Consider the following 72,089-nt stretch of genomic DNA (forward strand, 5'->3'; position numbering starts at 1 on the left):
GTGAGCTATTGATCATGAAACCCAGTATGCTTGCTGCTGTATAAATATAAAAAAAACTGAACTCAAAGAAATGCAAAAAATTGCAAGCAAAGTAAACTAAAGTCAAATTACATCAACTCATATTCTGACCCCTCACCACTCGCCTTGCTCTGGCTTTCGAAGGTAATCATAAACAACTTGAGCAATCTGATATCTAATTTGCAGAAAATAAAACTAGTATCAAACTACACACTCATACTTCAATCCCTCACCATTAGTCTTGCTATGGCTTTCGGAGGTAACTGAAAATGACATGAGTAATTCAATATCTACCTTGCAAAAAAGTAAACTAATACCAAACTACACACTCATACTTCAATCCCTCACCATTAGTCTCGCTATGGCTTTCGGAGGTAACTGAAAATGACATGAGAAATTCAATATCTATCTTGCAGAAAAGTAAACTAATACCAAACTACACACTCATACTTCAATCCCTCACCATTAGTCTCGCTATGGCTTTCGGAGGTAACTAAAAATGACATGAGTAATTTAATATCTATCTTGCAAAAAATTAAATGAGAAAAACTGAAATAAATAAAACAATGCTAGAACTAAGAACTAAGAAAAATAAATCAACAAAAGGACAAGAATAATTCCATGTCATTAGTCATTATAAAACTATTTGCAAATGCCCGGGCTGCCTACTGTAATCTGAAACAAAGACACTAATCAGTTAACAGCATTGTAAAACATAAAACTATGGATAGCAATCAACGTTAATACCATAAGAAGTGCAATATATACAAGTGAATGATTATGGCATAAGGAACGTAAAGAAAGAAAGCATGAAACTAAACAGCAATTAACAAAACCTCGGTGTGTACAGGGGCCCTTTGCACAACCTCGAGCAATTAGCAATCAACCACGAATTGAGCTTATAAACAGAGTCTTCTCATGTATTAAAATGCATTCATAACACAGAAATAATGTCACGGCAGTGGGCTCGTTAACAGTCAAAATTACATTCCCAAAGCTAGCTACTATGCGTATGAGAACGCTTTATTTATAATAGAGGATGACATAACTACTTTCCTAAAATATGTGCTGATAAAAGACACATGAACAACCATGTCTAGGAATCTAGTATTATGGCTGCCGTGAAGATTAAATCTATGGAGGGTGGCTATTGGATTCGGTTCATGGAGCAGTCCATAAGTGTTGATATGTCCCCAGAAATCTAGGAATGGCCACGCAAGTCTTCACGTGGTGAAAAACGGAGTTCTATCACCGTAGGACTCTTATGTTGACCACCTCTTGACTACCTTTGACCACAGATTCTTTGGTGAATTCGACCGAGCCAATAGGACTCAGTCCATGTCCACGTCATTTTTAATTTGCCCATGTGGTTGGATTTGCCTGAAGACACCTATAACATAGACTTTAACAAAAAGGTTGCGGAAAGTTGAACTGGCTGTGGAAAGTGACAAGATTCCGCTGTTGAATGAGCAAAAATGTAATTCAAACAACAGACACAAAACATAGTTAGGAAACCACTTTATATGCTATTTTTAAACTAATATGCAATGATTTGACATCTTAGGAGGTCTAGGTAAATTTAAAAAGGCTAGAAAGATGTATAGGGAAGATGCAAGTTTGGGGCTCAACATACCCCCACTGTGAAGGTGTTGCATGTCCTCATGCAACCAAAATTTTGATCATCCTCCCTTTAGTCCATGTGCTCTAAAGCTTCTGCCAGTACATCCAGTCCTCTTCTCCTCTTCCTTGGTACTACTACCATCCTGGGCTTCCTCATCAAACATCTGAATTTGAGACTGATCAATTCTCTACTCAACTTCCTACACTTTTTCTTTAATTTCCTGTTCTTTTTCTGCCACAATCCCAGATGTAACACAGTGTTTTCATGAATGATCTTTTCCAATCTGCTTTGCTCTTTTAATGCTTCATTTTCTTGTTTAATGTGTCTGTTTAAGACCTCCAATTCAAACACTTCTTGTTTCAATGATTGGACTTGTGCTTGTTGTGCTGCGTGAGGTAGAGTGGATGAGGTGCTCGGGCCTGTAGCTGTCTTCTCTAAGGATTCTAGATAATCATACACCTCTTGCTGATTTGAGTCTATTTCGGGTGTTTTCCTTCGGCTGACCCCAAAGTCCTATTGAGGAGGACTGATTTCTAACTCTAGCCAAGAAGGACTCATGTCAACATCTGGAGGACTGGTTTCAATATTTGGCTAAAGATGAGGTGGGTTATGGCCAGCTGGAGGTTTCTCCGGTGTTTCCCCACCCAAGTCAATAAAGTGGGGTCCTTTTATTTGTGCTTTCCTCCACTTTCCTCTAAGCCTGTTGCTTCTTCTTAAAGGCTGTGGGCTAGTACTCTCTTCTTCCATACTCTGTTTTCCTTTTTCTTTCTTCTTGGCTGTAGCCGCTTGTTTTCGAAGATGCACTAGTCTTTCATACAATAATTGATGGTCTTCTTCTAAATAAGGTTCTGCTAATTGGTAGACATCCTATATGTTTCTTTTTCCTTTCAATTTTCTCTATTTTCTATCCTTGGTTCTTTCCTCCCTCTCTTTTTGATCAACTTCTTTGGTTTTGCTAATAGGAGGGTCTTGAATTATTGCACTTTTCTCCTTTCTCCTACTCCTTCTTGGTGTACTGCTTTCAGGTGCCTCGGATGGCTCTTGAAAGTAGTTTCTCACCAAAAACTGTTCCCAGGTATCCCTATTTTTCTTCAATTGGTCCTCAATTAGAATTCTCACAAGCCCATGATGATACAAATGAGGTTCTATGTCTTCTATATTCTTTTGGACTGTTGTGCACATCTTTTTCAAGCTCAGCAATAAAAAGTAGGGTAGATTGAGGGTTTGGTTCTCTTAAAAGTTCATCAATAATCGAGTATGATACATGTACATTGCCCCAAAACGGCCTTCACAAGTAACAAACCTTTGAATGATTAACAGTAAGCTGGCCCACTCTTCTTTTAAAGCATGAACAAGAATTCCTCTTGTGAATATAGTTATGTCCATACCTGGGTTGCGCAATATGACTCTCCAAGCCTACTCGTCCAAGCTCTTGTTCTTGAACCAACCTTCACCTTCCTGGGGCAGGTTTGTAGCAGCTGTTATGGATGTCGCAGTGATTGTAAACTTAAGGTCACCAATTTCCACCACCTGGCCGTTAAAAGACCTTGCAAAAGCTTTTGTAATCTCCTTGTTATGGCCCTTAAATTTTTGAATGAAACATAGCCATTTTGACTTCTTCAGTAAGTCTTTTACTTGAGGGTATCCTTCTAAAAACTTAGTCCCTTCCGGTTCTGCCCTCAATAACCGACCCATCTTTTCTTCTATTTGAAATTCATCTGCGTGTGAGAGGTTTAGCAGAGGTAAGACGGCTAGGTTACAGGGTTTATGGAGAAGAAAACAGTGGCTGGAAATGGAAACTGGAGAATAGGTAGCAGGCGTGTTCAAGGACTGCAAGCGGAAAATAGAGGACAGGCAGCCGAGGTGAGTTCACGAAATGGAGTGGAGACATATTTGAACGAGGTGGTAATGTAGCCGTGGCTTCAATAAAATGGCAGGGGAATGAAGTGAACATGGCAGAATTTTTAAACTAAATGGCCGCGGAAGAGATGTTAACATGTTTATGAAATGGCTGCGGAAATTATGCGGTGGAGAGGAGCCGTAATTAAATTGGTCACGTCCCATGATTACAGGTGGAGTGTGAAAGTGCAGTCAAATACGAGTTAAACCCAAGAATTAATCATGAGCTCTTTTGGAGAATAAATACATGGTTCGTGGAGGAATGTCATGAAATGGTTATGGAGCTATCTTGGCAATCATTGCATATAGTGGAGCTTATGGTTTAATAACTATGCAAAAATGTGCTTTGATTGCTATTTGAAAGAAATTTTTACCCATACCTTGGAATCTTTGTCATTTGTTTGTCCATGATCAACTGCTCCTTATTGATGCCTTTAGATGCTCCATGTCTTCATAATATGTCCTTGTTCATACCTGCATTTGCTTTCATAATTATTGAACTAACATCTTGACTGTCAATTTTAAAAACAGAGTGGTGGCTGCGGAAACAGCTTCTGGTTGCGGAAACTGATTCCAGCGGTGGAAACTGACACAACAACCACTTGGCTAAACTAACTAAATGAAAATGGTCATGAAAGAGACTTTTGTTGATGAAATGAAATGAAATGGATGAAATGGAGTGGAGTGGAATGAAAATGAAATGGAGTGGAGTGAAAATGAAGTGAAGTGAAGTGAAAATGGGAAAGAAAGAGATTTTTTTTTCTTTGGAAAATATAGGGTGTCAGGTGTTCCTGATTTTCACTCTATATTTTCTGTATAATACTGCCAGTCAGTGATTGGGTTTCAAGCTTATACAAATTATTATTATTATTATTATTATTATTATTATTATTTTGATAGAAAGGAACAAAGGCTAGGCTAGTGGAGAAGAAGGATTCTTCTTCACAAGCCTTATTGCGGAATTCTCCTGAAACATTTTGACAAATTCCTCTTTTGAGAGTGGATTATGATAGATCTTTAATCTGTGGCCATTCAAAATAAGAGAAGTTTGAAATTCATCAAGGGTTTTGATTCTTACCGCTCCATTGCTAAAGACTTTGTCAATCTCATATGGCCCAAGCCAATGAGTCTAAAATTTACCTTTCAAGTCTTTAAACTTGGAATCAAATAGTAATGCCTAATCTCCCTCTTGAAACTTTTTCTCTTTGATGTATTTGTCATGCAACTTAGCTCTTTGATATTGAACTAGATCAATTCTTAGGATTGCTTCTTGTCTGATCTCATCCAGCTCATTCAACTTCTCCATTCTGTGCTTTTGAGCTTCTGATAGATCCATCCCCAACTGAACTGCCATCTTGAAAGTTTTGACTTGAAACTCAATGGGGAGCAGGACTTCTTTCCCATAAACAAGTTCATAGGGAGAGTGTCCCATTGTATTCCTCCATGTAGTTCTGTAGGCCCATAAGGCTTCAGGAAGCCTTTCTTCCCAATCTCTTTTGTGTAGATGAACAGTTTTGGTGATGATGCTTTCAATAACTTTGTTTGTAGACTCCACTTGGCCATTTGCTTGCGGATGGTAAGGAGTAGATTTTCTGTGCTTGATTTTGTATTCTTCCATCAGCTTCTCCACCATGTTGGATGTGAATTGACTTCCCTGGTCTGTCACAATTTCTCTTGGGACACCAAAGAGAGTAAAAATATCCTCATAAAGAAAACTAACAACTGAATTTTCAGTAGCAAAAAGTAATGATTTGGCTTCTACCCATTTAGTGACATAATCAGTACATACCAATATATACTTCTTTTGTTTAGATAGTGGATTAATAGGTCCAATGAAATATAAAGCCCATTTTTGAAAGGGTTCGATGAGCACCTGTGGTTGTAATGGCATTTCATTTGAAAGAGTCGGTTTCCCTACTCTTTGGCAGCTGTCACACCTTTTGACATATTATTTTGTATCTTTGAAGAGGGAAGGCCAGTGATATCCTAAAGAAAGGATTTTATAGGCCGTCCTTTTTTCAGCAAAGTGTCTGCCACATGGTTCATCATGACATGCCTTGAGGATGTCAGGCATTTCATCTTCCCTAACACTTCTTCTGATCAAAAGATCTGGCCCTGTTTTAAACAATTTGTTAGAAATCCATGAATATGTTGAACTCTCCTGAATAATCTTTCTTCCTTCACTAGGAAATAAATGTGGAGGTAGTTTCCCTGTAACCAAATAGTTAGCAATATCTGCATACCAAGGAGTCTTAGTAGCTACTGCAAATAAATATTCATCTGGACACTTATCCTCTACAGGAGAATCTTCTTTAGTATTTTGGATCCTAGACAATAAATCAGCTACTGTATTTTGTTTCCCTGGTCTATCCAACACAGTAATATTGAATTCCTGTAAAAGTAAGAGCCATCTTGTAACTCTGCCATTAGTAACAGGTTTGTTCATTAGATATCTAATCGCAGAATGATCAGTATGGACAAAAGTTTCATAGCCTGTTATATAATGTCTAAACTTATTTATTGCATGAACAACGGCTAAGAACTCTTTTTCAGTCATAGTATAGTTCAACTCAGTGGGAGTTAAATTTTTACCGGTATAGTAAATGGCATAAGGAACTAAATCCCTTTGACCTAACACAGCTCCTAGAGATGTATCTGAAGCATCTATAGAAATATGGAAAGGAAGTTTCCAATTTGGCCCTCTCAAGATGGGTGCTTCAGATATTCTTGTTTTCAAAGTTTCAAATGCTGATTGACAATTAGGATCCCATTTGAATTCACAGTCTTTTGTAAGCAATTTGAAGAGTGGAGATGCTATTTTGGTGAATTTCTCTATAAATCTTCTATAGTACCCAGTAAATCCCAGAAAACTTCTAACATCTTTTTGACAATTTGGAATAGGCAACTTGGAGATGACTTCAAATTTTGATCTATCAACTTTAATCCCATCTCCTGAAATGTGATGTCCCAAAACAATACCTTCAGTAAACATCATAAAGCATTTTTCATGACTCGATGAAAGGTTTGTTTCTTTACATCTTATAAAGACTTTTTCCAAATTCTTTAATGCCTCTTCAAATGTATTACCATAAACTGTAAAATCATCCATATAAAACTCTACACAATCATGGATTAGATCATAAAAGATTCCTAGTACTGCTCTTTGGAATGTTGCAGGTGCATTACAAAATCCAAAAGGAAGCACTCGGTAAGCAAAAGTTCCCCATGGACAGGTGAATGTAGTCTTATCTTGATCTTCAAGTGCCACCTGAATTTGATTATAGCCACTAAAACCATCCAAAAATGAAAAGTACTTTTTGCATGCTAGTGTATCTTATACCTGATCGATAAAGGGTAAAGGAAAGTGATCCTTCAAAGTTGCTTTATTCAATTCCCTATAATCAATGCATACTCTCCACTTACCATTCTTTTTAGGTACTATAACCAAAGGAGAAACCCATCGGCTATCTGAAATTGGATAAATGAAGTTTACATTGAGTATTTTTTGGAGCTCTTCTTTCACTATCTCCCTAAGGTTTGGATTCATCCTTCTCTGAGGTTGTCTGATTGGTCTACTATTTTCCTCGATGTAAATGTGATGAATGCAAGTCTTAGGGTCAATACCTTTCATATCAGTATACTCCCATGCAAATGCAGTAGAATGTTTTTGCAAGATTTTGGTTAGCTCTCCCTATTGTGATTTTTCCAAGTTTTTGTTGATATTCAATGTTTTACCTGGAAAAATCTCAATGGCGGAACTACCAAACTCTTCCATAGAGTAAAGAAACATTTGTCTAGATGATAGATACTCAATGTCAAAATCTAACTGAAATTGTGTGTGGTCATATTCTGAAGATGTTTCAAAATTTTCTAATGTGTTCATAATTTGACCGTCTTCATTGATTTCAGAAATGGTAAAGACAGGTTGTATAGTGTCCTCATCATCGACCCATTCATTATCTTCTACTTCTGTGATTGCTTTTTCTAGAGGATACAAATTGAATTTCTTTGTCGAACTACCATCAGAAATGTACATATCCCCAGATCTACAACTAATGAAAGCATCAACTGTGGCTAGCCAAGGTCTTCCTAAGATGAGTGGGTGCCATCCTAGATTACTCTTGGGAGTCAAAATCATGAAATCTACTGGATATTCCCAAGAATCTAAGGAGACTAAAATATCTTCTAATACACCATCTGGTTTGATAATTGATCGATCTGCAAGTTGTAGTAGAGTAGGTGTAAAAAGAAGATTAGGAAGTTTTAGCTATTCCATATTCTGTCTACTCATAATGTTGATAGCAGCCCCTAAGTCAATCAAAGTATTTGGAATTTCTACCCCATTGATATGTGTCTTGACAATTGGACTACTGGGATCTACATACTTCTACATGGTAATTTTTCCCATCATGGTATCTACAATTTTTCCTACCAGGTATATTCTTCTTGTACCTCTTGGTTTCCTTCTTGATCTTTTGAGACTCAACTCCTTTATTGTTTTTGCTAGAATAGGAATCTCTCTAATGGCTTGTAGCAAGGGAATCTTGATACAGACATTCTTTAATTCATCTAGGAAATCATAGTCAGGCAACAAGATTTGTTTTTCCACTCCTTTGTCAATTTGTAATCTTTCAGGAAAAGGAGGTGTGGATGACGATGCAGGTTGCTCAACTATAGGAGTTGTGTGGGTGGACTCTTTTTCTTTTTCTTTTTGAATGTTTGGGTTTTGAAGAGATGCTTCAGAACCTTTATTGGATTCAAGAGAATCTTCCTCAGAAATACTTTGCTTTTGAGCATCTGTAGAAGGTTTTTCTAAAACTCTACGAGATCTGAGTTGTACATCATTGAGAGGAACAATCATATAAGTAGGAAATTGTTGTCCTTCTACCATGTAAGCATTTTGAGATTTTTATTATTGGGACTTGGCAATGGCTAGGAAGGTAGTTGATTTGTCTTTTGTTGGAATGGAAGCAATAGTTGAGAATTTAGATTTTGTTGAGAAGGTTGTTGTTGTTGTTGTGGAAATGGTAATGAAAATTGTTGATTTTGATTTGGAAGTTGTGGAGCTTATTGATTTTGAAAAGATGGAGGATATTGATAAAATTGAGCAAATATCCCATAAGGATTTAGCATACCTTGTACCCATGATTGAAATAGATTTTGAGGTTGGGACCAAGGTTGTTGCCAAGGATTCCAATTTGGTGGGGGTTGAAAGTTCATGGGGTTGTTAAACCCTTGATTTTGTTGCCCCTGCCAAGGTCTCATTGAAACAAAGCAGAGAGACTCAATTGAATTTGGATCTTCATGAAAGACAACTTTGAGCCCAGGAATTGAAAGATAATCCTTGGTCTCATGGCTTTCTGAGCAAATCATACATGTTTCTACAACTTTTGCATCCAAGGGGCATTCCCTTAGAGCATGTTTCTTCCTAAATTTCGGACAAAAGATGGCCAAAGCTTCAGCTTCTGCTTTCTGCTTGTTTTGTATCTTAAGGGTGACTAGTTGTTCACTAAGGCTCCCTAAAATATCAGTTTTGAACTCATCAAGCATGTTGCCAATATCATCCCTACTTACTGATCCAGTTACAGATTTGTTTGCCCAAATGAGAGAAGGATCTCTAGGCCCTTTTCCAGTTTTAGATTTTCTCCTTGAGAGATGGACACATAGTTCTGCTATATCATGAAGTGGAAGTTGAGAAATATCTCCCTTTCCCATCATGTTTAAAATATCTATCCATTCATCTCTAATGGCTTTTAATAGAAGGGATTTCAAGGTCTTCTCATCTAGGATACTCATTTTTTCTCTTTTCAGGTTGTATTGAAATCTTTCAAGTAAATCCTCCAAGTTTTCATCTTCTTTTTGCACCATTTTGAATACCTCATCCTTATGGTTGGTGGGCATGCAATAGTCCAGGTATCTATCCAAAAATGTTTGTTTCATATCATTCCAAGTCCTATAGATTGAGTGACTAATCCCATGAACCATTTCAAAGCAGCTCCCTTCAATGTTGAAGGAATCAATTTGCGTTTTTGAGATTCTTCCATATAATCATAAGTTCGGCACACGACTTCAAACTCAAATAGAAATGTTTCAGGATCCTCACTTCTCAACCCATAAAAGTTTGGGAGGACAGATGTTGAGATGTTGTTCATTTTTGTATGAGATTCCTCATCAACTATAGGAAATCCAAATGAGTTATCTCCATCCCTATTTCCCCCATTGTTACCTCTACCTCCTCCATTGTTTCCTCCTCCTCTACCTCTACCTCTACCTCCTCCAAACCCATTTACTACTACCTCTGTCATGATAGTTTCCCCAGAGATTTCAGAGTCCTCTGGTTCTTATACTAATGGTGAACGAGGAGGAATTTCTCCCTCTTCTTCTTCAGGTGATTCTACTTCCTTGATTACAATTTGTTCTCCTGTAGAAGTAAATAAAGGTTCTTTTCCTAAGTCAGATTCGATGGATAGTGTGGGAGAGTCTCCTAATTCAGTTTCTGCCCCTTGAATTCTAGGAATCCTAAGGCTAGGAGTTTGAGTTGGAGATGATGGAGGTGTATCTTGTCTATGCCTTGAAGTAGATGGAATTGTAAAAATCGAACTCTTGGCCCTAGCTATAAACCTTCCCCTAGAATCTCTTGCTCTATGCATGTCATTTTTTTATTTTTCTTCAAGTCAGGCTAATAATTCTCTTTATGATCTTCCAAATCACTCTAGGTGCAAGAAGAGAGCATACTCAAGAAATTATTGAACCAATAACTCTCTTTTCTGATCCTCCAAATCACACTAGGTGCAAGAGGAGAACATAGTTTGAGAAGTTATCAATTTTTACCTTCCTTGAAATTTTCCTGTTTTTTTTTTAAGAAATTGGCTACCTAGTTTCACTTCCCCGGCAACGGTGACAAAATGTTTGGTCAATTTAAAGTGTCCTAAATTGCTATATTAATTGTCAATCCAAGAGTCGTAAACTTCCGAAGTGAGGCACACTATATATGCAAGATAACTGATTTCTTACTTTTTGTCGTTTTTTATTTTTAGTTTGTTTTTGGGTTTATCTTCGTTGATTCCCTAATGTGAGATGGTAATTCTAAAAGACAAGTATGGATAAAAATGTTCAAGGCAATGATGTCCTTTAAAATGATTTCCAAAACTTCAAACTTGCAAAAAGGTTTTAAAACATGCAATGATGAAATTAATTCCTAAAAGAGAATGAAAATATGCCACTATTCTAATTAAACAAACAGTGAGCTATTGATCATGAAACCTAGTATCCTTGCTGCTGTATAAATATAAAAGAAACTGAACTCAAAGAAATCCAAAAAATTGCAAGCAAAGTAAACTAAAGTCAAATTACATCAACTCATATTCTGACCCCTCACCATTCGTCTCGCTCTGGCTTTCGGAGGTAATCATAAACAACTTGAGCAATCTGATATCTAATTTGCAGAAAATAAAACTAGTATCAAACTACACACTCATACTTCAATCCCTTGCCATTAGTCTTGCTATGGCTTTTGGACGTAACTCAAAATGACACGAGCAATTCAATATCTATCTTGCAGAAAAGTAAACTAATACCAAACTACACACTCATACTTCAATCCCTCACTATTAGTCTCGCTATGGCTTTCGGAGGTAACTGAAAATGACATGAGAAATTCAATATCTATCTTGCAGAAAAGTAAACTAATACCAAACTACACACTCATACTTCAATCCCTCACCATTAGTCTCGCTATGGCTTTCGGAGGTAACTAAAAATGACATGAGTAATTTAATATTTATCTTGCGGAAAAGTAAATGAGCAAAACTGAAATAAATAAAACAGTGCTGGAACTAAGAACTAAGAAAAATAAATCAGCAGAAGGACAAGAATAATTCCATGTCATTAGTCATTATAAAACTATGTGCAAATTCCTGGGCTGCCTACTGTAATCTGAAACAAGGACACTGATCAATTAACAGCATTGTAAAGCATAAAAGTATGGACAACAATCAACATTAATACCATAAGAAGTGCAATATATACAAGTGAATGATTATGGCATAAGGAACGTAAAGAAACAAAGCATGAAACTATACAACAATTAACAAAACCTCGGTGTGTACAGGGGCCCTCTGCACAACCTCGAGCAATCAACCACGAATTGAGCTTATAAACAGAGTCTTCTCATGTATTAAAATGCAGTCATAACACAGAAATAAAGTCACGGCACAGTGGGCTCGTTAATAGTCAAAATTACATTCCCAAAGCTAGCTACTATGCGTATGAGAACGCTTTATTTATAACAGAGGATGACATAACTACTTTCATAAAATCTGCACTGATAAAAGACTTGTGAACAACCACATCTAGAAATCTAGTATTATGGCTGTCGTGAAGATTAAATCTATGGAGGGTGGCTGTTGGATTCGGTTCATGGAGCAGTCCACAGGTGTTGATATGTACCCAGAAATCTAGGAACAGCCACGCAAGTCTTCACGTGGTGAAAAACAGAGTTCTGTCACCGTAGGACTCTTACGTTGACCACCACTTGACTACCTTTGACGACGACCTTCTTTGGTGAATTTGACTGAGCCAATAGGACTTGGTCCATGTCCACGTCATTTGCAACTTGCCCATGTGGCTGGATTTGCCTGAAGACACCTGTAACATAGACTTTAACAAAAAGGTTGTGGAAAGTTGAACTAGCTGCGGAAAGTGACAAGATTCCGCAATTGAATGAGCAAAAATCTAATTCAAACAACAGACACAAAACATAGTTAGGAAACCACTTTATATGCGCTTTTTAAACTAATATGCAATGATTTGGCAGCTTAGGAGGTCTAGGTAAATGGAAAAAGGCTAGAAAGGTGTATAGGGAAGATGCAAGTTTCGGGCTCAACAATCAATATGAATATTCCTCCATCAACTCAGAGTGAAAACAACCAAATCATGAGGACTAGAGGGCAACCAAGCAAGTGAAAGTCAAAGCACCAGTTTATCTCGAGTTTGGGAGCCGAGCCTCCCTAATTTTGGGGAAGTCATTAGAGACTTCAGTCGTATAAGTAGAGAGGCCTAGGGCCTTAGTAGGATTCAGACTTTTGATTGTAAAAATCTACTTTATTTGCGAGCTCCAAGACTTGCGACAGTATTTTATGTAATCCAATGTTTTGATAATAAGAATGAGTTTTGTTTTGAGCCAGCACTGAGTTAACTAAGAGGGCTGAAGCTCTTGGTTACGGCCCAACCATTGCAGTTAAGGCTCCTCTTTATTGTACATGTATGCTAGCGTAGATTCATGGTTTAATCGTTCATTTATTTAAATAGTTACATTTCCATTACAACAATGTAGCGCATAGATTCATGGTTTAATCGTTCATTTGCTTAAGTAGCTGCATTTTCATTATAGCAGTGTAGCGTAGATTGGTTATGTTTTAGTTTGCTTCCATTTGTGCCTTCTTTCAATTAGCAGGTTAGCCAGGAGTTCTTGAATGAAGTTTGTTGTCTTGATTCAGTACTAGGTTCATTTCATTGTCGTCTTTTTCCATCACCTTTTACTCATATGCTCATTTTCTTTAGCACAAAATGCTTAAGAGGAACCTAATAAAACACGTCTTGATCAGATTATACCCGTAGATTTCCTTACCATCTAATCCACAAAAAACCTGACAAATTGTTGTCTGATTCATTTCAATGCTTGACTTTATGTGCTCTAGATCTCTACCATCGATCTGTCTAGATTGATCCAACAACTATCGTGAATTCTTCCACCTAATTTATGCGCTCCAAATCTCCACCATTGATTTGGCGCACCCTCAATCCAACGACTATCGCGTCACCCGATCATCAACTAGCTTGGTCGATCTCCATCGTTGATTAATGCCGCATGATCCAACGGCTATCGCGCAATCTCGCGAGAATTCTTGCACAGCTGATATCTACCTAGGAGCACGTCAGAAAAGTGGTTTTCCCATGATACGTGTCACTCACTTAGGCTAATTGCGTGAAAATTAAAAATATAACCTATAGCTTTGAGGGCACGCGAGAAACTGCTTACCACCTACGAAAACCCACTCCATCATTCGACACGTTCTTCCCACGATAATATCTCTGCCACTCATCCTTCGTTAATCTTGTTCGTCCATTTATTAACTTAATCTCCCATGATAAGATCTTCGTCACTCATCTTCCGTTAACCCTGTCCATCCATCTATTCACTCAATCTCATGTGATAAGGTGTCCGCCACTCATCTTTCATTAATCTTGTTCAACCATCTATTAACTCAATCTCCTACGATAAGATATCCGCCATTAATATCCCGCTAGTCATGTTCATCCATCTATTCACATAATCTCTTGCGATAAGATCTCCACTGCTCATCTCCCATTATTACTATTCCTGACTGATCCAACGGTTCCTATGCACTGCTGCTTCATTATGTCTTCCTTTCGTTGATTTCGATCTTCGCTTGCTCTTCCACTTGATTCCTTGCTGAACGTTGTTCTTCATATCATTTAAATGCTGCCACTCCTGAGTTTCAATTTGGTTATTCAATTAGACTCTAACATTGTCTGATCATAAAAAAACCAGAAAAGTGAAAATAGAATTAGTTTAGTTTCCTTGCTTACACATTACTTTGGTTTGATGCCCTTTACTTCTGTAACTTAGATAGCAACATTAGGATAGTGTTGATTTATAAATTCTGCTTAGCATAGCTGTTTAAATGGTTAATTAGGATATGGTGTGATTTAGCATTACATGTTGGTTTCTTCATTACTACAGTAGAGTAGCTCTCTTGAAACAGATTTGTTCTTCTTCCATCAAAGAATCAAGCTTCTTTTGACGCTATAGAAGTTTGGCTTGGAAACCCTAGGGTCTCTCGCCAGATGAACAGTGACAACAAGTAGGGCCTTCACGTATACTTGTGCATATAGCACTGTCACCTCCAAGTTTGTATGAACCCCGGGTTGATAACTAAAGCTGGTAGCTGAGGAGTTGCAGCATCCTTGCTACAATACTAGCGCTCATCAAATATAATATCCCAAACATATAATTCAAAAAAGGCCACACTTCCTCTTCCCTCCGTGTAGAAATTATGTTGTATATTTTCAACTGTTCATGAAAATTTAATCAAAATCACAAGACAAAAGCCTACTCTACAGCTCTGCAGAAAGTAATTCACAATATAGAACAATAATTTTAGACATGCAATAAGAAATATCACACATGCAAAGATTATTTTTCTTGGGGAAAGAAATCTGCTAAAATCCCCAATATTTTCTTAAATTAATCTAATGAATAGATATGAATTACAATTTATTTTCTCACCTGAGCACAACCTGCACGTGAATAACCTATCTTTCTGCTCACTTAGAAGCTCTGACCTAGACTTAGTTCAATTTTGCCTCTTCTTGAGCCCCTATTTCCTTGCACTATTCCTTGAGAAATCATTCCCCTATTATTTAAGAGTTTCTCCAAAATGGATTACGCAATTCCTTTGATCATCTAATTGCATGCAACACTTGTACACTCAAGACTAGTCTACAATTGATGCTACACTAGCTTGGAATCTCCACCAAGCCTCGGGAACTCAAATTATCTACATGCACTAGCTATTTTGGGATGATTGATCAGTTAATTGGATGATCACTGAGTTTGACTAAAGTCCCACTGCACAACTCACCCTCCACTAGTTCCATCAACAGATAGAACTAGTTTAACTAAAAATAACCTTAGATAACTAACCTTGATTGATACAAATTAGAAATCACACATGCTTAACTGAACTCTAACTCCTCTAACTCAAATTTAATGAGTAAACTAGGTGACACAAGCCATGTCACATAAGTTAACTGCATCCAAGTTGTCCGTTGATGTGGAAATTCGAATTTTCTCAATTTAATCAAAGAAAAATCAAATTGAGAATTTATTGTTACATTTTTCAATGCTCGCTCAGCAAGAAATGAATTATAAACCACCCCTATGCTACACTTGTGGAACTCAAAATTCCCTCTTGACGAGGCCTTTGTTAAAATGTCAACATCTTGTTCCTTTTTCGGAATATACTGCAACAACTTTATCTACCTCTACACAGAGTCCCACATATGGTGATACCAAATATCTATATCCTTGGTTCGATCATGAAAAATAGGATTTTCAGAGTGTTTGATGCAACTATGACTATCACAGTAGATCACAATTTGATCCATCATCTAACCAAACAATCCAACATGTATCTTTCTCATCAAGATCGCCTCAAATGTTGCTTGAGTTACATCCATGTATTCTTCTTATGTCAAGCTGAGCACCATAGATATTTGCTTCCTGTTGTACTTGGAAACTACTACGGACACAACATTGAAAATTCCACCTAATGTACTCTTTTAGTCTGATAGACTCCCACCTAATCTGCATCTATGAAGCCACACAACTTCACTTCCTCTATCTGTCTGTACCATAGTCCAAACTGGGTAGTGCCTATGAGGTACCGTAAAACATGCTTAGCTTCCCTCCAATATAATTTCGTTGGCCTAATCATAGTGTGGCTCAATTGATTGACTGCATAGCACATATTTGGTCATGTGTTCACATGTTACATCAATGAACCCACTAGATGTCGATAAATGGTAGCATGCACTTCTTCATCTAAAGTGGAATCCTCCTTCCTCTAGTTTGTCGCTAGAGGTGTCTCCATGGGTTTTCAACACTCCATGTCAAATATCTACAATATATTGTTTTCATACTTTCCTTAAGAGACAAATCCCCATCTCCTTGCCACACTGAATCTGAGGATTTAGTGCATGAGACCCATGTCCTTCATTTCAAATTATCTTGCAAGATCTGATTAATTTTTCTTCACTAGTTAAAATAAAGTCATCAACATATAAGACAATAATCAACAATTTACCTTCTACCAAGATATGATAGAATTTTACATCCGCTTCAATTTTGGTGAAGCTTGAACCAGTGAGATAGATATCGATCCCGGTGTACCAAGCACGCGGTACTTGTTTGAGACCTTACAATGCTCACTTGAGTCTCCACACATGAGACTTTCGATCAAAAGTCTCAAATCCCTTTGGTTGCTTGATGTACAACCCCTCCTCAATAACTCCATTGAGGAATGTTGTTTTTACATCTATTTGGTGGATCTTCCACCCCATCTACACAACCAGAAATAGAATTGATCTAATGGATGAGTACCTTACTACAGGAGAAAAGGTCTCCTCATAGTCATCCCTTCAACTTGAGAGTACCCCTTGGCTAAAAATCTGGCCTTGTACTTCTCTATGCTTCCATTTGCTGCCTTCTTTACCTTGAAGATCCATTGCAAACCCACATTGATTTATCTGCCCGTCTTAGGACCACTTCCCAAACATTGTTCTTTACAATGGATTCATACTCCTCCATCATTTCATCAACCCACATAGATTTCTCTACTACTTTCTCAAAAGAGGATGGCTTAGTCTCTTCAAGCTCATTCATTAGACCCATTTAGCCAGTGTAATGATCACGTGACCTTCTCTTCCTGCACCAATTTGAAGGAGCACCCACATTCTCCATCACATATTGCATGTCTCTCAGCTTCCTTGGTTCTTTTTTTGCCTTCTCCAAATGGTTCTACTTGAGTGGTTGCCTCCACTCTCTACTCGTCAATTTGTGGCCACTCCACAACTTTGTGAGGCTCCTACTTTAGAGAAAAATAACCCCCTCTGGTGGGATCTGAAGGTCCTTCTCAAGAGAGCACCACATCACTTTCTCCTTATCAAATTTTACATCCCTTCACACAAATTTCATTCTGAGGGATGGCAAGTACACACAGTAGTTGTGAGGATTTTTTGTGTAACCCATAAATACCCCCAATTCTGTTGTCAGAACGAGCTTCTTCCTTGATTCTTGGAGACATTGTTGTAAATAGAGGCGCCAAAAATCCTGGAGTGTGGCACATTTGACTTTCTCCCCGATAAAGGCTCCTCTAGTGCAATCATACCCAAAATTCGATGAGAACTCTAGTTCTGGAAATAGACTATTGTGTTGCATGCCTCTATTGACAAGTGAAGATGTAGGCCTTTGTCATGAAACATCGCCCTTGCTACTCCCATAATGCTACAGTTATTCCTCTCAGCCACCCCATTCTGTTATGGGTTGTGGGGTGTTTTCAACTCTCGTTCAATGCCTTCTTTTGTACAAACTATTTTTAATTCATTCGACACATACTTGCCTTCATTATCACTCTCGAGAGCCTTCACTTTCTTGCTAATTTATTTCTCCACCAATGCCTTGAATTCCACAAACTTGGAGAATATCTCATCTTTCTTTTGCATGAAGAATGTCCAATAATTTTGTGAGAAGCCATCAATAAAAATGAAAAAATATTTTGTCTGGGAGTGGAGGCTGTCAAGAAAGGTCCACTAACATTATATTAGATCCTTTCTAAGACTGCATGAACTTTGTTGTCATGGTCAAATTTTATGTACTTCCCCAAGGTACATCATTTTCATACATCCTGCTACTCAAGTGCTCCTTTGGGGAGGCTTGTGGTTATCTGTTGCATAATCTTCAAAGCACCATGATGCAAATGGCCAAATCTTCTATGCCAAAGTTCACCAACATCACGACTCTGCACCTTGTCCCCCTTGGTGCTTAATTCAGTACAATCCTCCACATCTAGCTTATATAGGTTTTTCGCACGAACATTGATCTGCTTCACCTATCCCATGGGTATGTGTCTCATGAATGCCTTTCTTTTTTTGAAGATCACATCATAACCACAGTCTTCTAAAACTACAACATAGATTATATTTTTATTTAGGCCCGGAACTAACATGACATCCTTGAGCCTAAGAGGGGAGCTCGACTCCCTTTGAAATGTGACTATACCAACCTGAATCACCCTATACCTTGTATCGTTCCCCAGCTCAATGTGCATCTGCAAATATTTTTCTTCCTTGTCACTAAAAAAATCTCTACACCCTCTCATGTGGAATGATGCACTTGAGTCCAAGTACCACACTCTCCCCATAACTATGTTGGCCATGCATGTGATAAGGGTAAAGCTAAGCTCGAATTGTGAAGCCAAGGTTTCACCTGCTCCTCCTCCTTAGGTCTTCTTGCTTGCCTTTTTGTGTGGACACTTCGTGGCATAGTGCTTGAATTTATGACAATGGAAGCATTTAATTTTTGACAAATATTTCTTCTTTCCTCCTTGTTTTGACTTTGGTTTGGGTTGATATTTATTCCTTTTTCCCTTCTTTTCCTTTCCAACCAATGCAAATTTTTCTTCATCCTTTCCCTTGGATGAAGTCCCATTTATGGTATTTCACCTTATTTCCTCCTGTACCAAATAAGACCATAAGCACTACCAATTGAGTAGTTTCTCCCTCCCATACACCAAAGCTTGATAGAAATGTTAGCTCTTGGGAAGGCCCAAAAGGGCTAGTCTTACCAAGTCTTCTTCAAGAACATTTACACCAACCCCGCCATGTTTATCCTTGAGCGACACCTTGTTGTGGTCACTATTATTTTCAAACAATTTTCTTAGTGCTTTCCACGTTGTGAATGAAATTTTTTCCGTGTGGATATTTGAGATAATGTGATCCCGTACTCCCTCCGACATTATTCTCGTTGCTTTGGCTACATATTTATGCCACTAGGTAAGGTTTTAAGCATCAGATTCTGTTGGTTTTGCAACATCTGTCTTGATGTATTCTAGCAGTCCATTGTCATCCAATATCGCTTCCATGTGATCCTTCCATTCAAAAAAATTAGAGTTGCATTCAAACACGCAGTCTAGCCTTAGTCCATTGAAGTCCATCTTCTTTGCTATGAAGAGATGCTATTGCACTAAACTCCAAATTTGAACCTCCTGAGAAACAATTTCAAAATTTATGCTCTAATGTGAATCCTACTATGTTACCATGTAGAAATTATGTTGTACATTTTCAACTGCTCATGAAATTTTAATCAAAATCACAAGACACGAACCTACTCTACAAATCTATGGAAAATAATTCAAATTCTAGAACAATAATTTCAAACATGAATTAAGAAATAACACACATGGAAAGAGTATTTTTCCCAGGGAAAGCAATCTACTAAAAGTCCCAATGCCTACTTGCATTAATATGATGAACAAAGATGTATTACAATTTCTTTTCTCAAATGAGCACAACTTGTAAGTGAATAGCCTATCTCTCTACTCACTGAGAAGCTCTGACCTAAACGTAGTCCAGTTTTGACTCTACTTGAGCCCCTATTTCCTCGTGCAATTCCTTGAGAAATCAATCTCCTATTATTTAGAAATTTCTCCAAAATGGATTACGCAATTCCTTGGGTTGATCATCTGACTACATGCAACACCTGTACGCTCAAGACTAGTCTATAACTGATATTATGCTGCCTTGGAATCTCCACCAAGCTTGGGGAACTCAAATTCTATACATGCACTGGTTATTTTGGGTTGATTGATATGTTAACTGGATGATTAATGAGTTTAACTGAAGTCTCATTGCACAACTAACCCTCCACTCGGTCCTTCAATAGTTAGAACTAATTTAACTAAAAATAACCTTATATAACTAACCTTGATTGTAACAAATTAGCAATCACACATGCTTAACTAAACTCAAACTCCTCTAAATCGAATTTACTAAGTAGACTAGGTGACACAAACCATGTCACACAAGTTAAGTACATCCAAGTTTTTTTGCTGATGTGTAAATTCGAATTTTCTCAATTTAGTCAATGAAAAATCAAATTGAGAATTTCTTGTTGCATTTTTCAACACTCCACAATTTTTCTTCAAAACTTAAATCTAACATGATTACTTAGTTGCAAAACTTACTTTTCCAAACATAGTAGATAAATAAATATTCTAAACTTATTTATTTATAATCACAAATTATATAGAAATAAAAACATATCTAAAAATTAAATCCTAATCCACTTTCTCTTTTCCTACTTTCTTGGATTTTCAACCTTTCAAAACAAGAGTAAAATTGAAATATACAAAATTTCCAATTTCACAATTATTTTTATTTTCTTTCTTTTCTCGGTTCATGTAGTTGTTTTGAGCCAAATATTGGCCTTAAAGTTCCATGCCAGTGAATTCTGATCTGAGCTATCCTTTCATATAACTTGTGTTGGATTGAGAATAAGACTTAGCTAGGTCGAAGCATCTCTAACATTTTTATCTTTGGCCATAAAGTTGAAGCGACCACCAATGACCATGGTGTGTGGCCTCTTAAATCCATAGAAATCACTCATACGTTAAGAAGCGTTGGGTTTTTTTAAGGAGGTGCCTGAATGAACAAATCCATACAAGAATAGAATCAGTTTTTATTGAATCATTTGCTATACGAATCAAATTCGTGAATTTTCAAAAAAAAATTCCCAACTGGGGTGAATTTGGTAACTATGCTATCACATCCGATACATATTCTCCAAAGCACTACCTCCTCTATATGAATTATCAAAAGGATTTCAACAAAAATTTTGTATTCAACCTCTTCTATTTGAATTTGGCATCTTGATCACATTAATATGATTAACGCACACAAAAACCCTCATATTATAGGCATCCTTTAATGAACCCTATTTCAATCTTAGAGTTAACATCACAAAACTACACCATGAAAATTAATCACGTGAATAGAAGGGACGAATTACATACATGATATGCTTCATTTTGATTCAACTCAAACACTTTACATAAGACAATCATTCTACCATATATTTCCCTCTTGTTCTGTATTTGATTATGTGTTCGAGGACCCATTATGGCACTTAGCAAGGTCCTTTTCAAGCCTCTCACTTCTAATTTAATACAACACTCCTTTCCTACCTACCTCTAGCTATTAATTTTAGATCATTAAATACAAAAGAAATATCAACTAATTTACTTCATATCCAAAGAATTTTCACTAAACTAGATCCTCCAAATCCACATTTTACTAAAAAGATCAAACTTTGCCTCATTTCTCTTTAACTTTCTTGATTATTCTTAAGATATATCCTAAGGAATACATATGATTACAATGCTCATTTCCTAAATACATATTTCTCCAGAATATTTTAAAACATATCATATATTAATCCATATATGATATTTCAAATGCATTCAACCCAACGCATTTAGCAATTTAATGACAAATAAAAATAGAGTGCGTCTAACATTTCCAGAAAAGAACGACTATATCTCCTTTTTCATTCTACCCATATTACTTGAATAAACATGCTTATTTGAGTAATTCAAAATTTATAGCTACCAACTAAAAAACCACAACAACAGTTCCAGACCGCAACGTCGAAAGATCAAAACAGTAATTCAAAACAAAAGCTGGAGAGAAAATTGTGATGAGCATGCTCACTATTGCCCATGTTTACATAAATTATATGTGAAATACAAGCGTATTAATATATTTATTCTAGATTTGCAAGTACATTTAAAATCTATATTTAATCTAAATTTTGAAGGCCTATTAATTGTTTTCATTTTTGGTTAAAAAGGAAAGAATAAAGTATTACACGTATGGTAAGACTTTGTACTTTGATCCCGTTCATGTTTTCTTGAAGTCTGTATTGTTTTGTGGAACTGTGAAGAGAAAATACACTCTTACGTTAAGTTTAGGGAATTTTGTTTGTGTTTTTTAAATTGGAGTCTGTAATTCGTTGAAGTTTGTATTTTTATATATTTAAATTTGAGGTCTTTTCATACAAATATGCTTATATTTCATTTTAAAAATTAGTTTAATTTTAGTGAAATTATGCAATTCTGCGACTCCTTGCTTATTCTTGCCCATGTTTAGATAATTTGTGAAATATAAACTGATTAATAGATTTCATCTACATTTAGAAATGGTCTTCCCATTCCCATTATAGTGGTAATCATAGTTAGCATGATTACTTACATAAAATCACCCTAATCTTTAAAGGATCTTTCCATTTCCAAATCAATTGATATCACCATTTCCTCTATACATCCTCATTGACTACAATTAAGGCCTCATCCTAATTTAGTTGTTAATGTCCCTGAAGAGTGATTCCAAGACAAAACTAGAGTATCAACCACATCCAATAGCGAGAGTGCAAATCTGGTAATCCCACTAACAAATCCTTCCATTATGAATCTAACACACTTACTAGGCTTGATTGAAGCCAAACATATGAACCATCATTTCACACTCCTATGACTCCAATATTTGTGTAAGTATACGACCCACAATTTTTTCTACGTGTTGTTTTAGATTTGGAGAGAGCACCCACAATCACCCTTGTTCAATTTGTAGGACATATGGCTATTACATCTCAATAATTTTGTCATCGAAAATTTTATCTCGGTAATTTTTTTAATTTTTTTTAACAGGGATCAAAAAACCCATTAAACATGGTTGAAAAATGGACATTATGCATTGAATTTTTCTTTTATCCCAACCTAGGACAAGGAGTGATTACGTATGTGCTATACAATATTTCAATGAACAAAGTCCTCCAAAGGAAAAGGGATGTACCTGCAAGGACAACAAACAATGAAGTATATTATATTGCACTTATAGAAGGCTTATGAACAACTAAGGACTATGGGTCCAATGGCATTTTGGTCTTCACCAATTCTGAACTTGTCTGCAACCAAATGAAAGGCGAGTACCAAGTAAAAAATGAGAAATTAAAACAATTGCATAGAGAATAAAAAAGTTATTGCAATTCAATTTCAATAATTTATCATAAGTCATTGTGCAAATGTTAATAGGATGTCTAGCGATCTATTGTATGGGGCAATGCCAACTCAAGATTTGTGTGTGAAAGATGAATTGGTATCAATAACTGCTCCTTCAAATATTATTGGTGGACAGTGTAAGATATCTTTGATATGTGTCTGTTTTTTAGTTATAAATGTGGTATCTTTAATGACAATGTGGTTCTTTCAATACTATAATAAGTGTACCCCCACTGTTTAATCACTACCTTGTGAATTATCGGGGTGACGAGTTTAAGAAAATTTTGTATTTAATTCTCAAGATGTGCACTTTAGTATTTGTGTTTTTGGTCTTTAGTATATTTGATTTGAACATTTAAATATTAATTATTTACTTGTTGTTTATATTTATCTTGGGTCGAAGAGAAATAAACCAAATAATTTTTAAGAAACCCTTAAATACATATATCCGTCTTATTAATTTTTTCAAATATTGATCTTTTTAAATAGTAATTTAAAGATTTTTAAATGCATGAGGTAATTTGGGTTTTCTGAAAGATCATACTACCATATATATATCCATTGATATAAATGGATTAAGGGTCTACATCATCACATGAGAAGTCACCCCCTGATTTGTCAAGGCGTAAATGAGATAGAGAATCAAATGAGTCTCGAGCATCGACTCGAGCGAGACTTTCTATGCATGTCAACGAGATTGGTCGTGGATCAAGGAGAGTATCAAATGAAATAGGGGAGGACCATCATTCATTTCATCATTATCATGGTATATATATATATTTATGTGAAAACTTTCTTAAAAGATATTGGTACAATCATATGTGCATATATTGAATTGATTTGTTTTTCAATTTATCTTGATCAATTTATAATTCCATCTTTTATAGAAACATCTCTCACTAGGTCGAGGAGAGTATCAGGCGAATCAATGGAGGACCATCATTCGTTACATGATCATCATGGTATATATATGTTTATGTGAAAACTTACTTAAATAATAAATTAGTAGAATCATATATACATACAAATTGAATTGATTTTTTTCAATTTAACTTTATTAATTTATAATTTCCATGTTTTTTAGAATCATCTCTCATTAGGTCATCATGTCAGGGTGCTCAACCTTCTCCTGGTGGTCAACAAGCTCAATCTACTCATGTACTTGGGCATGATGGTGGTCATGAATCTCAATCGTGTCATGTACCTCCATTTGGTAAATTATATAATTTTATTTTATTTATGTTAAAACAAATTTGTACGAAAATAAATTGTATGTATATATACATGTATGTTTATTTTGCATGTATATAAATACATTGAAATTATTTAATATTTATGTAATTATATTAATGTAGGGGGTGAAAGTGTAGAAGGGGGTGGAAGTGTAGAAGAAAGATAGCATAGGGGAAGGATGGTGTTTCAAGAAGAGTATATGCCAATTATCACCTATCTATAAGATATTCCTGATTATATTCCTTCGAAGACAAATATCCAACAATGTATGTTATAGAGATGCACATTTCATTATTCAAAATTGAAGGATGGTCTTGGGAGGTTGGAGCTTCGTATAGAGAGTCAACAAAGCGTAGAAATAATTTTCCACTCTCTAAGCATGTTTCTTGATATTTAAAATAACCTTGGGGAAATAATTGATGGCTTTATAGATATGATGAGGCATCATGAAGAAATGGTGATGGGTCCTGATAAATGGGTTGAGGTAAATATGAGGGTTACAAAAGCACAAGCTAAATATATGTTTTATTTTAAAGAAGGGCAGAAAAGAAAGATGTTTAAAGTGCAATATTTCAAGCACCTTGAAATAGCCCACCATTTGTATGATAGGTTCCTTGAAGCATATGACAAGATTCCATGGAATGACAAGCTTCTACATTTATTTTGCCCAATTCTTTTATGCAGATTTTCTTTAGGGTATGAAACCTAATTACATCGACCTTTGATCCAAATATTATGGTATTGGAAAAGGTCAGACATATGAGCAGAATGGTGCATTAAGGGATACTAAATTGTGTCATCCTACACCTCCTTTGGTACCTCACCCACCATGTCTCGTAACTTTGTGGTCAGAGATGGATGCCACTTCTCAGATTGGTCGAGAAGAAAGGGATTCTATTCTTGACAACATGCAAACTACATTGACTAGAATTGATGTTAGTTTAAATCGACAAAGATCATGAGTTGATGCATGTGCTAATTTTGTATTTAAACCAAATGTGGAAATAGATAACATGAATATTGAAGAGGTTAGAGTGTATGCAAAGGTTTGTCGTGATGGTTGGCAAGACCTAATTGGTCATGAGGAAGATTACATGGGATAAGAATGTGTTAATGTTTAGGGTTGATGATTTAATGTAACGTAATGTATGTGTTAATGCTTAGAAGAAATGTTTTAATGCTAATGTTTAGAAGAGGGCATTGGATTCACATATATTTTGTAATTTTCTTTAGATATAATCTAACACGAATGTTTCATATGTTTACCATTTGTAGTTAGCTCATTTGTTGAACAAATTTTTTGATATAATCTTGCTGAGTTTGGGTTCAAATGAAAATACGTTGAGAGATGTTAGTTTTTTTTAAATAACATGTCCACTAATAATTTACTTTTATTATATCGATATTGTGAAGACATTTTTGTAAAAGAAATAATTTTGTAATTAAATATTCACGAATTTCCATTCCATCTGGCATTTTCGGAACTACACGACTCTCTTTCTCCTTATTAGAATATATGCCAGAGATTGGCTTGTCAAAAGTATTGAATATTACAACTTTCTTTCGTTATAAATTGAAGCAAGTTTCAGTGAAAAATCAGATATATCTTACAATTTTAAAATTTTCACATTTTAGGTTTATGAAGGCAATTTTCCTTCTCTAGGGACATTAGAAATGGAATCAGCTTTGGGAATTTGATCATCTAAACAATTTGAAAAGGTTGTTAGATTTTTTTTAATATTATGAGTTCATGCAATTTCATGTGTGATTTTAAATTTTTAATATATACATGTACATGCATTGTATAGGGCATCCACAAGGGCACAATGCAAGGCGAAAACCACGAGGTATTGTGTGGAATTTGAAAGCTTTTATAATTTTGTTTTGATTATAAAATTATGATTTAATTTTAATAAATTAAAATTTAATTTAAAATTACACAATCTTATGTATATATGCATATTACATATGTTGTGTAGGGCACCCATGAGGATGAGGATGGTGATAGATCGTAGATGCGAGAAAGATTCTCCTTAATCCATATTTGTGTTTGATAATTTTTTTATTATAAAAATTTATCATTGTATAAATTTTTAACATACTTTTCATATAACTCTTTATTATGAATTTATCTTTAATATAAAAAATTTGGAGTATATACATTTTGCACGATGAATCTTATAATGTTGTAGAAGATACTATGGATGTGAGTTGATACCTAGGTTTTGTCAAGTCGTTAAATATTCAAAGAAATCATATATATATATATATATATATATATATATATATATATATATATATATATAGATATATATATATATAGATATATATTAAAATTGAAAATTATAAAACATGGTACATTTTTCATTCATGAATAGATTATCATCTTGTATACAAGAGCTACTATGGATGTAGGTTGATACTGAAATTTTAAAATCAAGTTGTACAAAATAAACATACTATAAGAGCTTAGATCCATCTAACACCGGATCTATCATCCCTCGAGTGGGATCAAATCCCTTGAGATTCAAACATTCTTTTTGGAGTGTAGAACTTGAGGAAAGGTTCACACATCAAGGGATTTGATCCCTCTCATTGCATGATAGATCCGGTGTTAGATGGATCTAAGCCAGTTCTAGTTGAGGGAAACAATGTCACTTTTTTAGATTATCATTATTATGCATATCTTTGAGATAAACTTCAAAATTCACATTATGTTTTCTTTTCCTGGAATGACCACATCATTCTCTTCTTTAATTTATTCTGTGTTGCTTGCCTTTAATGGTTTGTACATCTGTGTTTGGATGATTTGAGTGGTTTGTTTCCTTGTGTTTGGATTTGGATGGTAATGTTTTTGAATGTTACAATTTTTTTGTTATATTTTTATGTGTATGAAATTGTTTATTATTAATTACTTCTTGATGAAAAAGGGAGACAATCTTGTCAATAGTTTGCATGAGGATTGATACTACACATTTATTACATTTAACTTTAGGTATCACAACTTCTGAAAACTAATTAGTTCTTAATAGTGTCCCTCTAGACATTACTAAATATATCTTGAAGAGCAGTTTTAATAATTTAATGTGTCAATATTAGCCTTGAAATAATTTGCTTCTTTGCTAATGTTTGAAATAATTTATTTCATTCAAGAATATTTTGATGATTTTGTTTATCTATAACCTATTTTGAAAAGTCAAAAAATAATTTATTTTTTAATTGTTTTTAATGAATGTCGAAATTTATAAAATATTTACATTATTTGTTTTTCCAAACAATTATCACATATCCTTCAAGAATATTTTGATTGGCTTTGAATGTTCATTAAGATATCTTTTCCTCTTATAAATATTTTGAATACATTGTTGTATGCAATTATGTATTAGTAATTTTAAATATATTTTAAATTTATGTAATTGTCTATTAGTAATTAGTTGGTGATGAATAATTAAAAGGAGATGGTCTTGTTAAGGGTTAATTTTCACTTTGCAGGAGGATTGATTATGCACACCTATTTCATTTTAATTCTAGGTATCACAACTTTTGATAACTAATTAATTCTTAATAGTGTCCCTCTAGGTATTACTAAATATATCTTGATTTTTTTTTTTAATAATATACAATCTCAAGATTAAGATCATCTAATGCAGCTAATGCAAGCAATCAAATAGAATTTGAAAACAACATATATACACTGAAATCAATGCATCCAATGCAAGCAATCAAATGAGATTATAAATCAACATATACACTAAAATCAATGCATCTAGTGCAACCAATCAAATAGGATTAGAAATCAACATCTACACTAAAATCAATGCATCTAGTGCAAGTAATCAAATATAACTATAAATCAACATCTACACTTAAATCAATGCATCTAGTACAAGGAATCAAATAGGATTAGAAATCATCATCTATAATGAAATGAATGTATCTAGTGTAAGAAGTCTGCTTCCCTTTCCCCCCCCTCCATATAATCTTGAAAAATAGTTTTAATAATTTGCAGGCTTAAGATTAAACACATCTAATCAATCTAATGGAACCAATAAAATAAGATTAGAAAACAACATCTACACTGAAATAAATTCATCTAATGCAAGCAATCAAATAAGATTAGAAATCAATATCGACACTGAAATCAATGCATCTAGTTCAATCAATCAAATAAGATTAAAAATCAACATCTACACTGAAATAAATGCATCTAGTGCAACCAATAAAGTAGGATTAGAAATCACCATCTACATTGAAATCATTGCATCTAGGGAAAGAAATCAAATAGGATTATAAATCACCAGATGCACTAAAAGAAATGCATATAGTGCAAGAAATCTTCTTTTCTCTATCTCCCCTCCATCTATATTTATATCTCCCTCCATATCTCCATCTTTGTCTCTCTATATGATCCCCAAAAATACACACACACACATTCTCTCTCTCTCTCTCTCTCTCTCTCTCTCTCTCTCTCTCTCTCTCTCTCTCTATACATATATACCTCTACTTTCCTCTCTCTATCTATATCTTATTCCCTCTCTCCACCTCCCATCTATATATTAATCTCCCTCTACCTCTCCTTTGTCTCTTTATATCACCCCCAAAACATACATACTCTTTCTCCACATCTATCTATCTCTCCCTCCCTATTCCTCTCCTTCTCCCTCTCTCTTCCCCTTATCTCCCTCTCTCCCCCTTCTATCTCTCTTCCCTCCTCTCCTCTCTCCCTCTCTCTATATCCCTTATCACTCGCTCTCTATATCTCTCTCTCTCTGGAAACCTTTCTCTTTCTATGTCTTTCTTCTTACCTTCCTCTCTTTTCCCTTCCAACTCTATCTCTCTCTCCCTCCCTCTCTCCTTCTCTTTCTCATGCCCTCTCTCTCTTCGTTCCTCTCAATCCCTTTCTCTCCCCCCCTCTTTTTCTCCTCACCCTCCAACTCTATCACTATCTCCCACTCTCTCGCATTCTCTCCCCCATTCCCTCCATTTCTCTTTCTTTGTCTCTCCATCTCACCCCAAGACATACACACTCTCTCTCCATCTCTCCCTTTTCACTCCCTCTTTATCTCTCTCCACTTTTCTCTATCTATGTATTTCTTCTTCACTTCCTCTCTCCCCCTCCAACTCCTTCTCTCTATCCCTCCCTCTCTGCATCCATCTCTCCTCCTCTATATAAAGTCCTCTCTTTGGTCCTTTCCCTTTATCAATTTCTCTCCTACCTCCTATTCTCTACCCCCGTCTCTCTCTCTCTCTCTCTCTCTCTCTCTCTCTCTCTCTCTTCCCTCCAACCTTGTCACCATCTCCCTCCCTCTCTCCTTATCTCTCCCCACCTCTCTCCCCCCTTTATATTTGTGTATCCTTCTCTTTCTCTCTTATCCTTATCTCTCTCTCTCACTCCTCTATTTCTCTCCCGCTTCATTCCTCCTATCCCCTCTCCTTCATCTTATCTCCATCACTCCCTTGTCACTCCCTCTATCTTTCCACCTCTTCTTGGGTCTCCAAAAATTCATCCACTTTTACCCACATTTCCATCATTTTACCCTCATTTCATAAATCTATAGCCCCATAACCCTAAATTAAGTAACCATTTTCATGATTATATGGCTTTATCATTATTATTTTCCAAGTCATTTATTTTAAGTATTTTAGTAAATATTAGTAAATTAACCTGTTTTCATATATATTTAAAAGTGGTATGAGTTTTGTGATATTGTAGACTTACTTGGAGATTCTAGGAGGGTCCTATTTGGCTACCCAACCACAAATTCGAATTTCAAATTCCAACTCATGAAGATTTGTGGAATATTTGTAGAAGATGTGGACAATTAACTAAGCACATTCAAAGGAGAAGAATCATGGATGTTTTGACATGTGTCTCTTATCAAAACTAAGAGAGAATTTGGAGAGGATTTATATCTTATATTTTTAGGTGATTGGTTGTAACCACAAGAGATAAAAGTGGATTTAGGAGAGATTTAAGGATATATATTTATTGAATAGATATCTTCAATATTTGTATAAATATGAGTGCATCCTTCATACAAAGGGTTGCTAGTTGGAGGTTCCAAGTTCCAAATTTCAAATTTTCATATGTTGTCGCTTTTTCTGGCACTTGTAACACAAGTGTTTCGAGCGACATAGAAAGATTCCTAGAAATAGCCTCTGGGTTGATTGTAGATCAGTGCCTAGGACATATTAGATAAAGGAGTTCATGGAAGATTTTGAAGAGGGGATTTCAGTTTCACTCCAATTTTCACGTAGTTGGAAAAAGAGGATAAAGGGGGCTTGTTTCAACAAGCCTTCATTAAGGTAAACTCCATCCAATACATGGATCCAAATGTTCAGAGGGTAAATCAAGCCAAACTCAAAGGGAAAGTGTCTACTTCTGGTGGCCGACACACAACAACATGTAGCTTAATATTGACGTTGTAGTAAAGTGAAGAGGATAAAATGAAGGAGGGAATTCAGTGTGTAGGGATGATTGCAATGCAAAATCCTATGCCACAATGTTCCATCAGAAATATTGAAGAGGGAGGAGATGAAAGAGTGGAAAGAGTGGAGCGCAAATTAAGGTTTCATGCCATATACGACATGGGTACCTTTATCACCAAACAACATGGGTAAATATGTGCTCATACAGGTACTGCAGGTTAATCAAATAATGCAAGTAATTCTATTTTATACACAGGTACTGTAGGTTATAGACTAACAGAAGTAAACCTATCTTATACATAGGTACTTTTTCTTTTTAGCAGCCTAGCTAAATCCATGAATCAAAGACTAGAAACTGACAGCTTCAACACACTATTTCAAAGAAAGAAAAACATATATGAAATGAGATTTACAAAGGGGAAAAATACTATGCATTCCCATGATTGGAATCACCAAAGAGTTTCATTAACAATCAGTCCATACACAGGTATTGTAGGTTATAGACTAACAGAAGTAAACCTATCTTATACATAGGTACTTTTTCTTTTTAGCAGCCTAGCTAAATCCATGAATCAAAGAGAAACTGACAGCTTCAACACACTATTTCAAAGAAAGAAAAACATATATGAAATGAGATTTACAAAGGGGAAAAATACTATGCATTCCCATGATTGGAATCAATCCATTTACATTCAGCAATCTATAGCTCAAGTCCCTCATGAACAAGCTTCATAGAACCAAAGTGGAACCATAGAATTTGGACCACTGGTGGTACAGAATTCTGGAACCCCTATATTAAGTGTTTCTCCCCATTATTTATACAGGGAAGGGGGGCATTGAATCCACATTTACAAAATATCTCAGCCAAGTGCCAGCTATTAGATTGACTAGCTATCTAGGCCTGCGATAGCTCTACTTCCCAAACTGATTTCCTTGAATTTGATTCCGTTCTTGGAAACATAGAAACTACAGAATAAAATAAATTACAGAAAAGAGGAAACTAAATGATGATGGAGAAAAATATCATCCTGCAATTCTTGTGAAGGCCCCTGATCAGGCCACATCTCTACCATAATGTGCCCCTCCTGCTGCTTGGCTGTTTTCTGTCGCTTTCACTTTAACTACCTGAATCACTCGTTATCCAGAGCATGGAGTAGATCAACTATGAGTTTCTTGTGAAAGAGTAGAAGTGGATAATGTCATGTCAATCCTTCGATGTGTATTTGAGTGGAGCCCCATGCTCATCCATTAATTCTTTCCGAGTCCCATACCTCCATTTACTCTTCGAAGACATGCAGCGAAGAAATCAAATTCATTTCTGAGGCGATTGTTGTCCTGGGTTTCTTGTTGCATAGGCTTCCATGGGATTAGCCCATATCACTCTCCAACTACTCCATACCTCTATTCAAAGCCTCAGCTACTGACCCATCCAACTTTAAAGCATTGTACCACGCTATTGGGGCGTCATTGTATCGAGAATTTAATTCTAGAGGACATTAAAAATAGCAAGTCTCAATGCTCCTTAGACCACTTTGGTTTAGCCCCTTTCAGTATTTCTTCATCATAGGATAGCGGGCTGCGACCTGGGGCTCAGCCTTTATATCTAAGTTCCCCAGTCAGCGGATCGCAATTAGGATTTCCAATCGGGACCTTTACATTAGAGCTACAACATTTTTGCAACCTCCAATTGGATAGCCCTTTATCACTCAGCCCTTGGTTCCTCAGCCCTTTATATGATCGTGGGCCAACCCCTTACCAAAGCCCCTTTATTGAAGGTTCACAAATGAAAATTCTTTTTTTATGCACAACAAAATTGTCAATCGTCGATCACCCTTTGTGCTTAGCCCCTAGTTTTTTTAGGTTTTTATGTGACTATGGGACATGCCCTATATCGGAGGCCCTTTATCACACTTTCATGTGTGTGCACTGTGTCACAAAGTGTTGATAAGCCTCAACCTTCGATTTTTTATTTCTGATGTGACATCATCACTGCCACGTGGCACTTCCTGAGTGGTGACACATGTCACCGAAATATGCCCTCTTTGGACCCTTGAAAATGACAAATTTGCATGCCACATGTCCTCTATACTGCCACGTCATGGTGACATTAGCACCACCATGTCTTTATCGCCTGCAATAGCATTTTCCCATGTGCCCCCCTGAAGGAGAGAGAAAGGCTCTGCCTACCCTTGATTTTTCACTACAAAACTTTGTTAAATTGTTTTCGGTCCTCCTAGTGTTTTAACACCATCGACGTATTCCTCCAACAACTTCTTAAGAGTGGTCGATTGGATCTGCCAATCGTCGATATGCCTCGACCTGCCGATCACCAATTTGTGATATTGGCAATCGTTGGTTTTACCCCAAACCTCTGATTGCCTCGTTGATATGCCTAGACTCACCAATTGTGATTTGCAATATGTTCCTAGACCTTCGATCAATGATTTTTTCCTTCTTTCAAAGGTGACAAAAACCCTCATCTTTAATAGGCCATATCTTCTGATGTCGAGGTCCAATTGAGGAGTTCCATATACCATTAGACAGCGTATTTTCAGCCATATTCATTGAATAGTGTATGATTTATATTTAAAAGCTTTTGTGGCTTAGAAGATGGCTGCAAACTTTATTGTGCTTTTCCACTTTGGGCCACTGAAAACACATTTTGCGGTGAGTGACAACAGTGGCTCCAACTGGGGACACTGCCTTGTTGGCAAGGTGCTGAGAACATGTAGACCAGTAGCCTTCACCATTGGTCATGGAGTTAAAAATATAATGAACTTGTATAACCATAAAATCTCCATGAAACTTTTTTTTTCAGGGATTCCTTTCCTCATCAAACTAAAATGCAGAAAAATAAATTCTACCAACTGGAAAGTAAATTCTTAGCTAGTGAGCTTATTTATATACAACTCCTATCTACGTACAGGGATCAGTTCACCTAAGTGAGTTCAACCCGCCAATGGAACTAGACCAACATTTGGGTGTTGAACCTAATGCCCCCTGTTGCTGAAATTTAAAAATTAAAATAAGCATGCAGCATGAAATATCTTCAAATAAAAAGATTGATGCATACTCCAGAAACAACCTCTGATGCTGACCAAAGAATGTCGTCATGTAGTAAGCTTTAGGGTCATAAAGCTGACAAGAAAAATACGCATCTGCCTTATTTTCATGAAAAGTCTACTGACCGATATCTTCTTGGTCATAGTATACACAAATACTGTTCAACTCCTGAGCTTTATATTCTTCTAGAAAATATTTTTGCTGGTCATTTTCTACCCATTTGTCAATGGGCCGACCCTCTTGTAAATATGCAATAGATTCTTTATGTATGAACTGTAAGAGTCATAGATTGGAGAATCTACTAAGAATTCCTAACAGGAATCTTTCAGCAACTTGCAGTCACAGAATCTGCCTGGTCCTTCAACTTTGGGCTCTTCTTGAAAAATTTGCTACTGGGAGCCTTCTCCCCACTTGTTTGTAAGTCGATCCCATTGAAAATTTGTAACCACCTCATCTTCCTCTGAATCATATGAATCATAAATTAGAGGAGGTAGAAATTCAGACAGAGCCACCAAGATGTTTGCCATAAGATTGAAACAGCGCAATCACCAAGGTGAGAGATCTTTAACCCACACTTCCCTTTCTCACTTGACAAAGGGAATGCAAATATTTGTTGTACCCAAATAAAAGTATTCTAATCCATTCCCTGGCAACGACACCAGAAAGATTTTGTCATTTTTTATGGCACCCATGGCACAAGTGCTTCGGGCGACATAGAAAGCCTCCTAGAGATAGCCTCTGGGCTGATTGTAGACCAGTGCCTAGGACATCTTAGATAAAGGAGTGCATGGAAGATTTTTAAGAGGGGCTTTCGATTGCTCTCCAATTTTCACGTAGTTGGAAAAAGAGGATAAAGGGGGCTTGGTTCAATAAGCCTTCATTAAGGTAAAATCAAGCTAACACATGGATCCAAATGTTCATGGGGTAAATCGGGCCAACCTCAAAGAGAAATGTCTGGTTATGGTGGCCGAAACACAACAACATGCAGCTTAATATTGACGTTGTAGTAAAGCGAACAAGAGAAAAAGAAGGAAGGTATTTGGTGCGTAGAGTTGATTGCAAGGTAGAACCTTAAGCCAAGATGTTTTAGGAGAAATATGGAAGAGGAAGGAGATGAAAGAGAGGAAAGAGTAGAGCACAAATTAAGGTTTCATGCCATATACCTCATGGGTACCTTTATCACCAAACAACAGGAGTAAATCTGTGCTCATACAGGTACTGCAGGTTAATCGAATAACACAAGTAAGTCTATTTTATACACAAGTAATGCATGTTATAGACTAACAAAAGTAAATATGCCTTATACATAGGTATTGTTCGCTATTTATCACTCTAGATAAATACATGAACCAGAGCGAAACCAATAGCTTCATTGTGATATTTCATAGAAGTAAAAACATATATGAAATGAGATTTACAAAGAAGAAAACATACTGAGCATTGCCATGATTGTAATCCCCAAAGAGTTTTGTTAATCTTTGAAATGAGTCCCATTCACCAATCCATTTAGATTTAGAAATATATATCTCAAGTCCCTCATGAATAAGCTTCATAGAACCAAAGTGGAAGCACAGAATTTGGACCACTATGGGTGGAGAATTCCGAAACCCCTATATTAAGTGTTTCTTCCCCTTATTTATATAGGGAAGGGGATTTTTGAATCCACATTTACAAAATATATCAACCAAGGGCTAGTTATTAGATTGACTAGTTGTCTAGGCCTGCGATAGCTCTGCTACCCAAACTGATTTCTTCGGATTTGATCATGTTCTTGGAAATATAGAAATTACAAAATAAAAGAAATTATAGAAAAATAGAAAAAAGGAAATTGAATGATGATGGAGGAAAATATCATCCTGTAGTTCCTATGAAGGCCCCTGATCAGGCCACATCTCTACCACAATGTGTCCCTCCTGCTGCTTGGCTGGTTTTTGTCACTTTCACCTTAACTGCCTAAATCGCTCGTTCTCCATAGAAGGGAGTGGATCAACTGTGAGTTGCATGTTACAGATTAGAAGTGGAGAATGTCCTAGCAGTCTGTTATTGTGTATCTTAGTGGATCCCCATGCCGAGCCATTAAGTCTTCCTGAGTCCCATACCTCCATTTACTCTCCAAAGGCGTGCAACGAAGCAATCGAATTCACTTCTGAGGTGATTGTTGTCCTAGGTTTCTTGTTGCAGAGGCTTCCACAATATTAGCCCATATTGTTTTCCAATTTCTCCATACCTCTATTCAAAGTCTCAACTTCCAACCCATCCAACTTTAAATCACTATACCACGCTATTAGGGCATCGTCGTATTAGGACTTTTATTCTAGAGGACATTAAAAAAAATGAGTCTTGATGCTCCTTAGACCCATTTGGTTTAGCCCCTTTCCGTATTTCTTCATCACAAGACCGTGGGTTATGACCTATGGCTTAGCCTTTATATCGAAACTCCCCAGTCGGTAGATCGCAATAAAGGTTTCTAGTCAGGACTTTTACATTACAGTCACAACATGTTTAAGACCTCTGATTGCGATAGCCCTTTAGTGCTCGACCCTTGGTTCCTCGACCCTTTATGTGATCGTAGGCTAGCCCCCTTATTGGAGCCCCTTTATCAGAGGTTTTCAATCGGTGATTCTTTTTTCATTCCCAGCAGAACTACCAATCATCGATCATTGATCACCCTCTATTATTAGCCCCTTGTTCTTTTAGCTTTTTATGTGACTGTGGGCCAGGCCCTGTAACGAAGCCCCTTTATTGCACTTTCCCATGTTTACACTGCATCACAAAATGTCGATAAGCCTCAACCTTCGATTTTTGATTGTCGATGTGACACCATCACTACCACATGGCACTTCCTGAGTGGTGACATGTGTCACCTAGATATGTCGTCTTTGGACCCTTGAAAATGCTAGATTTGTGTGTCGTGTATCCTCCTTACTACCATCTCATGGCGACATTAGCACCACCATGTATTTATTGTCTCCAATAGCGCTCTGCCACTTGGCCCCCTGGAGGAGAGAGAAAGGGTATGCCTGCCCCTTGGTTTTTCACTGCAAACCTTTGTTAAATTATTTTTGGCCCTCCTAACATTTTAACTCCATTAACGTATTCGTCCTGCAACTTCTTAAGAGTGGTTCGTTGGACCCTCTGATCGCTAATATGCCTAGACCTGGCGATCACTGATTTTTTATATCGACGATCACTAGTCTTACCCCAAACCTCTGATTTCCTTGTCGATATGCCTAGACCCGCCGATTTACGATATGTTCCCGAATCTCTAATCTGCAATTCTTTTCTTCTTTCAAAGGTGATAAAAATCCTAATCTTTAACAGGCCATATCGTCTGATCTCGAGGTCCATTTGAGGAGTTCCATATGCCATTAGAGAGATTATTTTGAGCCCTATCTAATGAAGAGGGTCTGATTTAGCTTTGAGAGATTATGTGGCTTGGAATATGGATGCAAACCTTACTACTAGTTTTCACTTTAGCTGACTGGAAACACATTTTGCAGTGAGTGACAACACCATCCAAGATGTAATTTGTAAAGTGGGGATAGAGAATTATTGTAATATCTTGTAACTTCATTATATGAGATACATACTGCTACTTTGATCTCCGAGATGTGATAATTGTTCAGTGTGCTTGATGATGCATGGATGGCCCCTATCAACCACAATTTGCACATCTATTTTTCATTTGTTGTACATATTGGTAACATTATGTATTTATGTTGTTTAATTTACTTTAATTTTATGAAAGTTTGGTTTCACTTTCAAAAAGTGTGCTTTTCAATTCAAACAAGTGTGATTTTAAATTCAGCAAGTGTGAAGTGTGATTTCCTTTAGGCAAGTGTGATTTCAATTTCTTTATGATTGGATTGGAATTAGATTGGATTGATTTAATTTTCTTTGTAATTAGTTTCAGTTGCATTAGATTAATCTATTATGATAAATAGCCACTTAGTACATATATTATACATATAGCTCATTAGTTCACGAACCCCGAGTTGAAAATTAATGACAGGGATTTAACTTACAAGTAAATCACCCAACATTTTGGAATTGTTTCCGAGGAGGTATACATAAGTTCTTATTTTGAAAGTTTAGACAACTCATAATAGTTGCATTCATTTTTAGATGCATGGTTAAAATCATTTATGATTCTTATAAAATTTCAGTAATTTTTCAAAACTTTGACCTAATTTGTGTGCACGACAGGGATTATAAACCAATTGGAGTAATTCGCATACAATTAAGAGTTTGAAAATGTCCTTCCAAGAACTTTCTCAAATCCTAGCAATAGCTGAGATATTTGCCTCTCAGGAAGAGTATATTTTAACTACATTCAGAAACTTGTCTATCTCTCCACCTCCACAAGAATATCTTCAAGTATCTTCTGATTCCTCTTGTCAATCTGTTGAAGAGACTAAAGAATCATGCAATAATTTTGATGTGGGGCAACCACTAGAATCTAAGACTGAGGAATGCATAAGAAAGGAGGATATTCAATGTGATCTAAAACAAGAAAGGAATCAGGAATGCCATGGCCTTATTGAAATATGGTTCCAATCAAGGATCAAGTCACATCACTCTTTCATTCTTCCTTACTTCTTGATTGCATTATCAAAACAACTAGTCTTTCATGATTTGATGTGTTTTAATGCATATTTTCAAAACTAAGAATGAATATCTTTTTACTTTTGTTATGCACATGGTTACACTCAAAATATGCATACACTTGAAACAATTTTTCTATTTCCAATAGAGTAGAGTAGGGTAGGATCAATGAATAAAACAAAGTTTGGTGATGTTTTTTTTAAGTCCGTAAGTTAGATTTCATTTCATTTGTAATTTTATTTATTGGTGGTGTAGTAAGAGCGACCCCACTCACTAATAATTTGAAGGAATATGTAGAAAGAGAAGGAACATTTGTGAAGAAGGAGAACAAACAGAGTTTTGAGAGCCAAAATTTGAAGTTAGATATCAAATCCTTTTTCTTTGTTTTTTTTTAATTTCAGAATCTAAATGAATAAAGAATTTAAATATTGTTGAGTATGCTCTCTTCTTTCACTCTCTGCGACCTAGAAGATCATAAAAGAAAATTGAATAAAGTTAGTTTTAAAATTTTGCAATAAAAATTGGATAAGAGATCTAAATTCATACTCAAAAGTATAATTACAGAATTTTACAAAGCTCAAACATCAAAATTAATGTCTCCAATGGATCCAACACTTTCATAAAGCCCTATTTTGATTTTTTTTTCACCTCATTTCACCAAAAATTGATTAAAATATCACTATTTCAATTTTTTGCCCAATTTTGTTGTTAACAATCCTACAATTTGAACTAAACATGTCCTGTGCACCCGGAACGTGGAAAATGCACCCAAACTTGGCTTATATTCTCGATTGGAGGTCGAATTTGTAAGATGGTTAAAACCTCCATTAAGCCCCCAATTCCGAATATCATGGTCATGTGGCACCATACGACCACGTTGGGAGCTGAAGATTCTAGGTCAAGGGCCAACAAATTTCCGCGCCCCTTTCCTGTGCAGGTGTGGTCATATGTGGGTCATATGACCTGGGGTTAATCCTTAATTATTCCACTGCGCCCATGGTCATATGGCGTTATCTATGGTTTCATAGGACTATGGCCGTGGATCATGCTAAGGAATATCCCTTAGCCCCCGCCTATGGTTCCGTGGTGCTGAAGTAGCCAAAGGCTAGGGGTTGGCCCCACCCCTACCGAAATGGAACACCTATTGAAACTTCAAATACATGTTTAGAACTATAATTAACAAGGAATAAGATGGATGGATTAGTAAAGGAACTTTGTTGGTAGATATGAGGTCTCAAGTTCGAATCCTGACGAGGTCACTCGACCCTTCACAAATTTGGTCACCATGAGGAGGCCACATGGCAGCCACTGGTTCATCCACCAACACTCCCTCATTGGGCCGCCACTACAAACTATTGACCAATGAAAAATAAACATGTTTCAACCAATCAAATGATGCCAAGTTTCAACCATCTATTGGTTGATGAAGGACTAGTCAAACTTGCCAAGTCATGACCCAGTAAGCATATGGACTGCTGACTCGGAATTCCTGCAACTCAAAAATCATTTTTTTAGTTGTTTCCTAAAATGAAAAAAAAGCGATTCTAGGGGAATTGATAGTCAGATTTGAGTGAATCAAATTGCATTGGATTTAGGGAAATGATATCTATGCTTTGGCATTGGTTTCAAGTTTATCTAAGCATTTTTTATTTTCAGGATTTTCATTATCCATGGGATCATGGATAAGGGTGGAGCACTAGATAAAAAGGAAAATGTAGTCACATACTTCGACCTTCCTAAAAACCTACAAGTATTGAAAACCCAACTGAGATAATTGGCAAACCACCATCCAAGTCTAATTGTAATATGAAAAGCGGTAAGGTAGTGCAACGATCCCGATTTTTGGTAACCGGAGAATCGCACAATTCACTAGCTTATGAAAATTTGGTTTACAGTCTATTGGTGAAGCATTAAGTGTGTGGAGAATAGATCTCAAGCTCAAAATTGGTTAGAAACACGATGAAGGAGTCACCAACAAAACACTAACAGGTGATCCAAGGTACTGCTTTCCAAACAGGTAAAATTGCATTTAATGTTTCTTCCTTGAATTTTTTTTATTAGTACTATTTATGAGTTTTTCTTTTGTATATATCAAATGAAAAGAGACTAATCATCTCTCTCTTTTGATAGTCTTACATTTTTTTGCAGAAAAGTACTAAGTTTTTGCAGGTTCCAAAAAGATGAAAGAAGATCACTATATGCACGAGTTCCTTTTTAAAGACCAATTTTCGTCCAGAAGAGCTTGATCATTCCATGTCAAATCAGATACAATACACCATTGCTACTAAAAAAATACCAATTTTACCATTTCAGCTCATTCCAATCCTACAGTCGATCGATAAATTTCCATCTCCCTACTACCAAAAACTCATTTCCGTTTGCAATCTTCATACTTTCCTGCCTCATTTTCGCTCACCCTTAACCCAAAAAGAAAGTCATTTAACTCCCTTACAAAGCTGAGTCACCCCATTTCCCTTTTCCTTTATGTCAAGTAAACCTTGCTTCAATGCAAATTTTCCATCTATATTCATTCAAATTATTATTTTATACTCAAGTTAGATGATGGAGGATTCATTAAGGTCTCCATTCTAACAATTCTTGACCCATCGACTCCGACAGATCATCTGGGATCAAGACTAGAGATATTTCAAGTACCTTGAGGCTCGCATCCCTTAATCACAAGTTCTCTCACCAATAAATAGAGGGAATACATCAATGTCCCATGTTTGTCGAATCCTCTAGGTGACTCGACTACAACACATTTATTCCTACCTAGTAAGATGTACTTAGGCATCTTTACTCTCACTGACATCAATGGTAAGTAGTCTCGTATTCGTTAATGGCATTCATTAACGGCCAGTAATCCAAAAATTTCCTTTCTATGTTCCATTGGGTGTGAAGCATGATTATTTAAAGGTCTTTGTTTCAGCTGGATGTATACCACAGGAAGATTGTACACCCCTCCACGCGGGGGGGTGCAAGGGGGACTTGTCCCCCTCGCGAGGGTTCTAGGGGGCTAATCCCCCCTGGCTGGGGGGTCCGGGGGCCAGTGGTCCCCCGACGGGGGTTTCAGGGGCAGTGCCCTTGAAGCTAAAAACAGATGTAAAATTGCCTTGTAAAAGTATAGTAATTTCTAGTCAATCTGGGCCGTTCATTAGGTAGATGATCTGACAGTAGAATTTATGTTTAGTTTAGGGTTTTTTTCCCTAGAAGGTAACTCGTCTCTTTGTATGAGGGCATTGTATTGAGGTTGTGTTATAGATGTGTATTCTCTGAGCGAGAAACAGAGAGGTGAGACTATGAGAGAAAACCAGAGGATATTACAACGGATCTGTTGTAGGTTGTGTCTCTTCATTTTCTGGATAATAGAAAGGAAGCACTGGCTGTTCAGGGTGGACATAGCCCAAACAGGGTGAACCACGTATATCTGTGTCTCTCTAGTTTTATGTGTTTGTGTTTTTCCGCATATTATATGTCTTGCATTTCTTTGTCGTATATATAATTTTTTCTAATATGTTCGACATCGACACATCTATTCACATAGATAAGAATTATGCCATTGAGTGGGAATGAATGAAGACTACATTATTTCAGCAGCTTGCAACAGGACTCAATTAAGAATTCAACATCCATAGCAATAAAGATTCCAATTTCATCCTCTATTCATACAACCAAAAAAAGAAAAAGCAGATTTGATTCTTTTACTTCACATTCCATGATCCAGCAACAGGAATCACACTCTTCTATATACATAGCTTGTCCAATTTTCACGTAGGTGAAGGTATGTTGTTTTCTAATCATTAATCATGTAATTCCTTAAATGCTAAAATTGTGATTTTGGAAAATCCCTCACTTCATTTATATTCCCTTTCTCATTTTCCAAAAACTGAAAACACCTTTCGCTGGGGGGAGGGATATTCACATTTCATGTTACATGCCATATTTCATTTCATCCTAACCAACATATTTTTCCCAATCAACTATTATTACATTTTCATTCCAAAAGTTTATATGTTTTGCAATGATCAATTGATGAGAACATTAAATGGCTAACAGCCATTATGGGGACTTAAAAATGGATTCTCAATGTTTTCAAGTATTTTTATGAAACAAAAATAAGAAAAATATTGTTACACAACAACCAATAGTCATAAATTTTGGTTGTCACACAAGAGCTAACCATAAAAAATGGTGTAATCAAATATCTTTCAAAGTACAATTTTCAAATGAATAAAGTTATCAAATGATATGATTATGCAAAGTTAAAAGAGAATCGATACAAAGCAAATGCTCATATAGAAGCCAAACATTCAAGAATATCACCTTATGATTAAGGGAATCAATGCAATAGTTTCATGAGGACATGCAACATCTTCAGTTGGGGGGTATGTTGAGTCTCTAAAATGTCATCCACTTTTAACCACATTTCCATCATTTTACCCTCATTTCGTAACTCTATAGCCCCATAACCCTACATTAAGTAACCATTTGCATGATTATATGGGTTTATCATTATTATTTTCCAAGTCACTTATTTTAAGTATTTTAAAAGAATTTATGATTAAATATTAGTAAATTAATATGTTTTCATATATATCTAAAACTGGTATGAGTTTTGTGATATTGTAGACCTACTTGGAGATTCTAGAATGGTCTTATTTGGCCACCCAACCACAAATTCGAATTTCAAATTCCAACTCATGAAGATTTTTGGAATATTCGTAGAAGATGTTGATCTAGGTCCAAGTGTGATGAAGGACCCTTCCAAGACCTTTTACTTTCATGATGTGTTAAATTTCATTTTTAAAAGAGCATAAATGAATACATCTGCATGTGGTAAAGAAGAGGAACATGTCAATCATCAAAAACATAAAAACATAAGCCATTGATAACGGAGTTCATCTAGGAGGGACTACGTCTCCTGGCCCCGGTGTCAAGATGGTGTAGGCTGCTGCATTAAGTGTTGTCAATAGTGATGATGTACATAGAGGTGATGTCATTATCATATAAGGAAAATTCCCTTACACAGGAGTGGCTCTAAGAGATGTTCCGCTACAGGAACTCTCAATCAAAAGACTCCTATCAGTATGACATAAAACTCATGCATGATGAGTACCCTGCCAACATGGCATAAAAGGGATCTCAATGCAAACATGCATGATGACAATAAGAGTGTCCCAGAAACATACAACAAAGGGATCTCAAAACATAACATGACGAATAATGACAAGTACATCACATATATGATTCCGCATCACATTAAACAGGAATCATAAAAATGAGTAAGAAACAAGATCCCACATCAAACATCAATCAAGGACTTGTGCAGCACAATGCATAAAGAATAAGTACATGAACACAGCCTATACCTCACAGCCAAGGGCCATCTGAAGAAGCGGATGTCAAATTGCTGAAGCTGTTCGGACCATCGATCTCACGACATCAATCACATGAAAATGACTGCTCACACATGAATGTAGACATCTACAATGGCACATAGAAAATTGGCTGGAAAAATGAAATGAGAGAATGACAAATCTAAATGCCCCATCAGATTTGTGGCGTCGAATAGTGCAAAATCGACTGTCCAAAATTTGAATTCTGAAAAGTTGAGAATCTGGGGCTCAAGGAATCTTTTAGATTCCCCCTAGATTCCAAAAAGATTCTACTCCATGGGTGCACTGGAAATCTATGATCGCTGTAAAAATAGGGAGCGGAACCATGATCCTTGAAATTTTCCCAAGGTAATTTTTCTCCTGTCGGAATATAGTCAAGTTTATACTTATTTTTCATAGTTTTCCGCAGGGATCGCAATGGCGAGGTCAGATTTGTCATTTGAAATGTGGATTTCTAGTCCACCCATGGAGTAGAATCTTTGAGGAATCTAGGGGGAATCTAAAATATTCCTTGAGCCTCGGATTCTCAACTTTTCAGAATTCAGATTTTGGAAAGTCGATTTTGCACTATTCGACACCATAAATCTGACGGCACATTCAAATTTGTCATTCTCTCATTTCATTTTTCCAGCTACTTTTCTAAGTGCCAGTGTAGATGTCTACATTCATGTGCGAGCAATCATTTTCATGCGATTGATGCCGTGAGATTGTGGTCCGAGCAGCTTCAACAGTTTGACATCCACTTCTTCAGATGGCCCTTGGTTGTGAGTTATATGTTGTGATCATGTACTTCTTATTTATGCATTATGCTACACAGGTCCTTGATTGATGTTTGATGTGGGATCTTGTCTCTTACTCATTTTTATGATTCCTTCTTGATGTGATGCGAAAACATCTATGTGATGTACTTGTTGTCATGATTCATCATGTTATGTTTTGAGATCCCTTTGTTGTATGTTGCTAGGATACTCTTATTGTCGTCATGCATGTTCACATTGAGATCCATTTTATGCCATGTTGGTGGGATACTCATCATGCATGAGTTTTATTTCATACTGATAGGAGTCTTTTGATTGAGAGTTCCTGTAGCGCAACATCTCTTACTGCCACTCCTATGTGAAGGAATTTTCCTTGTATGATAATGACATCACCTCTATGTACATAATCACTATTGACAACACTTAATGCAGTGGCCTACACCATCTTGACACCGGGGCTCGGAGACGTAGTCCCTCCTGGACGAGCTCCGTTATCAACGGCTTATGTTTTTATGTTTCTAATGATTGACATCTTCCTCTTCTTTATAGCATGCAAATGTATTCATTTATGTTCTTTTAAAAAGGCAATTTAACACATCACAAAAGTAAAAGGTCTTGGAAGGGTCCTTCATCACACCCGGACCTAGATCAAGTGGTATCGGAGTGGTCTTTGCATTGATGTGAATTGCAGCGTGAACAATGGGACATGCAACGATAGAGGATGAAAAAGCGATGTACGAGACCATGCTCAATATTTCCAAAAGAGTGGAAATCATGTATGAAACTCTATAGAAAGAGACAGAGGAAACAAAGCGATTGCAACTTTAGTTGCAAGCCACGGAAGAGGCCCTGGAAGAACTGAAGCATAACAACCAAAATCTTCAAACAGAGAACATTGAACTGAAGATGTGTCCACATGAAGAGAAAGATGAGAAACAAATTTTGCTATGGCAGCTGCAAGGAAAGGACAAGGCCTTGGAAAAGGTGCAGCATGAACCATGTGAGGTAAAATGTAATTCTCTGAATTCATGTATATTTCCTGATGATGATTTTGTTGTTTTTGAAAATCATACCACAAGAATTGGCTCCAAACTATTGAAGAGAATGGGGTATGAAGGAAAAGGCTTGGGCGTTTATGGCCAAGGCATTGTCAACCTCATCAAAGTAGAGGAATTACCCCATCAGGCAAGACTTGGGTATGTCAAGAAAGAAGTTGGGGAATGCACCGAGACAGCTAGCAAACCACCAACAACGGATGATGAGAAACCCTCATCAATTCTTTCCAAATTGAAAGAGGAGGTAAAAGATGTTGATTTCCTTTCGGTTTCATCTTCACATAGTATGCTTTCTGTTGGAGATTTGGAGATCCCAATTACAATGACAAACATGATTCTCCTTACAAGGACAAGGCACGAGGAGGAAGAAAAACTTGGTGGTAATAACCAAGGCATAACTCAACCATTGAAGGTTATTCAGAGATCTCAATTTTCAGGATCAAGATACACCAAAGGAGAATGCTCAAAGATGTTTTATGCTTCTGAGACATCATCAAAATCGTTGAGGAAATAGAATTATGGGAACACATCCCCATCATCCCAAGGCAGTGCCCATGGAAAGGAAAGAGTTGAGGCAAGCCCTCATCACCATACTTACACAAGAGAGAGCAAGGGAAGGTATAATCACTTTCGATCTTCGAATGTTCATTTCGATTATGATCATGTTGATAATAATGAACATAAATCAAGACATCGAAAAACATGTACCTTTTGTGGATTGCATAACCATACATTTTCTAAGTGTTGGAAAATAATGGCAACACACAAAAGGATGAGGCGTGAAAAATCCCCTCAACAGCAAGGAAAGAAACATGTTAAGCAGATCTGGATGAAGAAAACCTATTGCAATCATTGCGATAGAAGTGGCCATCAAAGAGCCACTTATTGGAGGCTCCATCCAGAGTAGCGCCTTAAAGACAAAGCGTCGGTGCGTGAACCAGGTGAAGCAATTGTTCGACAAGTAAAATTGCCACAAGGAGGTGACCCATTCACATTGATAAGTGAAAAATGGTTTCTAGACATGTTATCATTTCATAGTCGTGCTTTTGTAAATTATTTGTTGCATTTTAAAATGTAAAAGTGATGATGTGTTTTCCATCACTTGTTCAGCAACAATGATGTCTAGTCGTATTTTGAGTCGCATTTTACACTCTGAAAGTGATGTTATGTTTCCACCACTTGTTAAAGCAAATAGTGCTTGGCCTTATTGTTGTAAATCATGTATTCCAGTGATGATGTGTTTCCATCACTTGTTGAAGCAACAATGATATTTCGGCCTTATTGTCGTAGCTGGGGTATTGCGTCCATCTTAATGTAAACTTGACCATCGAGTATGTGTTATAAACTCGTGGCAAGTGTGACACGTTTGGGTCATTAGTTGGTCATGTCATTGAAGCATGTAATTTGCCAAACAGTGTACTACAGGTTGCAGAATTAGCAGGTGTCGGCTCTTCAATTAAGGCTCCAAAGAATAAAGGTTAAGGAGATAGAAGCGAGACCTTTCAGGACGCTTGTGATGCAGACAAGGTATAGAGAAGTTGCAAATTATTTTTCCTGCTTTTGGAGGAACAAAAGCTCTTCAGTGGGGAGGATTGATTCAGGTGGCTCCAGAGACACACACATGACAAAGAAGACTTAGGAAAGCTCAAAAATCAAAGTGTTTGGGTTATGCTCAAACTAGGACCAAAGCATAGATCTCGTCGTCTTGATCACGGCGGTGTGAATGATTCGTCAATTTGGGTCCGTATGCGAAAGTTAGAAGCAGTCAAAGTTGGGTTGACTTTTTTATGACTGTTCAGGTTAAGTAGGCCACAATTTGGACTTTTTCCGGCCACCGGATTCTGGCCAACTCCGACCGGATTCTGGGTGAAATTGTGGGCTCGTTAAAATCACTCCTACGGCTAAATTTGAATTTTTTTTAAATGGCACCTTATTGTTATTTAATACAAAAAATATATATAGTAAAAGCGGGTGGAGGCCACCACCTCCAACACCACGTACCTTACCATGTATTAAAAATGGTGAGGCCGGCAAGAGTTGAACTCGCCCGGCCACGTGGGCCAGCCCACCGGGCGGCCCCATAACCAACCAATACCATGTACCATTTAATACTGCAACCCATCAAACATTCAGTACGCCCCTTTTAAATATGCAACCCAATCCAAATGGTTGCGGAGACTATAGGGTGGGCCGCCCAATGCGGACCTGACCCCCGTTTGAAATTTAATTCGTTACAAAAAAAAACAATAACGTGTAAAAAATGGGAGGGGCAGGGTTTCACCACCCGACCCCTCCTCAACTATGCCTATGTTTACCACTGCACCGAACAGAGTTTATTGGTATTTCCACCCAAATAATAATATAAAACTCATTTGCACATAGTTCGAGGGCAGATGGAGGAACTAGGAGCGGGCACTGATTTCGAGACATGAGGAGGCTATGCATGCAGTTCGAGGCAGCATTATGCAGGAACGGTGAAATTTCATTTTGTCAGATATTGACAAATTTTATATGGTTTCAACACTTCTCGTCGCCACAAATGAAATGGCGTTGTTCGTGTCTCCATCAAAGTTCTGCATTTTTCTGTCATTTTCAAGATGAAGGCAGAACCATGATCGCTGTAAAAATAGGGAGCGGAACCATGATCCTTGAAATTTTCCTGAGGAGGTAATTTTTCTCCATGTTGGAATACAGTCAAGTTTATACTTGTTTTTCATGGTTTTCTGCAGGGATAGCAATGGCGAGGTCAAATTTTCCATTTGAGTTGCAAATTTCCAATCCACCCATGGAGCAGAATCTTTGAGGAATCTAAAAGATTCCTTGAGCCCTAGATTCTCAACTTTTCAAAATTCAGATTTTGGACAGTCGATTTTGCACTATTCAGCACCACAAATCTAATGGCGCATTCAAATTTGTCATTCTCTCATTTCATTTTTCCATCCACTTTTCTAAGTGCTAGTGCAAATGTCTACATTCATGTGCGAGCAGTGATTTTCATGCAATTGATGCTGTGAGATCAATGGTCCGAGCAACTTCAGCAATTTGACATTCGCTTCTTTAGATGGCCCTTGGTTGTGAGGTATATGTTGTGTTCATGTACTTCTTCTTTATGCATTGTGCTACACAGGTCCTTGATTGATGTTTGATCTGGGATCTTATTTCTTACTCATTTTTATGATTCCTGCTTGATGTGACGTGGAATAATCTATGTGATGTACTTGTTGTCATGATTCGTCATGTTATGTTTTGAGATCCCTTTATTGTATGTTGTTGGGATACTCTTATTGCCGTCATGCATGTTTGTATTAAGATCCCTTTTATGCCATGTTGGTGGGATACTCATCATGCATGAGTTTTATGTCATACTGATAGGAGTCTTTTGATTGAGAGTTCCTGTAGCGGAACATCTCTTAGAGCCACTCCTGCATGAGGGAATTTTCCTTGTATGATAATGACATCACCTCTATGTACATCATCACTATTGACAACACTTAATGCAGTGGCCTACACCATCTTGACACCGGGGCCTGGAGATGTAGTCCCTCCTGGACGAACTCTGTTATCAATGGCTTATGTTTTTATGTTGCTGATGATTGACATGTTCCTCTTCTTTACATCATGCAGATGTATTCATTTATGTTCTTTTAAAAATGCAATTTAACACATCATGAAAGTAAAAGGTCTTGGAAGGGTCCTTCGTCACACCCAGACCTGGATCAAGTGGTATCGGAGCGGTCTTTGTGTTGATGTGAATTGCAGCATGAAAAATGGAATGTGCAGCGACAAAGGATGAAAAAGTGATGTACGAGACCATGCTCAACATTTCCAAAAGAGTTGAAATCATGTATGAAACTCTACAGAAAGATACAGAGGAAAAGGAGCGATTGCAACTTAAGTTGCAAGCCACAGAAGAGGCCCTGGAAGAACTGAAGCATAACAACCAGAATCTTCAAACAGAGAACTCTGAATTCAAGATGCTACTACATGAAGAGAAAGAGGAGAAACAAAGTTTGCTACGATAGCTGCAAGAAAAGGACGAGGCCTTAGAAAAGTTGCAGCATGACCCATGTGAGGTAAAATGTAATTCTCTAAATTCATGTATATTTCCTGATGATGATTTCACTATTTTTGAAAATCATACCACAAGAATTGGCTCCAAACTGTTGAAGAGAATGGGGTATGAAGGAAAAGGCTTGGGTGTTAATGGCCAAGGCATTGTCAACCCCATCAAAGTAGAGGAATTACCCCGTCAAGCAGGACTTGGGTATGTTAGGAAAGAAGTTTGGGAATGTGCCAAGGCAACTAGCGAACCACCAACAACGAATGATGAGAAACCCTCATTAGTTCTTTCCAAATCGAAAGAGGAGGTAAAAGATGTTGATTTCCTTTCAGTTTTGTCTTCACATAGTATGATTTCTGTTGGAGATTTGGAGATCCCAATTACAGGGACAAACATGAGGCTCCTTACAAGGACGAGGCATGAGGAGGAAGAAAACCTTGGTGGTAATAACCAAGGCATAACTCAACCATTGAAGGTTATGCAGAGATCTCAATTTTCAAGCTCGAGATACACTAAAGGAGAATGCTCAAAGGTGTCGTATTCTTCCAAGACATCGTCGAAATTGTCGAGGAAAGAGAATGATGGGAACACATCCCCATTATCCCATGGCAAGGAAAGAGCTGAGGTAAGCCCTCATCACCATACTTACACAAGAGACAGCAAGGGAAGGTATAATCACTTTCGATCTTTGAATGTTCATTTCAAATATGATAATGTTGATAATAATGAACATAAATCAAGACATCAAAAAACATGTACCTTTTATGGATTGCATAACCATACATTTTTTAAGTGTTGGAAAAGAATGGCAACACACAAAAGGATGAGGCATGAAAAATCCCCTCAACAGCAGGCAAAGAAACATGTTAAACATATATGGAGGAAGAAAACCTATTGCAGTCATTGGGATAGAAGTGGCCATCAAAGAGCGACTTTTTGGAGGCTCCATCCAGAGCAGCACCTTAAAGACAAAGCATCAGTGCGTGAACCAGGTGAAGTAGTTGTTTGACAAGCAAAACCACCACAAGGAGGTGACCCATTCACATTGATAAGTGAAAAATGGTTTCTAGACATGTTATCATTTCATGGTCGTGCTTTTGTAAATCATTTGTTGCATTTTAAAATGTAAAAGTGATGATGTGTTTTCCATCACTTGTTCAGCAACAATGATGTCTGGTCGTATTTTGAGTCGCATTTTACACTCTGAAAGTGATGTTCTGTTTCCATCACTTGTCAAAGCAAATAGTGTTTGGCCTTATTGTTGTAAATCATGTGTTGTAGTGATGATGTGTTTCCATCACTTGTTGAAGTAACAATGATATTTCGGCCTTGTTGTCGTAGCTGGGGTATTGTGTCCATCTTAATGTAAACTTGACCATCGAGTATGTGTTATAAACTCGTGGTAAGTGTGGGATGTTTGGGTCATTAGTTGGTCATTTCATTCAAGCATGTAATTTGCGAAACAACGTACTACGGGTTGTAGAAGTAGTAGGTGTTGGCTCTTTGCTTAAGGCTCCGAAGAACAAAAGTGAAGGAGATGGAAGTGAAACCTTTCAGGACGCTTGTGATGTAGACAATGTACAAAGAAGTTGCAGATTATTTTTCATGCTTTTGGAGGAAAAAAAGCTCCTCAGTGGGGGGGATTGATCCAGGTGGCTCCAGAGACACAGACATGACAAAGAAGACTTGGGAAAGATCAAAAGTCAAATTGTTTGGATTATGCACAAACCAAGACCAGAGCATAGATCTCGTCATCCTGATCACGGCGGTGCAAACGGTTCGTCAATTCGAGTACATATGCAAAATTTAGAGGCAGGAAAAGTTGGGTTGACTTTTTTATGAATGGGCAGGTTAAGTAGGCCACAATTTGGACTTTTTCCGGCCACCAGATTCTAGCCAACTCTGACCGGATTTCAGGCAAAATTGTGGTTTCATTAAAATCACTACTACACTAAATTCAATTTTTTTTTAAATGGCACCTTATTGTTATTTAAAACAAATATATATATATTAAAAGGGGGTGGGGACCACCAACCCCACCACCCCCAACACCACATGCCTTATTATGTATTAAAAATGGTGAGGCCGGTGGGAGTTGAACCCTCCCGGACATGTGGGCCAGCCCATCGAGTGGCCCCATAACCAACCAATACCATGTACCATTTAATACCACAACCCATACGACCCAATCCAAATGGTTGTGGAGGTGTTATCGGGAAAACTAGTATCCATTCAGAGCTGATAGTCCCACTAAGATGGTTAGCTATCTTAGAAACAAACAAACTAAAGTTACTTGTGTTTTCCTTTATGATAGATAGATGAGAGAGAAGCAGAGAGTACCAACCTCAGTCTTCCGCTTGGCTCCTTGCTTGTTTCCTCCCTCCTTTGATAGAGCTTCACCACTCCTTCCTTACTAGTCCCACTTCAAAGAGCACCTGTAGATTCAAAGCAGCAAAATACCATCAAAGCATAGAGATCTATAACCATAAACAATATAGGATCAGATGTATGTTAACCATACAAATGCATACACAAATACAAAATTTAGAAATATACAAGTATATGGAGGAAAACTCAAATAGCTTTATTGATAGAAGTAGTAGAAGAGAGGATTACAACCCAGATGTTTGATACAATGCCATTCTCCCAACATGAAAGCCCTCTTCACCTCATGAAAAGCTTAGATCACCCAAAAATACAATGTTTCACAGAGAAACCAACAACACTTCCTTACAAAATACAAAATTCTAGCCTCTGGATCTCTGGGATGAGGAATCCATATATAGATATTTGTAGGTGGGTGAGTCAGCTTCTGGGATTTTGATTAGTGTCATGCCACTGATGTTTTTTTGTTCCACTTGGAGATTTCATGATCTCTTACTCATCCCTGGGCGAATTCAGAGAGGCAAGTGTCAAATGAGCAGTTTCTAGAAGATTATCTAGGATTCCACCTAGCAAACTGCCTCTACCATTTGTCTGCTCTCGCTCGCCGCACCCTACAGAAGGGTTTTTCAGTATGCATTGCACTTTTTGCATGTAGCAGGTGAGATGCATCACACCCTTAGCATTGAGCAGTCTATATGGTCCAGTTTTGACCAGTTCTAAGTAGTTTTTCAGGGAGAACATCTGGGAGATGATGTAATCAGCTGACCTTGTTCCTTTAGGGTTTGAAACAATACTTTTAGGGGCTTAGAAGACCTTGGTTTATGGGCATATGAGATTGGGGTTGCAGTGCCCAAATATGTCTATAACATTTGCCCTGTAAGGTGACCTGTAATAAGATACAATACAATACATTATCTTCATAATATTTTCATGATCTAGCTGAGGCGAGCATTCCCATGCTCAGCTTTATAAATTCATTTTCATGTACATAGGACAGACAACCGTCTGTGTAATAGACTGATGATTCTGGTAGAGCCATCATTCCTTGGCTTAGATGATTATCTGTGCAGCTATGATGTACAATTGATGTCTTTATTTTCCTGAACATACCGTAGCCCAGATGGATGAAACTAGATCCGGGGTCTTCAAACTCATTCAATCTTCGCCTGAAGTACAAGTCGATCCATGTGAAAGGATGTTCTGATGTCGAACATGGAAAGACATTTCCTGATTACTAGCCAATGATGTAAGCTATTAACAGGCACGAGAGGAATCACCGATAATGATAATGACCCTCAAGGTACTGCAGTACAATTCACGTGGTGTGAATACATGAGTCGATTTCGAACACCACGGAAAATCTTTTGGTCGAACGCCATTGATGTAAACCTGTCGCCAGAAGTGAGAAACTTGCCATTGAGGAATGCAAGCTTCAAAGTACTGCAAGGGTCTCAGTGACATCCAGATTGCAAAGGACAGCCCTCCCTATAGCCTCTCCTGCTGGAATGGCAATTGCTACCCTCGGGCGCACTGCTAGTCGCACTGGTCCAATATCTGCATGATTACATGAGTTTGATTAGTATTGATAACATTTAAAAAGCACAAGAACATTATAAAAGCAATAAATAGAGACATGGTCAGAGATTTTACCTATGACACCCCACTGCTCGACAGCCGGCAATACCAAATCTGGGTCACCCCGGAAATCCATCCCAATATATGGATACTCGGCATAAACCATCTACTAATGGTTGAACCACTCGAAGAAGGCATCAAAGAATGAAATCTGCGATTGACCAGCATGTTTGGCCATAAGATCAACCCATCTCTGCATCCAGGGCTTCGTTGGTGCTGGCAGTCTGAGTGAAATGTACTGTGGCTACATCAGTGGGATCTTCCCCAAGGCGAAAGCGGTCAGAATAGAACCATAACCAAAGTTCTTGGATCTTCCATTCTTCACCTTGGTAAGTTGTTCTTTTATCATCGGAAGTACTGCATCACACCAGTTGAATACCTTTGGTTCAAGGAATTCCAAGGCATACTGCATATAGGACCTATTGGCCAAGTGAAGAGCCGTGCTGCAAGCCAATCTAGCAAAGGTGAATAAGATAGTCCTCAAGGACCAATTAGTAATGTCTCTAATAGTGATCTTGCCATCCCTACTCAGCTGAGATCCATCTCTACAGTATCGGTGAATGTAATCCCTCATGGATTCGCCCCCACGGGCGGAACCTGATAGTGAGAGAGGGGCACCACACCTCGAAAAACCGATCAAAAAGTAGACATCCTCAACAGTCAAAGGGATGGATTTACCTCTAATCTGGAACACTTGGTTGGTAGGATCCCATGCATCGAGAAAATATTGCAACAAATTGACTTGTTGCCTCATGCTAGATATGTGGAAGAACTTGAGCAAGACACAGTTCCTTAATGTAGTTACCGTAGCCGGATCATGTAAGGCAATCATATCCTCCTCTTCATTCTCATGTTCACGCCATGTAACGACCATCTTGCTCTGATGAATCTCTAAAAAACAAACAAGAGAATAATTAGGATCCTGATTTGGGCAAAAACAAGAAAACATTCCATCAAAAATTAGTGCATAAACTTTCCTCCTTGTGCCCATCGCACCCTAGCTATGTACTGGGTTAGATGAATACTAACTGGCCAATGGCCAGCTTAGTATGCATCGAACCTTTCGATTTGTACTAGGTGCGATGGGGAGAGAACGAAATGTTCAAACCCCAGAGGCTCAGAAAAGCAGGAAAACATGCTCAGAATCAGAAAAGGAAAGAATGCAATTGAAGAGCTCAGGTTTAGCTCCTACCTGGTCTAGATAGCGTCGAAAATCGCCCATAGAATCTCCCAGAATTAGCTGATGAAAATCAAGGGAGAAAAACACCTCCAGAGCTCCAATAATCCCAAATTTGAATGAAATGGTAAAAGGAGAGGTAAAAACTACTTTTATGTTATTACTCATGCAATTCAAGTAAGGTATTAGTTTTTACTCATTTTTAAGCATGTATGTACATTTCTAATCAGTTTGATGGAGCAATTGAACAGGTAGTACGACCATCAAGAAGACGTAGTGTTAATGGTGAATCATACATCTTTGACTATTATCACAAGCAGGTTTACGCGAAGTTCAAGCTCGTTAAAAAATAAACCTAGCAAAGAGCAAATGTTCCCCCAGAGTTCAAGCTCATTCAAAAATAAACCCATTTTTGGTAAATAACCATTGCGATCACATAATTATCAGCTTTTGAACCTTGGTCGTGTTCTTACCATCACCTCTACTCTTTTTTAGCCGATCATACGCCTCCATTTGATTGTTTACCCCTTTTTAGGAACAGCTGTGACGAGTGATTCTATTAGCCACCTTCTTTACACTGTCATGATTGAAAAAGTTCCAAACCTTACTTGGAACCAGCTACTATCCGAAAACATCACTCGTTCCTCAAAAAACGAGTCTCCTTTAAGCTCTTTTCATCTAACTCGTAAAATATGAAAACATTGCCGAGCAATTGGCCTCTCCAGCTCGTTAAAGTCATTGGAAGTGCCATCCCTCCTCTATATTCTAATCTTTTTGGACCTGAGGGATCATTACACAAAAATATCAAGCGTTTGTCTTGTTCGGCTCGTTATAACTATCGAAAAGTCATCCCTTTCGTATTATTTTATACTTTTTCAAACTTAAGGGATTATACTATGAAAAAGGATTACTGGAGTTGTCTTTTCGTCTCTTTTTAGACTCTTTAAAATTGAAAAGGACCGAGTTATCCTTGTCATTAAACGTGTTAAAACAATAGCGACAAACTTGTCCATGCAGACAAGAGCGAGAATACATGAGTCGATGTCGAACACCATGCAAAATCTTTTGGTCGAAGGCCATTGATGTAAACCTATCACCAGAAGTGAGAAACTTGCCAGTGAGGCATGTAAGCTTCAAAGTACTGAAAGGGTTGTTCCTAAGTCAACTTCTTGGATAATGAGATGATGTCAACAAGAAGTGACCCATCGTAGGAGGGCCTTAATGAATCCCACATCTACGAGACGAAAGAGAGCAAATGATTTTGTGGAGGTGAAAATGATCTAATGATACAAGGTTCAGGGTGGCGGTCATGAAAGAATGAAGCGTGAAGGTATTGCAGCAAATGAGATGTAAGCTGGGTTGGTGAATTCTCTGAGTGACTTCTCTTGAACATATCAGCGACACTAAAATGGATTGGTAACGTTAACCCAAAAAATGGATGGTACGGGGGACCAATGGTGATATGACCGGTGAATGGAATAACCCAACCCGACTCAATCATGGTGATGGAGTGAAAGTGTCATGTTCAAGAGCGACCTGCTACCAACAAAGTTTCTTCAAGTTTTATTCCCAATTTTTCCCCAATCATTGCTGACCAGTACCTCTTTATTTTTGTCAAGCTTGAGGAGGATAACATATGCTTGTTCTATAATTTTCCCTTCGGGCAAACCTGTCACTATGTTTTAACGAGCCTAGCAACAGTGAGACTCACTCTTGTCTGCATGGACAACTTTGTTGCTATTTTTTTAACGAGTTTAATAACAAGGATAACTCGGTTCTTTTCAATTTCAGAGAGTCTAAAAAGACACGGAAAGACAACTCAAGTAATCCTTTTTCGTAGTATAATCCCTTCAGTCCGAAAAAGTATAAAATAATATGAAAGGGATGACTTTTCGATAGTTTTAACGAGCCGAACAAGAAAAACGCTTGATCTTTTTGTGTAATGATCCCTCACGTCCAAAAAGATTAAAATATAGAGGAGGGATGGAACTTCCAATGACTTTAACACACTGGAGAGGCCAATTGCTCGGCAATCTTTTCATATTTTATGAGTCAGATGAAAATAGCTTAAAGGAGACTTGTTTTTTGAGAACGAGTGATGTTTTCAAATAGCAGCTGGTTCCAGGTAAGGTTTGGAACTTTTTCAATCATGGCAGTGTAAAGAAGGTAGCTAATAGAATCCTCGTCGCAGTTGTTCCTCAAAAGGGGTAAACAATCAAATGGAGGTGTATGACCGGCTAAAAAAGAGTGGAGGTGATGGTAAGAACACGAGCAAGGTTCAAAAGCTGATAATTATGCGATCACAATGGTTATTTATCGAAAGTGGGTTCATTTTTTAATGAGCTTGAACTCTAGGGGAATGTTTACTCATTGTTAGGTTTATTTTTTAACGAGCTTGAACTTCGTGTAAACCTACTCGTGATAATAGTCAAAGATGTTCGATTCACCATTAACACTATGTTCTCTTGACAGTCGTACTACCTATTCAATTGCTCCATCAAACTGATTAGAAATATACATACATTCTTGAAAATGAGTAAAAAATAATACCTTACTTGAATTACGTGAGTAATAACATAAAAGTAGTTTTTACCTCTCATTTTACCATTTCATTCAAATTTGGGATTGTTGGAGCTCTAGAGGTGTTTTTCCCACTTGATTTTCATTAGCTAATTCTGGGAGATTCTGTGGACGATTTTCGGCACCATCTAGACCAGGTAGGAGCTAAACTTGAGCTCTTTAATTGCATTCTTTCCTTTCTAATTCTTAGCATGTTTTCCTACTTTTCTGAGCCTCTGGGGTTTGAACATTTCGTTCTCTCCCCATCGCACCTAGTACACATCGAAAGGTGCAATACATACTGAGCTGCCCATTGGCCAGTCAGTATGCATCTCACCCTGTACACAGCTAGGGTGCGATGGGCACAAGGAGGAAAGTTTATGCACTAATTTTTGATGGAATTTTTGCCTGTTTTTGCCCAAATCAGGATCCTAATTCTTCTCTTGTTTGTTTTTCAGAGATTCATCGGAGCAAGATGGTCATTACATGGCGTGAACACGAGCATGAAGAGGAGGATATGATTACCTTACATGATCTGGGTATGGTAACTGCATTGAGGAACTGTGGCTTGGTCAAGTTCTTCTGCATATCTAGCATGAGGCAACAAATCAATTTGTTGCAATATTTTCTCCATGCATGGGATCCTACCAACCAAGTGTTCTAGATTAGAGGTAAATCCATCCCTTTGACTATTGAGGATGTCTATTTTTTGACCGGTTTGTCGAGGCCTGGTGCCCCTTTCTCACTATCAAGTTCTGCTCACGGGGGCGAATCCGTGAGGGATTACATTCACCGATATTGTAGAGATGGATCTCAGCCGAGTAGGGATGGCAAGATCAGTATTAGAGACGTTACTGACCAGTCCTTGAGGACTATCTTATTCATCTTCGCTAGATTGGTTGGCAGCACGACTCTTCACTTGGCCAACAGGTCCCATATGCAGTATGCCTTGGAATGCCTTGAGCCATTTTGTTATCGGGAAAACTAGTGTCCATTCAGAGCCACTAGTCCCACTAAGATGGGTAGCTATCTTAGAAACAAACTAACTAAAGTTACTTGTGTTTTCCTTTATGAGAGATAGATGAGAGAGAAGCAGAGAGTACCAACCTCAGTGTTTCGCTTGGCTCGTTGCTTGTTTCCTCCCTCCTTTGACAGAGTTTCGCCACTCTTTCCTTACTTGTCTCACTTCAAAGAGCACCTGTAGAGTCAAAGCAGCAAAATACCATCAAAGCATAGAGATCTATAACCATAAAGAATATAGGATCAGATGTATATTAACCATACAAATGCATACACAAATACAAGATTCAGAGATATACAAGTATATGGAGGAAACTCAAATAGCTTTATTGATAGAAGTAGTAGAAGAGAGGATTACAACCCAACTGTCTGATCCAGCACCATCCTCCCAGCATGAAAACCCTCTTCACCTCGTGAAAAGCTTAGATCACCCAACAACACAATGTTTCACAGAGAAACCAACAACACTTCCTTACAAAATACAAAATTCCAGCCTCTGGATCTCTGGGATGAGGGATCCATATATAGATATTTGCAGCTGGGTGAGTCAGCTTCTGGGATTTTGATTAGTGTCATTCCACTGATAGTTCTTGGTTCCACTTGGATTTTTCATGATCTCTTACTCATCCCTAGGAAAATTCGGAGAGGCAAGTGTCAAATGAGCAGTTTCTAGAAGATTCTTTGGGCTTCCACCTAGCAAACTGCCTCTGCCATTTGTCTTCTCTCACTCATCGCACCCTACAGAAGGGCTTTTCAGTATGCATCACACTTTTTGCGTGTAGCAGGTGAGATGCATCGCACCCTTAGCACTGAGCAGTCTGTAGGGTCCAGTTTTGACCATTTCTGAGTAGTTTTCCAGGGAGAAATTCTGGGAGATGATGTAATCAGCTGACGTTGTTCCTTTAGGGTATGAAACAACACTTTTAGGAGCTTAGAAGCCCTTTGTTTATGGACATATGAGATCGGCGTTGCAATGCCCAAATATGTCTATAACAGGAGGTTATGGGGCAGGCCGCTCAATGTGGACCAACCCCCGTTTGAAATTGAATTCGTTACAAAGAAAACAATAACATATAAAAAATGGGAGGGGTAGGGTTTGACCACGCAACCCCTCCTCAACTAATGCCTATGTTTACCATTGCACCAAACAAAGTTCATTGGTATTTCCACCCAAAAAATGATATAAACCTCATTTTTCACATAGTTCGGGGGTAGATGGAGGAACCAGGAGCGGGCATGGATTTCAATACAGGAGGAGGTTGTGCACGCAGTTCAAGGCAACATTATGCAGGAAGGGTGAAATTTCATTTTGTCAGATCTTGATAAATTTTATATGGTTTCAGCACTTCTCATTGCCACGAACGTAATGGTGTTGTCCATGCATCCATTATAGTTCTACATTTTTCAGTCATTTTCGGGATGAAGGTGGAACCATGATCGCTATAAAAATAGGGAGCAGAACCATGATCCTTAAAATTTTCCCGAGGAGGTAATTTTTCTCAATGTGAGAATATAGTCAAATTTATACTTGTTTTTCATGGTTTTCTGTAGGGATCGCAATGGCAAGGTCAGATTTGCCATTTGAGTTGCAGATTTCTAGTCCACACATGGAGCAGAATCTTTGAGGAATCCAAGGGGAATCTAAAAGATTCCTTGAGTCCTAGATTCTCAACTTTTCAGAATTCAAATTTTGGACAGTCAACTTTTCACTATTCGATGCCACAAATCTGGTGGCGCATTCAGATTTGTCATTCTATCATTTCATTTTTCCAGCCACCTTTCTAAGTGCCAGTGCAGATGTCTACATTCATGTGTGAGTAGTCATTTTCATGCGATTGATGTCATGAGATCGATGGTCCGAGAAACTTCAGCAGTTTGACATCTGATTCTTCATAAGGCCCTTGGTTGTGAGGTATATGATGTGTTCATGTACTTCTTCTTTATGCATTGTGTTCCATAGGTCATTGATTGATGTTTGATGTGGGATCTTGTTTCTTACTCATTTTTATGATTCCTACTTGATGTGACACGGAATAATCTATGTGATGTACCTGTTGTCATGATTCGTCACGTTATGTTTTGAGATGCCTTTGTTGTATGTTGTTGGGATACTCTTATTGTCGTCATGCATGTTTCCATTGAGATCCCTTTTATGCCATGTTGGAGGGATACTCATCATGCATGAGTTTTATGTCATACTTGTTGGATACCTATAGTAATAGGTTTCATATTTCATGATTGGCAAGAGAAAAGCCAAATATGCTCTGCTCTGGTATCCCAAAGATCCCATATTTCCTAGAAAGCAAGAGCTGGGTAAAGTGTTTCAAGTATTGAGGACCTTATTTCAAATTTTGTGGATGATTCAACAGTCTAATCTGGATCATGCCATGTTTCAATTTTGAGTTGTAGAATAGAGAAAGAGGTCTGTCCAAACAGCTTAATCTTGGCAGACAAGTAGTTCAGGTAGAGAAGCAAAGGTTCCCAAAAGTTTAATCTGGGACCTTGGAAGACATAAGGGTAGAAGTAGATAGAGAGAAAAGGAAAAAGCCAAAGAAAAGAAAAGGCAATTGAGGGTTGCAAGTCCAAGTGCCCCTCCAAGAAGAAACAAGAAATGCTAGGCAAATAGTTGGGTAGGCAGTTGTGGTTGCAGAAAGAATATGATCACCATTACACAGGCATCAATAGGTCTCTTGCCAAGGCAATAAATCTATCAGCAAACAAAGTGGTGAATTCCATGAACTCACAGCAAAGAGCATCACTAACTTCTTTTCTTTCCCTCTCTAGTCTATCACTAACACCCCCTTTCTAATTCCCCTCCTTCATTCATATTAACTCCTAATTCTACTATATAACCTCCCTTATCTTACCCCCACCCCTAATATTATTAACACTAAGGTGTATAAAACCCCAAATCTTATGTATATTCCCTCCCCTAGGCATAATAGCCGTGTATTGTTCAAAAGGGACCAAAATGGCATCTGGCCACTTTGGTGAACCTATTCCACCCTATTTCCCCTTTGCTGCAAGTCAATTTGCCCTCAAATCACCTCTGCTCTGATAAAACCCCTCTCCAAACCCCTTTGGCATATAAAACCTTTGCAAAGGCTAATACCCGCCTCTGGCACGTTTCCCAATCCTACCGCATGGTTGGTTAATCAAAACATTTGAAAAAACCCATAAAACCCACAAAGTTTGATTTTTCCGCCCGCACTATCAAACGCGCCTTTTTCTCCTCCGCCAGCCGTCGGATCAAGCCCATCAGATCCGACGGCCCACATCAATATCGGAGCGCTTCCTGTGGCGGCACGTTAACTTCCGGGAAAGTGACGTTGCGCCTTGTCACGCCTCCTCCACGCGTCAACCGATGGACCATCTCGGAGCCCGCTCTGACAGCCTCTGCGCCGTACCTAAACCGCCCCGAGAAACCGCGGCGGTTAAGGCCTTAACCGTGACCGCTGCAGTTTGACCGCCACCTACCCGCCGCTGACTCGCCGCCACGTCATTGCCTGCTCGTACCTGCCTCTCGTATGGGTCCACCTCACTGCTGACTGGACTGCCACCTCGCCGCCCCTTGACCAGTCACCCACTGCCACGTCGCCCGATGACGTCAACTGACGTCACCTCACCATGACCCACCAATGACGTCATGCTGACGTCAGCAGAAAAAAGCGCCAAATTGGTAAAATAACCCATATTTACCAATTTTCCCATGTTTTTACCATTTTCACTGTGATTTCTGCTGAATGCTCTGCATGACCGTTTGAACTCAAATTTTCGCCAACCAGTTAATTAGCCCGGGCGACCTCCTCAAACAGCAACTGTGCACCTGTGTTTCAACCTCTGCTCGTCGAATTACAGGTATTTAGACCGTCTCGCCCTCCATACGACCTTCATTAAGCTTAAAATTGCTCAGAGGGATAATGGAACCATAAAAACGATATTTGCACCGTTCATTTCCATTTGTTCATTCACCATTGTCATTGTGAGGGCCAAGAAGTACCTGCAGAGCTTTAGAAACCTGCAATCCTCATAAAACCTCTGTAATTCTGCGTTTTCCCGGCAGAGCTCCTAATAGACATAATTCACCTGATTGGAGAGTTCAGTTAGGCCACAGAGAAGTTCTGTCACTAGACTCCAGTAGTATTTCAATTGCTATTGAGAGAATTCCCCTTGAATACTCAAAACCTCAACTGTTTCCACAGAAAACTGCCTCCAGACTGTGTTTTACCATTCCACCTGTCTACCTACAATTATTGCAACTTGAAGAGCTATGGAGACCCCTATTGCACTGAATATTAAGCCCATCAATGCCCCTCACCAGGAATTAGCATGGAAAGCCCTGGGGGACATGGACTACCAAATGCTGGATTGGTTCCCCATGGGAACCAAGTACAATGTGCTAATGTTGAATGAATTAAGAGCCCAGCACATCAGTGGGGCAGATATCTTGGGGATTTGGGAGTCAAATTTGCCCATATACAACCTTCCCCAAGTCAATCCAATGCCAGAGCTTATTTATAGCTGCCAGGAATGCTATGACCCCAGCCAAAGAGCAGTCATGAGCCCCACAGGCCTAGTCCTGTTCCAGATCACCCCAGAGAGCATAAACCAGATGCTGTGCTTCAATACAGCCAAGAAATTGACCCCTCTGTCCATGCAGAATCTGATTAACACAGGGATCAAGCTGTCCAGTGACCAGATTGTCAAAATCAACCAACTGTTTGTCACACCAGGCTCTGAAACAGTCAGAACCCCTCCTATTGGGTACCATTGTCTGAATGAGTTGGGCAGAATGTTGGTGGATCTAATTGGCTATGTCCTAGGATTCAGGGGGCTGGAAGATGTAGATGAAAGCATAATGGCAATGCTGTCCATATTTGCCCCTGGTAAGCCTCCAGCTGTGCAGTATGATTATGCAACTTACATAGCAGAGAAAATCCATGATCAGTTCATGAATTTGAAAAGGGAGAGACTGTTCAGGTACTCCTCCTATATATATCATTTATTCCTTTTCTATCAGCCAACTACCTTCTCTGTTCCTTTGAGGCCACTCAATGCCCAAGGAAGCCCAAGATCAGTTGTTTTCTGGACCTCTGTTTTTCATTTTACCTCAGTATCACCCTATACATACTGTGAGTTTATTGATTTATTTGTTCATCCGGCCCTAACAGCTCTGCAAGGTACTCCTCCTCCTAGATTAACCGATGAAATGAAGAGGATTCTACATTTGAACAAATCTTACAATATTGGCAACTGGTACTTCTACCAGAACCACACAGTCATTAGGATATATGGCTGTGAATTGAACCCATTTAGATTGCCAAGGTATGTCCCCATGAGGCTTTTTGCCTTAGAGTATTTCAGGCAGTTTGGGAACTCAGATTACCTTCACTTTCAGAGTAGAAACAAGAAGTCACAATTGAAGGTAAGAAGTCAGCTAGGTTCCTTCCTGTATAACAAGAAAGAGGAAGGGTGGAAAGAGGCACACAGCATCCTGGAAGGCCTCAGATTGCAGACCAGTTTTGAGTGGATTCCTTATGACCCCAATCATACTATCTCCCTCAGGAGAATTAGATACAGACTGGGCAACTATGCGCATAAAAGACAACCTGAAATTGAAAAGTATGCCAATGCACTAGAGTGGGAAGAGGGTACACTAGTAGAACAAGTCACTGAGGTAGAACTACTTGAGAAAGAAGCTAGGAATGTGCAAAAAGAAACTGACTTGGAAACTTGTGGACAGGTGCCCACCTCCTACAGAAAGCAAATTGGAACAGCTGCTAGATCTTCAGCAGCACAGCAGCAAACTACTGACAAGACATCCCAGGCAGCAGGCAAAGACAAAGGTAAACAGGTGGAACAGCCACCTGTATTGACAGAGGAACAAGTTGACACCTTGCTACAGCAGCAAGAAGAAATGGAACAGCAAGAACTGGGGCAGCAACAAGAAAAAGCACAGTCCAGTGAACAGCAGCCCTTGCAGCAGGAAAAGGGGACAGATCAACCTAGTAACACTGAGCAGCAGCCCCAAACAAAGGTGCCTCCCAGCACAGACACCAATGTAGACACCTCAGTCCTCCAAACACCACAGAAGGAGGATGTGACTAGGAAAAGGGAGAGAGAGACCCCCCACACCTCATCCTTCATCAGAGGAGAGAAGAGACAAAGACTGAATGACTCCCAAGAGGAGGACATAGCAGTAAGGCAAGCCATGGGCATGGGCCCACCCAGTGGAGAACTTTCGGCCAGCTCATCTCAGCGTGGACATGACATGACTATGGGTGGAGAGGTCAGCTCCTCCGGTCAACATAGAAAGGGGCAGTCAAGTATAAAGCAGCAATTCATTGACATCAAAAGGAGGAGTGATCCCATAAAAGTGCAGCTGTATGATCACTTGTTAAACCTAGCTCCTAGCAACCAGCAGAGACTCATGTCTGCTTTCGATGTGAGCGAAGGCAAAATGGTAATGAGCCACTTCATGCCCACAACTTTGCAACCTCAGTCCACCTCGGACTATCTAAGAACCAACATGGAGGTTCTTGCCAAAGACATACACCCTATGGACAAGATTGAATTACATAAACAAACTGGTGAAATGGTGTATGCCTCCCTGGCAGATGAGACATTGGAGAATTATAAACTAAAGAGCAGCCTGGATAACACAGCTTCTCAGCTGGAGTTAGAAAGAGCATCATCACAAGCCAAGGACAATAGGATCAAGTCCTTGGAAGAGGTAATTATAGAGATAGGGCATGATCCTAAAGATGTCAAAGGCATCCAAGAACTTCTGAAGATAAGGGATGCAGACATGGCAGCCCTAAGAAAGAAAATCAAACTCCCGGCCACCATCCATCCACAAACAGATGAAGTTGCCCAGCAAAGGCAAGAGAAGGATGCTACAGATCTGCTGGTATCCCTATACAAAGAGCTGGTTAGGACTCAAGACCAGCTAGGACAAACTGAAGCTGCAAAGGCAGCACTACAAGAAACACTGAAGCAAAGAGAAGGGGGCCAACCCTCCCAGCCTCCTCCTGTGATAATAAATCTTGAGGAAATCCCTCCAAAGACCACTCCTCCTCCTCAGCAAACAGAAGCTACAGCACCAACTACAGCGCCATCCACAGCAACAACATCTACAACATCAGAACAGGCTACTAGTTTAGACATGCAAAAGCTGCAAGCTGAGATCCAAGCTATGGAATCTCAAATGAAAGAGCTGGATGAACTTAAGAAAACCTTGACCAAGGTAAATGAAAAGTTTGACAAGAGCAAACAGAATGAAGCAGCCAAGGAGAGAGAGGTAAAAGCTCTTAAGAGGAGAATTGCTGAACTAGAGAAAGAGCTTGCACTAGAAAAGGTGACAGCTGAAATGAAAGCAGTGCTATGGAGCAACATTGGGCGGTCCATCGCCAACCAGTGGCAATATATTGAGACCATGGATGAGCAAATGGTGCTCATCACTAAAGCAAACAGAGAAATACAGAGGGCCAGGGCAAGCCTTGGACACATGCCAGAAGCTGCTACTAGGATAATCAATACTCTGAACTATAAGACTAGCTCTCAATTAGCTGTCATGGGAATCACCAACAGGACAGAAACAATTGCTGTAGCCAAGAGAGTCATAACATTGAGGAACCTGGTTGGAACACTGGAGAGGAGGACACAGGATATGCAAACTGAAATCAACAGATTCCTGGAAAAGTTCGTGGCACTACAAAACAGAGGCCTCCCCAGCATTTTAAGCAGTGTAGGAAGACTGCTCACCCTGGACAATTACAATAAGAGAATTGATGCCCAGGCAGTAGCAGAGATTGCACAACCGCCCAGCACTTCAGCAGAACCAGGGCCAGCCACCGGGCAGAGTATGTATGACAGAGTGGAGAACCTGTTTTTCCTCATGAATGAAGTTGACCATCTGTTTGATACACCACCTAACTTCTTCAAATTCACAGAAGCAGATGAAACTCTAGGGGCAATCTTAGCACACCAACTGCCCACACAGGATGCCTGGAGAAATTTGACACAGACAGTTTTGTCAGGCCAGAATCAGTAGCGCCAATTCTCCAGGCAAATGAGCATACATGCGCAGGCACAATTTTGAAGAAAGATATCTACAGAGAAGAGGCAGAGGCTGAGCCAACTCAGCAGGACCATTGACTCACCACAAGCAACAGTCACAATCACAGGTGACAAGTCCAGGATACAGCGTACAAAGCCTTAAAGACAGATCTTCCAGCATTTATTCAGAATATCTCGACCGACTTAGCTGTCTCCAAAGGCTAAAATATCTTCTGACAGAGCATTAAAATGCCTGTACTCTGTAATCAATGCTGCATTAAATTTTGATCATAATATCTTAAGTAGTTGGTAAGAATGTAAAATCTGAGATAACTCAGAACTCAGATATTTTGTAAATCACCGCAAGTATATATTCACCCTTCACAGCAGTTGAAGGGGTTGTTGCAATTTTCTTTTGAAGAGCTCTCGCTCGTTGTAATATTTTCAGAGAAGTAATACAAAGGAATAATGGAATTTCCAAGGCTTGGTGTTCTTTGATGTATTGTGGTGAAAGATGAATGTTACAGGATTCCAGGGTGTTGCATAAAACAATAAGTATTCTCAAATCTCTTTGTTATATGTTTTCGAGTCTTTTGTTCTCTTTTGTTGTTCAAATGTTTTACACTTGATAGCAAGGTGAAAGGATAGTTCCAGGATTTAACCATGTTTACCCTGGACTCAAACTGAGCTATTATACATGTTTTCCTCAGATACAGTGACAGAATTGTAATTCTTAATTGCTGCATTTCAAAACTGTGTCTTTTACTGTGACAGGCATTCTCAGGGATTCAATTTTTGCCCCTGAGACCTCCGTCTTTCTCCTCTTAAAGTTGTCTGTTGGAAATATATAGACAATAAGTGAAAATTCTTAAATGCTTTCACTGTTTGTGTTACCTGTTTCCAGTCATTTAATCAAAAATCTGTTCTATTAAACACTCAAATGGCCCTGTAAGTTCCATCTTTCATCTCAAAATTTCAAACACATATAGCCACAGACTCCATTGCCCAATGGTACTCAACCTCTCTGAAAACTACATCACTAGAATCTAAAAGGAGTTTCATCAACCAAAACATAAACAAAACCAGTGCATAATAGCTAGCCTAAAACCCTATCATAAACAGTTACAAATCATAAAGAGAGAGCCCTCTCTGATCACAGTTTGGCTAGAAACAGTGATCCAAAGATTGGTTAGTGGTTACCCCGGCCGTATTCCCTTGGGAGTCATAGGGAACAACCTGGGTGTTAACATAATTGGCGACTCCACTGGGGACTTAAGATTTTTTCAATTACTATCTATTTTCAAAAGCTACCATCAAGCCTGAAACTAGCCAAGAGGCCTTAGGACTGTTTCTGTAAACACAGGGACAGCTTTAGGGAAGAGCTAACTAGGGAATCTTCATCTTAGCTTTGAAAAATATATAGTCATTCCAGAATTCTTACCTAGTCCTTGTACATATAAAACTTCTGTATAAAGTTCTAAAAGAATACTTAGAAGCTGGCTCCCAAAAGAAACCCAAGGCACACTAGGGCAAACCCTGACCCTGATCAACCCATCATTGTTGATAATCCAAATATCATACCAAAGAACATAAGGAGACAGCAAAAGCAGGAACAGCTTGCTGATTCAGATATAAGTTTAGACCAACCTATCCTCATTCCAACTCCTTGCAAAGTTCTTTTCCGTTCCACACCCAATTCCCCCAGTTCACCATCAACCTCTCAAAGTCCTCTCCTTCCATCTTCACCATCTGCACACACTCCCTCAACCAGTTCCCCACTTATTACCCATCCTCTTAACCCGGTTACACCTGTAATCCCTGTTGTCCCATTTGTTCCTATTAACCCTATAAACCCCATAAATATGGCTAACAGATATGCACCTCTGCAGATACCAGCCAATGCTCCAGCTCTACCCCAAGACTACCAAACTAGACTCTCATTTTTTGACTCCCATGGCCCTTTGACAGCCATCCAGCATGCTAAAAAGATGCAAGACCACTTTGAGACCTATGAAATAGATGATGACAGTGTTAGGATGAGAATTTTTGTTCAAAGCTTAACTGGGGATGTCAGAACTTGGTTTAGATCCTTAAATGCAAATTCCATTGCAACCCCTGAAGTTCTATACCAGGAATTTACCAACAGATGGGAGAAAAAGAGAGATCCGCACCATATACTTGGTGAATATAACACTATTAAAAGAGGTCCCCAAGAAACGGTTTTGGAGTATTGTGCTAGGTTTAACAACATATACAATGCTATCCCCCAGAACTTAAGGCCCCCTCCTGATTTGGCCCTTTATAACTTCCCTGATGGTTTTGATTCTGATATGGCCTATCAGTTGAGAGAAAGAGACCCTCCAACCCTTGCAGAAGCCCAAAGAGTTGCAGTCACTGTAGAGGCCAACCTAATTGCCAAAAGAAACAGGGCAAAGCTTGAAAAGAAGGTTGGTTTCAAAGAAGAGCCCTCAGGCTTTGATCAAAAGTTGGATGCAATACTAAACAGCATGAAAAGACTAGGTGAAAGAGTGGAATCAGTTGAAAGAAAGTCATCATGGGAGGCACCACAAAACAATCCTCCTAGAAACCCAAATTTTAGGAGAACACAGAACCCCAATATAGGAAAGACAGGTGCTGACCAAGATATCAGACCCCCTTTTCAAGAAAATTATGCAGAAACTTCCTCAGCTAATCAGCTCAATGAAGATCCTGACATCAACTTAATAGGTCTGGATGGTAAAAGCCATGTTTTCTTAACACAAGAAGACCATGAGGAGGATGAAAACAAAACATTCCAAACACAATCAGGAGAATCTTTTGACTTTAAACAAGGGTATGATACTGCTGTCTATGAAGTCCATAAACAATACAAACTAAGAAGTCGGACTGTAAATGCAAATCAGCCTGAGAAGGTAAAGGAGAAACAGCAATCTAAAGAAACCTTAGTCACTGAACCTAATGACAAAACAAACTTGCCTGCAAAGGAAGTAGTGGTTGAGGAGGTCACTGAACTACTGTCCACACCACAACAGCCCACGGCAACCTCATCCTCCCACCCAAATCCGAACATTACCCCTCAAGTCATGGGCATGAGGGGCAGGTTCCAAAATCAAGATGAAATCCAACAAGAAGATTCAATGAACAGAGAAAGGACTGCTATCCGTGACTCTAAAATTCAGGTGGATAAACCCTTTGACCTAGGAACAGAGATTGGCAAGTTAAAGATAGCAATTCCCCTGTCAGAGCTAGCCAAGCATGACATATATAAGCAACAGATCAAAAAATCCCTTCAGCTCACCAACAGCAAAGATGATGTAAATGTGCTAGATGACACTCCAGAATTACTGTTTGGCCCAGAGGTAGATGGAAAGACAGTAGTCACAGGGGTTTTACCTTTTTATGTCAGCTTGCATATTCATGATAAAATACTGCATAATGCAATGTTTGACTCAGGTGCCTCTCACAACCTTATGCCAAAAGCGGTCATGGAAAGGTTAAACTTAGACATCACAAGACCATACAAAGACCTGTTTTCTTTTGATTCTAGTCAAGTCAAATGCTTGGGCCTAATTAAGGATTTATGTGTGTCCTTGGTTCAATTTCCCAACAAAACCATTTTAATGGATGTTGTTGTTGCTGATATCCCACCCAAATATGGGATGCTCTTATCAAGATCATGGGGAGCCAAACTCCAAGGCTCCCTGCAATTGGACATGTCATATGCAACCATTTCTGTATTTGGGCAACCAAAAAGACTTTATAGGGAAACACTCATGAAATATATGGTCAGCAGTGAAGAAAAGCCTCAAAATTTCCCAATATATGCTGTCCATTCAGACATAGACTCCTTCATCCTCTTCAATGACAGCGCAAGCTTCTCAAACAATGACATTAAAACCGAAACACCCATACAAGAACAAAACATTGATCAAACAAGTGGCACCTGCCAAATTTCAATCAGCCCAACAATACCCATTAACCCTCCTCTAGTTGTCAAAGATTGTCAAACAAATGATGAAATTATCCTAGGAGACAAATGGGAAAAGAAACCTCAACTCATGCTCACATTGCCATCCCATGAAAAGAATTTAAAATCTCCTGACCAGCAAGATAGTCTGTGGGTCCTAGAGTTTGATGGCTCAGTTAACAAGTTAGGGGCAGGAGCTGGAGTATGGATACATAACAAAGAGAAAGGCTGTGCAGAAGGCCGGGCTTATAGATTGAACTTTAAATGCACTAACAACATGGCAGAATATGAAGCTCTGCTACTAGGTCTCAAGATTGCAAAATCATTACAAGCACATAGCCTCTCAATCATGGGGGACTCTGATCTAGTAATTCAACAAGTAAAAGGGGATTTTGTCACCAATGACAAAAGATTAAGGTCCTATAGGTCTGCTGTAATTGAAATACTAGAAACTTTCTCCGAGTTTGTTCTCACAAAGATTCCAAGGGGCCACAATCTCCATGCTCACAGCTTGGCAACATTTGCCAGCACCTTCAAATTCCCACTACAACCCAACAATTGTTTCACAGCAGAGGTCAAATATAGGCCTTCTATTCCAAACAATGTCAAAGAGTGGCAAGTATTTGAGAATGACAGGCAAATAAACAACTTTTTAACCTTGCAACAAGAGTTTACAGGATTAAATATTGACCTTGAGACAGCAAGTCAATCTCAAATAGTTGATGGAGCAAGTCAATCACAATTACAGTTTCAACAGTCTGCCCACCCAATGTCACCTAGAACAGCCAAACAACTACTCAGTCCAACCATTTTCAACAAAGAAAACATTCAGCAAATTCACCAAATTGACTGTGAAGAGCTGAGCAACGCTGAAGATGAAATCATACAACTCAAAGACAATCTTCTTCCAGCAGGTCTTACCCCACTAGAGGATATTTTTGACTCAAATGATGTCCCCAGGAAACCAAAGATGCAGCCATTAGATGCAACAATTGAAGAATGTAACATTGGTACCACTGACAAGCCTAAAATAATAAAGCTATCTGCTGCTTTGCCCCCTGACCAAAAACCCAAATATATTGATCTCTTTAAAGAGTTCCAAGATGTCTTTGCCTGGGGTTATGAGGACTTGAAGTCTTATGATACCTCTGTTATCCAGCACACCATTCCCCTCAAGCCTAATCAAAAACCATTCAAACAGAAATTGAGAAGAATCAATCCTGTGCTTCTTCCTTCCATTGAAAAGGAATTACAAAAAATGTTCAAAGCTGGTATCATAGCACCAATCAGGTTTTCTGAATGGATTTCAAATTTGGTCCCTACAAGAAAGAAAACTGGTGAGATTAGACTTTGTGTAGACTTAAGGAATTTGAACCTAGTGTCACTCAAAGACAACTACCCCTTGCCCAAAATGGACCACATCCTTCAAAGAGTAGTAGGAGCCTCAAGGATAT

The sequence above is a fragment of the Pinus tabuliformis genome, chromosome 7, assembly GCF_031772625.1.
Source record: "Pinus tabuliformis cultivar Carrire ecotype Pingquan chromosome 7, CPIR1, whole genome shotgun sequence".
Taxonomy (NCBI): domain Eukaryota; kingdom Viridiplantae; phylum Streptophyta; class Pinopsida; order Pinales; family Pinaceae; genus Pinus; species Pinus tabuliformis.